Source organism: Cupressus sempervirens, chromosome 1 (assembly GCF_028749045.1).
Source record: "Cupressus sempervirens isolate cs-2001-9-10 chromosome 1, ASM2874904v1, whole genome shotgun sequence".
Lineage (NCBI taxonomy): Eukaryota > Viridiplantae > Streptophyta > Pinopsida > Cupressales > Cupressaceae > Cupressus > Cupressus sempervirens.
The window spans coordinates 230,196,473-230,268,561 of NC_143118.1; the positions used below are offsets into that span (position 1 = coordinate 230,196,473).

Genomic DNA, 72,089 nt, shown 5'->3' on the forward strand with positions numbered 1-72,089 from the left:
CTATGGCTGCCTTGATCTTTTCAAAACTCTCATTCCCCTCCTTGGTCCATGAGAAGACCATATCTTTCTTGAGCATGGTTGTAAGGGGTTTCACCATGGCAACAAGATTAGGAATAAACCTTCTTACAAAATTTATCCTACCAAGGAAACTTTGTAGCCCTTTCTTGTGTTTAGGGAGAGGAAGGGAAAGTATTGCTTTTGTTCTTTCTGGATCAATGGTTAATCCATCTTTAGATACAATGTGTCCCAATAGTTTTCCTTGGTTTGTAGCAAAGACACATTTGGTTGGGTTGAGAGAAACCCCAAACTCTCTACATCTTAGAAATACCTGTCTCAAATGATCAAGATGATCTTCCACATTCTTGGAATACACAATTATTTCATCAAGGTATACTAAGACAAACTTGTCAATTAATCTTTTGAAAGCTACCTCCATTGCCTTTTGGAATGTGGCACCTGCATTTGTTAATCCAAATGGCATTTTGCAATAAGCATAGGTGCCCCATTTAGTAGTAAATGTTGTCTTGTATCTATAAGACTCTTTAACCAGCACTTGGTTATAACCAGAAAACCCATCAAGAAAAGAGAATCTCCTTGACCCACTGACCTTGGATAGAATTTTCTCCATAGAAGAAAGAGGATGGTGATCCTTAACGGAAGCCCGATTAAGATCCCTAAAGTCCACACACAATCTGATTTCTCCATTCTTCTTCCTCACGGGGACAAGGTTAGCCACCCATGATGAGTGTTTAATAGGAAAAATTATGTTAGCTTCAATCAACTTGGATAGCTCTTTCCTCATCAAAGGTTCAATCTTAGGATTCACTGGCCTCTGCTTTTGTCTTACTGGTTTGACCCTATCAACCAAATCTATGGTATGCTGAAAAAAACTAGGGTCAAAACCTTTTAAGTCATCATACATCCAAGCAAATACATCACTAAATTCTTGACATAGATGAATGAAATTTTCTTGCTCAGCTTCAGAACATACCTTCCCCATGCTAAGAGATTTTCCATCAGCAATAGTAACTGGGGCATGGTCATCCTTTTCTGCAGCTAGATTCATCCCTTTATCCCTTGACTGATCATCAGGATTAAAGACACTCTCCAAGGTAATGAGACCCTTGGGCAGCTTGTTGGAACTGAGATGAATGATCTGATCACCATATTGATCTTGTAGTCTTGACTTATTTCTCTCTGAAAATTTTACTTCATTCTGCAAGAAGCTCACAATTTTCTCATCAGACTCAAACACTTGCCAATGAGTATTATTATCAGGAACAGCAGGCCTTACCACTACCCTTATTTGTTGTTTCTTTTCTTCCTCAAGATTCCTTGGCACATCATAAGATGCACCCACTACTGCAAGTCTATCAGCATATTTATTTTCTTTCCTAGGAATGCTTTGAATATTAAATGCTTGGAAACCCTCAAGCAAATCCCAGAATCTGTGTTTATAAGACTTGAGCAGGCCATTTTTGGTGATATTTTGATTTCTCACTTGGTTCACTACCAACTCACTATCCCCATATACTTTCAAGGCTTGAATTCCCCTCTTTTGGGAAAGTAGGAGACCTTGGATCAAAGATTCATACTTGGCCACATTATTGGTACAACTGAATTGGAACCTAAAAGAGAAGTAGTATATTATTTGTGCAGGAGAGATCAACATAACACCAGCCCCTGATCCATTTCTATTCCTTGAGCCATCAAAGTATATACTCCATACTCCATTTATGTCATCATTAGTCCTAACAAGGTCAAGAACTTGAACCTCTTTCTCTATTATGCAATATGTACTAAGGCCTGTCTCAAGGGTTTTCAACATAGGCTCAAACTGACATGTATTTTCCCACTCATCTAAGAAGAAATTAGGAATCTCTGCTATGGAAGTGATAGGCTCGTTTACTATGTTATTTTCATCCATCTCTAGGATAGGGCAATTCATATTGATGAAGTTGGGAGTGTAGGGTTCAGTGTGATGAAGGGCTTGAGGTTCTGCTCTTATTGAAGCATTGGCCCCATATTTGGTCTTAAATGACATGTAAGACCAATCAGCAAATATGAATCCACCAATTTGAGCAGTGAAGTCTCTTGAAAGACAAATGGCAAAATAGGGCTTAACCTCAGCAATAGATATGTCTTGAATCACAGTAAAACCAGGGCATGCATGTAGGGCCATTTCCATACTTCTAAGGATGCCTACGATTTTAACAGTACTCCCATCTAGTTGTAACACATCCCTAACAATGGGCTCATATTTCATCCCTAAAGCATCAGCAACACACCTAGGCATTACTGAGCTACTAGCCCCCGAATCTATCATGCAATTATGGACTAATTTGCCCCCTATAATCAGAGAAACATAAAACGGAGGAGGTCTAACCTTTTTATTTTCCTCCACATCTCCTGCTGGTTGTACTAAACTAGTGGCACTCTCCATGGTAGATGACTGATCCTTGGGTTCAATCCTTTCCAATTCTTGCTGCAGCATCTTTCTCTGCATTGGTATGGTAGCAACAGCATCCCACATGGAAATGTTTACATTGGTCTTCTTCATTTTCTCTACCACACTCAATGGTGCATTAGGAATTTTGGTAGAAACTTTGGGAGCTGCACTTATGAGAGGTTGAGATGGAGTAACATAGGGATCACTTGCATTCTCCTCTCTTGGACCTTGCCTTTGCTGTTGTGAAGTGTTTGTCTGCTCATTTGCTTTTTGTGTATAAGGTATAACACTTGAAGTTGAGGCCTGCTTAGGAGAAGGAGGAGCAGCATGTTCCATAGCTCTCTTCTTGCTTCTTGTGTTATGAGCAACGGAATCCTAGTTTACATTACAATGCTCCTCCATCTGGTGATTCATAAAAGAGCAATCACCCTGCCTCTGAACATATGAGGCCTCCTTGGGATGATCTTCCTTGTGTGATTGCTTTACTGTGGACTCTTGGACAGTTAGGGCCAAATAAGATCCTGCTTTCTAACATAGGCAGTAGGTATAAGAATAGTTACATGAAGGACAAAAATCTTGATCTTGGGCCAAGTTATTTTGAGGGACTATAACTCTATTCTGATTTGAGCTTGAAGCAGAAGCATGAATATTCTTCCTATTCTTATCAAAAGAGCTATTCCACTAATAAGGAGGCCTACCACCACTTGGAGCCTGATATTGCAATTGGGGAGGCTTGCCACCTTGGGCCTGCTGCCTTTCTAAGGCCACCACCTTGTTACTCATCTTTTGTATTAGAGAAAAACTATCCTCTAATCTCTTCCCTTGGTCCTTCAACTCCCTCCCCTGCTCTTGTAATTTTTTATCCAGGGTCTTCTCTCTTTTGTCTGTGCTCAGCACTAGACCTTGGAGCATTTCCTTGAGTTCATCTATTCCGTTTGAGGATGTGGAAGCTTGGGGAACTGGAGTAAGGGCTTGTGACATAAGAATTGTAGGAAGAGGGGCTATCGTTGGTTGGTGGTTGGGAACATCAGGAAAGAAAGGCATAGGAGGCCTTGGGGCCAACTTTCCACCTTGTATTAGGATATTCTCAGCCTTTATAGCTATCTCATAAGCATTTGGTAATGTATCTCCTCCCATAGTTTGGATTGTGGTGGCAATGTCACTGTTGAAAGCTCTAAGGTAATGCAAGAAGGCATTACCAAGGGTAGTTTTCACTATAGTAGGTATTCTATCTCATGTGTTTTGGAATCTGTAGTTAAAATCAGTCATACATTCATGGGGGGCTCTTTTTATTGTAGTCAGCTGCTCTAGTAGTGACAAATGGTCACTCTTATCCTCAAAATGTTTGCATAATCCTGCTCCTCTCCATCCCAATCAATTATGGAACCATGAGCTAAGCCTCTATACCACTGTAATGCTTTTCCTTTTAAAGATGAGGCTAGAAGTCTGACAGCAACATCATCTTCTGTAATACCATGAATATTGCAGACATTCGCTACCTCTTGGATATGCTCTTGGGGGGAAATAGAAGTTTCACCAGTAAAATCAGGTATGCTTTTTAGTGCAGCTACTGGTATATCATGTCTTTGGGCTAACAACAGAGGACTTCCACCATTAAAGGTGGCAAAAGGATGAACTCTTGGTTGTGCCATATAAACAAGTGTTCTATTGATGAGTGTTGATGGCAATCTAGGCTGAGTTCGAATGATAGGGGGAGTAGAGACAAATCTTACAGGTATATCGACTGTTATTCTACCCCTAACTGGTGATAATGAAGTTCTAGTCCTTCTTCTCCTAGGATTTGAAATAGAAAGCTCTTGATATTGAAGAATGACCAAACAGGTGGGTCCCGACGATACTCCGCATGTATAGTTTGTCAGCCCGGCGTCACGGCGATAAATCAGAAGTAGCCGAGTGTAACTAGGCCGGAGTCTTTGTCAGCACGGCTAACACAGTCAAGGTTTATGATCTCCACCATTGGATCGGCTTGGATCGACGGTAAGCACCATCGCGCTATGGCAGAGTTGCGCGAGAGTTATGACAGCGACATCGCGCCCTGGTGACACATATTAGGTGGGGTCATGTTGCAAGGCGATGCCAGGTGTGCCGAAACGGAGGACAGAAACATGAGGTACGATGATTCTTCACGATCGTCAGATTTGTTTGCATCGACGGTCAGCGCCATCTCGCTATGGTGGAGATGCATGGGTTTTAACATGGCGACATAGCGCCCGTGCGCCACGTGTCCTAGTGGGGCCGCATTTCATGCCGCCAGATGCAATTAGAGTTGGATGACCGAAAAACCAACGAACAGATGCCATGTATCAGCAGGCCCAGCAAATCACAAGACAAGGAGGGCCGCGGAAAGGAGAGTCTGTGACCGTCAGATTGGAAAGAGATCAGCGGCGGGCGCTATCTCGCCATGGAGGAACTGCGCAAATTTTACAATGGCAAGTTAGCACTTGGAGGACACGTGTCCTCATGGGTCTGATTTTTGACATGGCAGTTAGCGAGCGGTTGTGGTTAGATGATCGCCAAGGTGGCGCAGTCAAGTTGAGACCTTTAGGCGCTATGGCACTATCGAGACCTTCGAAGACTTTTTCGATAGCGACATAGCACCCAGTTGCATGGAAAGGGTGGTAACGCCCAGTCAGATGTAAAGAGACTGCCAGGGTGGCGAGATCGAAGGTTTGATTGGTCTGCATGGCCCAGTTGGCTCGTCGAGCCTGTTGACTGATCGATTCGATGGATGCACGAATCATGAATGATGGAAAATTAGAATTTTTGCCACAAATCCGATGGTATGATTGATTGCCACCAACTTGGAATGAATGCTAAGCACAGAATGACACCCCATCCATCCGATCGATCCATCTACCATGTCAGGGAATGTTGCGGCGCCGTTTCTGTCTTCTCCAGGCTCTTTCTCAGAAAGATATGAGATTTCTTGGTATGCAAGCCAGGCTTCAATCAGATCTTCGATTGGATTCTCAGAGTGGAAGTTAATGCCAGTAGGTGAGAAGTGAATGTAATGCAGAAATCTCAGTTATGCCTCAGCTATAAAGGCAATTTTGTGATCTATTCTTGGGGTCGACTCTTCCTGGTTTTCTCTGCTACTGCTTGCAGACTTGCAGTTTAGAATCCTTGTGTCTCTGAGCTACATAGTATCCTGTGTCATTCTCTTCAGTGGTCAATGTGCATGTGCTTCTTTTGCCTCTCATTGATGCATTATTGAGATTATTGGTCCACATATTGTATCTATCTTTGGCCTATTGGATAATATACAAGTGAAATCTCCTTTTCCTAGTGTCATTCAGTTGGTTTTTCTAATCTGTATGTGACTATTGATCGATATAAGTCTGGATGTGTATGACTTTTGTATATTACCCTAGTTTTGTAGTACATATATGGGCAGGAATGAGTCTAAACACTCTGTTTTGGTGCATCACCGCCTTAGATTAGACTAGGTAGATTTTCTTTAATGCTCTCTTTCTCCCTTTCCCTTCTGAGAATAGATAGGTGCGCCCTGATAGTAAGAGGAAGCCGGCCTTCTTCGGAGACTCAACCTCGTAGTTCAAGTCCCACAGCTTGGAGGTTGTTTCCATGTTTCACTAGGTTGTTCTCGCGCTTAGGCCTTGGACAAGGGTGCAAACCTAAGTGACAACAGGAACCAAACTTACAAGAGATGTTCTTTTCTTTTATTACTACCTCTAGTTTCTCTATAGGTTGGTGCATTTGTAGCTTAGAAAGATCATATGAATGATCCTTCTTCGCTATTTTTTAGCGTAAATCAACTGCAACACAGGGCACATTGTTCAATATGCTAAATTGATAGCACTTGTGTGCAATCACACAAATAGAAAATTCAATCAATGGATCCTCAATACCATCATACCATGACCATTCCACTTTTCCTTGGTCAAGTTTTCAGTCACATTTCTTGTTTCACTCCTTGTGCTCTTTGGTCCATCCAAAGTAGGGTACCTAGTTACCCTACAAATGATTTCCTTGTTAATTTTCATTGGCCCACCTTCCAAAAAAAAATTCATGTCATGAACTCGTCTGAGCATGGTCTTGATCTATTTTACCTTAAAAACTTTAGGAAATCCTAGGCCACAAGTAACCCCTTTCTCTCCAATGATCTTATATTTGACCTTTAGGTTTCCATCCACACCTAGCTTCTCAGAAGTTTTCCTTATTTCAAAATCTCCAATTTCTCCAACTTTAAATTAATAACATGATCTTAAATCTTGAACTATCAATAAGCTGGGTGGAATTGATGATAACAACCCAATATCATCAATAATTTTATCAATGTTCACTAAAATTCTAAAGGTGGGTGGGGGAATTTGATCATTCCTAATGATTGTAGCATTGTTATCCTTCACCATTTTACCTAAATATGTCATTTTTCTAAGGTTTTCAACAAAAAATTTCACATATATATTCACTGAATATTTTACCTGGCACTGAGGGTGATGCTTACTTCACTTCACAATTTTACTACTAACGTGTTGAGATTCTTTGCTCTGGTCACTAAAATTGCTTTGATCCCCTTAAAATATTCTCTTGATCTATTTTGTTGCTTGGTGAGTGCAAATGAATCACCAAATTTAATAAATACCTTGAATCTTTCATTTTTAGTTCTGCAATTAATGTCTTCATACTTAGTTGGTTTATGACAACTAGTTTAGTTTTCCCTTTGGCTCAGTCAAGGTTATCCATGTAGTTAGTATGTTATCTTCCTTAATCACTTGGTCTATATATAAGGCTTGGTTAATATATATTGTACCATATACTTAGTTGGTTTATGACAGCTGGTTTAGTTTTCCCTTTAGCTCAGTCAAGGATATCCATGTTAACATCATAATGTTTTTGACACTTGAGTGCCAACACACTTAATCATATTCCATATTGGATGTCGAGTACATCATGCATGCTGAGTGATCTTCATGTGTCGAGTGAAGATTATATGCTGAGTGAAGTTCAAATGCTGAGTGAAGATCAAATATCGAGTGAAGATCAGATACCGAGTGAAGTTCAAATGTCGAGTGAAGATCAGATACCGAGTGAAGATCAGATACTGAGTGAAGATCAGGTGCCGAGTGTTAACAAGTGCCGAGTAACATAAGGTGTCGAGTAATACAATTTTGTTAAGGTGCCAAGCTATCCAGGAAATAGCATGTGCCGAGTATTAGAAATACTTCAGGAGCTGAGTAATTCAGTAAATCAGCATAAAAGTTTGTAATTGCACAAACTATGATGCAAACAGTTTTTACAACCGACATAAGGTAAATCTCGAAGGATTTAATGATGAGATCGAATCTTTTATTTTTCCTATGTAATTTGCATGCAGCCAATAAGAAAAATGCTAAAGGCATGCAACCAATTAGCAAAAGATAAGTATTGAGCAGAAAATGAAGATTGAATATGGATCATAGATCCATACCTAACCCTAAATCTTCAAATGTCTTTATAAGGAAGACAAAACTTCATTGTAAAATGTAAGAGATGAGAGGTATGAGAAGATATACAAGGGTTCGCAAGGAATTCTATTTTCAAAAGTGAGGATTATCAAATCACAAAAGGATCCAGATCAGAGAAAGCAGAACAAGTGCCTGCAATCAGCAATCAAGGATTGTAATCAGTTAGGTTTATTGTACCTAATACTTTCCAGAAATTGTATTAGAATAAAAATCTTATGATGATAGGTTAGCTTAATAGCTATTTCGATAAATCCTTTAACTAGGTGATAAAATCCTTTAACAGGGTAACACTTCATGTTAAGTGTTTAAAAGCCTCTAACTAGGTCACTATTAACACAGTGTAAAGCCTTTAACAAGGTAGGCCTTTAACAGGGCAAACCATCAAAAGTGGCTGAACAATATTGCTACAGTAATTTTTGTGGGTATCATCCCCACCCCAGTTTTACCTTCTTATTCCTAGAGAGTTTCTGGGTTACCAAATCCCAGTGTTAAGTGTTATTGATGCATATGTTTGGTTTCATGATTATTTGATATATTTACATGCATGCAATTTACTTTCAGTTAAAAGTTTTATTGGCTAAAGTATGATACTTATGATTCACCCCCCCCCTCTCATAAGTACTCTTTCTATATTTGAATATTCCAACAATTGGTATCAGAGCTTAATCCAGGTTCTCTTAAGGAAAAGCCTAACAGCTTGGAGGAAAAGATCTAAACATGGAAACCTTCAAACTTGGAAAGATCATTGATAATTTGGTGATAGATGTGCAACTTGCTTTGCATAGCTTGGAGGAATTCAAAAAAAAATTGAGAAGCTCATTAAAAAGGAGGAAGGATCTAGCCATAGCTGAAAATGATATGCACTACAAGGAGATTGATACCACCAACATATTTTCCAGTGGAGACACTAAAGAGTTTGATGCAGCAATAGCAGAACTGATGGAGAAAAATAAAATTCAAACAAATGAGATAAGATCTCTCAAGATGGAACATGAATCATAGGCTATAATGATATGTGAAATTACTGAACAAAAGAAAAGAGTAGTTGATGATAAGGTCATGATGGAAAATGACAAAAGGAATCTTGCAAACAGACTTGAAGAAAAATGTACTGAACTAACAAGGATCTCAAACATGTAGATGGATACACTTGCCCAAATGATGAATCTTCATCATGAACTCAATGTAAAGGATATTGAGATCTCTACCTTGAAGATGAAAAATGAACAAATGCAGAATGAATTGAACAGAGAAAAAGAGGTAGTAGAGAATATCAATAAATCAAGTGAAGCAATCAAGTATTTTGAACAGTTGCTGAAATCACCAAAATTTGCTCATGATACATCAGGACTAGGATACAATAGCACTGAAGTTGGAGAATCTTCAAAGAGTGCTGAACAAAGAAGTGATAAAGGTAAGAATTCAAAACCCACTTGTCATTTTTGTAATAAGAAGGGACATACAGCTAATGTGTACAGGAGTAGAAGATTCAATCAATCAAACATACCAAAAAGTTTCTGTCACAAGTGCAACATGCAAGGACATATGACACAAAATTGCAGATCCAATGTCACAAGGACTCAAAGATTTGATGGACATTGTTATAATTGCAAAAAGCATGGGCATAGGACATTTGAATGCAGATCAAAACCTATGTGGACAGTAAATCAACCAGCAAAGACATCAAACCATGAATTTTGGGATTACAACACCAAGAACAGCTGTCACTATTGTCAAGAATATGGACATATACCACAGAACTGTATAAGAACACATTTCAGAGGAAACTACAAAAGATGGTTGAATCAAACTACATGTTTCAGCTGTTTGAAAATTGGTCATATCAGCAGAAACTGTCCTACAAGATCAAAGGCACCCAAGACTGAAGATTGCAAAAGGAAACAAATAATTGATGTTGAAAAGATAAGAGGGCAAATGAATAAGACTTGGAAAAAGAAGGAAGGGTGCAACACATCAAGTGGAGGGATCACTTCACCCAATGGGTTAAGTGATCATACTTCATCAAACTAAGCACAAGAAGTACATAGGACTGATATACAAAGCTATATCATACATCAGTCCCAAGAAAAAGAAGCTAAGCAAAGTATAAATCCACATGAAACAAGATGTCAAGATAAAAACTAAATGTTGATGCCAAACTACCTTTGGATGTCGAGCTCCCAATAGCGACCGAGCAAATAACTGATGCCAAGTTAGATAACTCCAATAGAAGCTGAGTAAAATGGAAATAATGGAAGTCGAGTTAGGTCAAAATTTCTTTAGAAGCCAAGTTGGTAGTTGAGCATTCAATGCGATAAAATTAGGGTATATTATCACGATTTCAATCAATTTTTTGCATCGCGATCAAGAAGCAAAGGAGAAGAAAGAGAGCTAAGCGACTTCATAGCAAGAATCTAGTATTTTGAGCAAATTGCAACCTCATTCAACATGTTTTTCATCGATCTAAAGGTATTTTCATTTGTGCCGAGCTACACAGTTTTATACCCATTTGTTGTATAAACCCTAGTTCTCAATAATGCCATCAAGTTCAAAGAAAAGCTGAGAAAAAGAGTCATTTGAAGTCTACTTAGTTTCAAATGAAGTGAAGCAACCTGATTTCTGCCCTATTCCTGAAGTTGCCTACAAAAATGACCTAGCCGGAGCTCTCTCTCACATTCCCCCAAAAGTTGTAATGGTTCAAGATGTGAGGAAATGTTACAATTGTAAGATAGGAGCTCTAGGAGACATGGAAATTAGACAAGCTTATGATAAACTATGTGTAGATGGAGTACTGAAAGAAGAATTTAAAATCATTGAAAGGAAGGGTTTGACCCGAGTTTTAAATTTTCTCACCGTATTCAAAACTGAATGGATTAGACTTGTACTAAGCAAAATCCATGGTGGAAACTTGTGGTTAGAAGATATGCCCATCAAATTGATGAAGGAAATTATACATAGAGTAACAGGGTACCCAACCCTAGATCGGTACAAAACCCTAAGAAGTGAATCAAAGGAGGTCATTGAAAGGAATACTGGTGCACAATGGAACAAAAGAGGAATGACAATTCATACCATAAAGGATCCTCTAGTAGAATTTTTTGTTAGAGTCATTGCTCACAAATTCTATCAATCTAGTAGACTCAACAGTGTACCATGCATTGCAGTAGATGTAGGTTACAAATTGGTGAAAAAGGATCATACATATGATCTTGCAGAACTGCAATTGCAACAGATCAATGAAAACCTAGCTACCATAAGAAAAACAAAGGGCACACAATGCAAATTTGGAGCAATCCTAGTTTGCATATTCTTGTATGTATAGAATGAATTTCCTTCTTTTGGTAAAGTAGCATGGAGGAAGGACAAAACCATCATTGCACAAATTAATGAATATATAGAGCAAATGGGAGAAAATTTTGATACCTTGATGACAAGCTATTTTGAGGATTTCAAGAAATCCATGAAGCAAAGGTCAAGGATACTAGCTTCATTAGTATAAAAGCATAAAAATGACATATGTTTCTTAGTTGACATAGATTTTACTTACATCCAAGTAGTAATTCCAAGGGTAAGATGGCTAAGGCCATTTGGATATGAAATCAATATTGATGAAGCATCAGCAGCAATAACTGCATTATTGGCAGAGGAAGCAGATAAAAATGCACCACATTTTGGCACTTATGATGTGGTAAGATCAAAAATAAACATGGAATTAAAAACTGCTTCTACATTGAAGAAGAAAGATAAATTAATCAAGAAGATCAAGAAGTTTGGCAAAGAAATTGAGGCTACGGCAGAAGAAGAAGAAGATGACAGTGAGGATGAAGATGAGCAGGAACAAGGGCCAATAGAACTAACCCAAGGTCTTGGAGAAGATAAGGAGGAAGGCGTAGAGGAAGAAGAAGCCAAGGAAGCACCAACTGAAGCTGAGCCAAAGAAGAGAAAGGCAACAGAACAGCCTTCAGCCAAGCCCAGAACGAAGAAAGTTGCCACTCCATCACCTCAAAAGCCAACAACACAAACATCAACAAGAGCCTCTACTCAAAAGGCTAAAGAGGAAGTTGACAAGAAGAAACAAGTCAAGGAATCTTAGGAAGAGTCGAGGAAAAGAAGAAAGTATGTGGCTCAACCTGACACTGATGACGAAGAACAACCAAAAGAGGTAAGCAATTCATCAGTTGATACCCTATGTAAAAGGATTGCAAGTGGTGACTTGAATAATTTAAATAAAGTTGATTTTAGTAAATTTAATAAAGAAGAACAAAATAAGATAGAAGAAACAGTGTATGGAATGATGGCACAGTTCAAGTACACCCCACTTGAACTAGATGGTCAATTGCGAAAGGAGCTGTCAAAAATTATAGAAGACAGATGGCATTTTTGCTTTAAAATGGAGAAGGAGATGAGGGAATCTACCCTAGCCAGTGTATTGCTGGATTTGACCAGGGAAAAAATTAGCAAAGCAGTCAAAAGGCATAATAATAGGTTTACACCCAAATATAGGGCATTCTTTATACTTCAAAATAGAATGGAAGAGATTGTTCAAAGAACAATGAAATCATGGAAGAATTTGTATAAAAGGATTGAAGACTTTCTTGAGGAAGAATACAAGGAAGAAGCAGCTATACCAATAGAAGAAAGGAGAAAAAGAAAAGAAGAAGAAGAAAAGAAAAGAGAATTAGACAAGAAAGATGAAGAAAAGAAAGATGAAGAGGAGGAAGAGGCACAAAAGTAGGATACAATGGCCACAGCTGAACTAGAGCAGCAACCAGAATAGAGTGTGCAAGACACACAATTGCCACCCCCTAGCTCTCCACAAGCATCCATTCCACCTGCAGATACTATAACAATTACTAATGTTCCTGATACTTCTAGTCAGAATGTCAATCCATTAACTGCAGAAGATCTGAAAAGAATTCTTGACCAATCAACACAACAAGCAATATTATGTACAGAACCAGTATTGGTCAGTATAGATGAGTTACAGAAACTAGTAGAAAGTACAGTTAAAGATAAGGTGAATACACAAGAACCACCTTCTATCACAACTACTATTAGTCAATTTGAAATACCAACTAGTATAATTGATGCTGCAAGACAAAAGCAAAGTGCAGTTGTAGAACAAGGAAAGGAACAAACAGGGTAGACCATTACATCTGATCCTACAGCACAAATACAAGGTGCACTTCCACAGATAACAATAATTGATCATGGTAAACAGAAAGAGGAGGAAATAGTAAAAACCCCTAAAGAACAGGAGGCAATTCAAACATTAATAAATTTTCCTACCTCGGGAACTCCTTCACACCAGCCATTACAGATTTCAGTACCATCATCCAGTACTGCCAGAGTTGCAAGGGTACTTCACTATGGAGACCCTGAATTATATGAAGAGATAGTCATACCGAGCTATGACTCAAAATACTCAGGAAAGAGTATAAAAATAAGCAAACACTTTATGAGATCAAGGACATCTTTATGGATGCCTTTAGTTTGCAATCACTGGATGAGTCGAAGCATATCACAGAGCAACTAATAGATATTGTTGACTAGGTGACAAATGAAGACCTAGAAACCAATACAAAACTTATGGAATGGCCAGAAAGAAATTTTCAAGGGAAGGTGAATGATAAAATATCAAGACAAATCGCACTTTCACAAGTAGAATTGGCAAAGCTTATTGATAAGGTGAAGAAAGTACTTGAGAATATATTCTCACTGTATAAAAAGTTGTATGATTTTTCATACTTCACACAAGAAACTAGCCAAAAGATACTGAGCTTGGAAAGAAATTTAAACATTTCAAGCATGGAACTACTGAGTGATCCAGCTCAAAGTGAGAAGCATTTTGCTCAATCGCTTCACACTCACAAAGAAATAGTTGTCTTAACAGCAGATGAGGCCAATATTAAGGCCAAAGTAATACAGTTCCAGTCCTCCATTACCCCACATTTAGAGATACTCCATAAAGAGCAAGTATATGCTAAAAATGCACTCAAAAAAGATCCAAATATTTCTACATTAGATGGACTTATTCAACTTGTTCTTGAGACTTCTATCCAGCATAAGTCATTAGAAATCGCTTTGAACAATTGGGATGCAGCTCTCAGAATGATTATGGAGGTAAATAGCACATTTTTGGCTAAATATGGTCTTAACCCTTAAACACTCTTTGACATAAGTGTCAAAAAGGGGGAGATATAGATTGTAAAGGGGGATTTATACAGATTAATAAGGGGAGAATAGATACAAAGGAGGAGTATTGATATACAAATAATATACAGATAAGGCACAATCAACTCAGGGGGAGTTACAAAATTTTTGAGGTATATATTGTAAGATTGTAAGTCATGAATTTTGATCCAAGTTTTCAATATGTACATACCAATCAGATTAGTAAATGTACTTATAAGGTCAGTTAAGTGTTTTTGTCACTCATGTCAAAGGGGGAGATTGTTAACATCATAATGTTTTTGACACTTGAGTGCCAACACACTTAATCATATTCCATATAGGATGCCGAGTACATCATGCATGCCGAGTGATCTTCATGTGCCGAGTGAAGATTAGATGTTGGGTGAAGTTCAGATGCCGAGTGAAGATCAGATACCGAGTGAAGATAAGATACCGAGTGAAGTTCAGATGTCGAGTGAAGATCAGATACTAAGTGAAGATCAGATACCGAGTGAAGATCAGATACCGAGTGAACATCAGGTGCCGAGTGTTAACAAGTGCCGAGTAACATAAGGTGCCAAGTAATACAATTTTGTTAAGGTGTCGAGCTATCTAGGAAATAGCATGTGCCGAGTATTAGAAATACTTTAGGAGCTAAGTAATTTAGTAGATCAGCATAAAAGTTTGTAATTGCACAAACTATGATGCAAACAATTTTTACAGCCAACATAAGGTAAATCTCGAAGGATTTAATGATGTGATCGAATCTTTTATTTTTCCTATGTAATTTGCATGCAGCCAATAAGAAAAATGCTAAAGGCATGCAACCAATCAGCAAAAGATAAGTATTGAGCGGAAAATGAAGATTGAATATGGATCGTAGATCCATACCTAACCCTAAATATTCAAATGTCTTTATAAGGAAGATGAAACTTCATTGTAAAATGTAAGAGATGAGAGGTATGAGAAGATATACAAGGGTTCACAAGGAATTCTATTTTCAGAAGTGAGGATTATCAAATCACAAAAGGATCCAGATCAGAGAAAGCAGAACAAGTGCCTGCAATCAGCAATCAAGGATTGTAATCAGTTAGGTTTATTGTACCTAATACTTTCCAGCAATTTTATTAGAATAAAAATCTTATGGTGATAGGTTAGCTTAATAGCTATTTCGATAAATCCTTTAACTAGGTGCTAAAATCCTTTAACAGGGTAACACTTCATGTTAAGTGTTTAAAAGCCTCTAACCAGGTCACTATTGACACAGTGTAAAGCCTTTAATAGGGCAGGCCTTTAACAGGGCAAACCATCAGAAGTGGTTGAACAATATTGCTGTAGTAATTTTTGTGGGTATCATCCCCACCCCAGTTTTACCTTCTTATTCCTAGAGGGTTTTTGGGTTACCAAATTTCAATGTTAAGTGTTATTGATGCATATGTTTGGTTTCATGATTATTTGATATATTTACATGCATGCAATTTACTTTTAGTTAAAAAATTTATTGGCTAAAGTATGATACTTATGATTCACACCACCCCCCCTCTCATAAGTACTCTTTCCATATTTTAATATTCCAACAATCCATGTAGTTAGTATGTTATCTTCCTTAATCACTTGGTCTATATTATAAGGCTTGGTTAATATATATTGTACCATTGATGCTTTGTACTTTATGATTTTCAATTTCTAACATTTTATTATGCATCTTTCCTTATGTAGATATGACTTTTCATCACTTATATGCTAGGAACTAATGTAAAATAAACCTTTGAGTATATATTTCCTACATACCTTATTTTCTTTAGTGAGATATGGTGTGATCACTTGATCCATCAAATTGGGTATCATAGTTTCCTCTACTCTACTGCTTTGAGCTCTTACTATCTCTATCTATGTTTTCTTTCCTTTAGGTTTGTCATTTCCATTGCTTGGTGTTGGTGTTCTATTTTTTCAATTCTTACTTATGTGTCCAACTTTGAGACAATTGAAACAAATTATCTCTTCATTTAACCATTTATTTAATTTCTTCTTAGTGTTTTGATGCAATTCTCTAGAATGTGTCCACACTCTCCACAATAGTGACAACTATACCATATATTGTAATCCCAATTATAGGAATTGCCTTTCCATTTTGTATGAGTTTGTTTTTTAGATGACCAATATGAATTCTTCTTAAGTTCACACTCATCAGATCTATGCTCATACTTTTGACAATTGTAACAATGACCATGGAATTTTGATGTCTTCCTAATTGATTCATTGTCTTTTGATCTACATTCATGTTCTTGATGTCCTACTTTCTTGATATTAAAAAAATTACCACTTGGTTTAGGTTTTGGAATTTTCTTACCAATTTTGCTTCTAAAAATGTTGGTTGTATGACCAATTTTCCCACAATAATGACATGCAGGTTTTTCTTTTTCTTTTTCATTCCTTTGCTCTCCACTTTTGGATGATTCTCCTTCTTCATTTGATGAAGATTTCTTGTTGTATCTAAATCTAGAGTTGTGTTTTCTCTTGGTGACTTCATCATGCCTTCAAAGTGCTTAATTTCTTCATTTGGTTTGTTCATTATCACCATGAGTTCCTTTTCATGCCTTAACTCACTTTTCAATTGCTCATTCTATAGCTTTAGATTTGTGCTCTCCACATCTTTTTTATTTCCTTCTTAATTTTTGATTACTAACTGATTTATCAAGTCTAGCTAATTGTTTGTAAGCTTATGTACTTCAAATGACCTCTCTTCAATTCTACTAGCCATCTGCATTTTGTCTTCTTTAGCCATGAACTTTCCTTCCATTTCTTTCTTCTTCTTTTCAATTGCTTCACAAGGTGTAGCTGCTTGAATTACTCATTTTGTCTTTAGATCTTTTACTTCTTTTACTAGGGCAATATTCTTCTCTAGAAATTATGTCATTGATTCATCATTGTTACTAGTCTTTCCGCTATCTAAAAATCCTTCAATGTCAACTTCTATGTATTGAGTGGCATTTAGCTAAATAGATGACTCTCTCCTTCTCTCTACATTTTTCCTTAACTCCTCTTTTGTTGCTTCTAATTATTGCAATACAATCTAGATGTGAATCATCTGATTCTCAATGATTTTCCCATCTTATATGACTTCCATCTCAAACATTTGATCCTCTCAAGTTGTTAGGATTTCTGACAAGAGAACTGAGCTCTAATACCAAGTTTTGGAATAAGTATATGGGAAACAAGATACTAAGAGGGGGGAGGTTGAATCAGGATCTTAAACTTTTGACTCCAAAACATATTTCATTCATTCATACCTACTTCATCTCACTGATCTATCATTAAAACTAAAATGTTGAAACATAAATGAAATACATCACAACCATAAAGAGTTGAACACATAGCATAATCATTTGGTTACCCATAAACACTTTAAGATGAAGGTAAAACTAGGGTAGGGATGAAATCCACAAATCTTCATTGTTGCAACAATAAAGTTAACCTTTTAGGGTTACAATGTTTGATCATAAACTATGATCTACCTTGTGAGGGGTCTGACCTATTAAAAGCTTAAGAGACTATTAGGTCTCACCATGTTAAAGGATTTAACACTCATAATTAAGGACTCTAGTAGGAGGTTTACATAGGCCTATTAGGACCACTCTGCTAAGAGATTTACCCTGTCTCAATTTTTACCCTATCTTAATTACAAAATAGTTGATTTAGTACCTAACCCTCAATTTTTTCTACAAGATAATCTTGGGTCTCGTCTTTCCTGTATCACTTATCTAATTCTCCTAATTTGATAACTCTATTCAATCCTTCACTACTCTAATTTCTCTTTGTCTGATTTTCTCTCAGACTTCACCTTTGCTCCTTCACATGCACATAAGGATAATTGTCCTTATCTCTTCTTCCTTCTTCATATGCTTGCAATCATAATCTCTTCTCCTTATGATTCTAGTGTTAGAATCCTCCTTATATAGATTTTTTATGAAGTTTCTAGATCTTGATCGACAACTTACACTTCACCATATTTTGTTGTTTACATCCCATTTTTTTACTGGTTGAATCGCACACCTTGGGATCATTAGCTTCGTCAATCATGTGTGATCAACATCTTAGCTAGATCTTCAAATATTAACTGTCATAAAAAATTCAGCCAAAATGGTTTACATATGATTTTGTGCCATTTCAAACTCTAATATCAAAACTGAACTACTCGACCCTTGAATTCTATGATGCTTCATCATGCATAACCCTTTGTGATGTTACTTGGCTTCTATATAACTATTTTCTCGGCCCTTGATAACATGTCAACATACTCGACCTCTATTATATTTCTTAGCTCATTTATCTACTCAATCACTACTGAATACTTGACAACCACTATTCTTCTTAGTATAAGCATCGTATGTTTGGCCTTTACTAGATGACTTGATTGTGGTGATGACTTTGTAATGTTTCCTAGTAAATGACTAAGTGTTTGGACACTAATCAGAAACATAGGCTTAGATTTCAGCACTACCTTTAAAAGTGCATGATTTCGTATTTTACACTATATGTATTTTGGTTTACTCTTACAAGTATGGACTGGTATGTTATAATTAAATGCATTTTTTGGTTTCTTTATATGTGAAGTGAAATAATTAAACCTAAAAATATGTTGCATATGGTCTTGTGTTCTCTATGGTTTCCTTGATTTATGCATAGCTTTTGTGTGCATCTCTAAATGGAGAGTGTTGGATGGTTTTAAGTTGAGTTTATTCCACATGTTTCCATCTAGTCTCTCTATTCTCCCTAAATCAAGTGTTATTAGAGAGAGTTCTTTCTTGAGGATTGGGTCATGGATACTCTTATTGAATTTGGTTATAGGGTGGTGGATTTGAAACTCGCCTATAACTTGCAGAAGGTTATGATCTTGTAAAAACTATTTTCAAGATGGTTTGTGGTAGAGAAAATATTAATAATATTATTATGGACATGTTGAGGAAGATTACATAGAGGCTTAAATTCATGAAGAGAGTGCAAAGAAGATGTGCACATCTTGAAGATGTTAGTGATGATGAAGAGGTAGCATTAAATCCTAACCCTGAACCTGAGGTTGAAAAAATATGAGAAAGGCTCCTAGGAGTTTTTTCTAGGGTGAATGCTAGACTTGTTGTTAAAGTCACTTTCTATGATGGAAGACTTAAGATTAATTCTATATTAGATTAGATCACTAAGATGGATAAATACTTTGAGTATGAAAGTACTCTAGTTAATTTTCAAATTGAGAGCCAGAAAAGGGGAAAAGAAAAGATCAAGACATAGGAAAATATGATTGGAAAGATGAAAAATAAGTTTCTTCTTTTTAATTACCAAGTTAACTTGTTGAGGAAAATGAAAAATTTGAGGTAAAAGGACATGAGTGTGAAGGAATATACTAAGGAATTCTATAGATTAGATATCAGATCTGGACACATGGGTGATGAAGTCGATAAAGTGGCTAGATACCTGAATGGTTTGAGGACATCAACGCAAGATGAGATCAGCTAGGTTAAGATGAAAAGTGTAGAAGAAGTCTATTAGTACACTTTGAAGGTTGAAGAAATATTAGTGAAGGGACATGATTAGAGACAAAGAGAAAGAGGTGGAAGATTTTAGAGAAGTGGAGGTGGAACATATAGTGAAAATAGAAGATCTGACAGTGCAATACGATAAAGAATAATTAGAATGGAAGGAAGAACCTACAGTAAAAGAGGTAATTACACTATAGGTAGTTATATTGGTTACACTAGGAATAATAATGGTTGAAAAAGAGAAGATAGATTTTGGTTTAAGGGAACTTGTTATAGATGTCGAGAAGAAGGATATGGAGATTTTGGATATACTAACTCTGGAAAGAAAATTAGAGGTAATAATAGAATTATTTTGGCTTGTGAGGAAACACCTAATGAGCTTTAAAATGGTAAGAACCTAATGTTGAGAATGATCTTGTGGAACAAAGAAGTTGATGGGGAACCATTTTTGAGAATATGTTTGTTCAAAACTAGATGTAGGATAGCTATAAAATGTTGCAAGGTAATCATTGATAGTGGAAGTTCTAATAACTTGGCATCAAAGGAGTTGGTTAACAATTTGCAGCTATAGATATTGATATATCCTAAGCCTTATCATGTTTCTTGGATCCAGAAAGAGCATAAATTGCTTGTAAGTGATAAATGCCTTGTTAAATGTAAAAATTGGGAATTATCACGATGAAGTCTTGTGCAATATTATGCCTATGAATTGTTGTTATATTATTTTGGGAAGACCTTAGCAATATGATAGATAAGCTTTTCATGATGGTATATTAAATCAGTATACTATTTGGGTAGATAGAAGAAAACAAATATTGTTTCCTTTGGTAGAGAAACCTAAAGAGAATCACTATACCACAGTCAAAGTGTGTTTGGTTGAAGGTAATCAATTTTCTATAGCTATGAAGGAACAAAATGTTTATTTTGCTTTGATTCCTAGAAAGGATGAGAAACAAGATGAGTTAGATCATGCACTTGAGATTAAATCTTTGTTAGCAACATTTCAAAATATTATTTCTAATAATGTATCTGATGGTTTATCACCTGTGAGAAGCATAAGTCATTGTATGGATTTGATACTTGGAGTTAGTTTTCCTAATAAAGCAGCGCATAAGTTAACACCTAATGAAAAGGCTGAATTGAATAGACAAGTGCAAGAATTACTCAAGAAGAGTCTAATTAGAGAATGTTTGAGTCCTTGTGTAATACCTATTATGTTAACACCTAAAAAGAATGCAAAATGAAGAATTTGCACTGATTCTAGAGCTATAAACAAGATAATAGTGAAATATAGATTTCCTTTGCCAAAAATGGATGACATAATGGATAGTTTGAGTGGAGCAAAGTATTTTACCAAGATTGATTTCAAAAGTGGCTATCATCATATCAAAATTAGAGAATGAGATGAATGGAAAATTGTTCTTAAGACTAATGAGGGTTTTTGTAAATGGTTTGTTATGCCTTTTGGTCTAACTAATGCACCTAGTACCTTTATAAGGTTGATGGATGAGGTTTTGAAGAGATTTTTAGGTAAAAACTTTATTGTGTATCTTGATGACATTTTGATGTTCAATAAGACTAAAAGAGAACATCTTGAGCATTTCAAACAAGTGTTTCAAAGATTGAATGAGGAGAAATTGTTGATTAACCTAAGGAAATGTACATTTATGAAGGGAGAAATTGTGTATCTTAGGTTTTTTCATTTCAATTGATGATTTGAATGTGGATACTGAAAAGCTGAAAGTTATTCTTGATTGGTCTATACTTGAGAATGTTGGAGAGATAAGACCATTTCATGAATTGGCAAGTTTTTATAGGTAGTTCATCAGAAATTCAAGATATATTTGTAATGTTATTACTGAAACTATGAGAGGATATAAAAAGGATTTCAAGAAAACACATGGAGCACAAAAGAGTTTTCAAACATTGAAATAGAAGATTGTATAATTGCCTACACTTGTGTTGCTTTGTTTTAGTATGATTTTTTGAGTTGTCTATGATGCTGGTGGAAGTGTTATAGGATTTGTTTTGAGTCAAGAAGGAAGACTTGTAGCTTTCTTTAGTGAGAAATTGAATGATGCTAAGACAAAATATTCAGATTATGATCAAGGATTCTATGCTATTGTTCAATCTTTGAAGAAATGAAGACATTATTTGATGCCTAAAGATTTTATGTTGTATACTGACCATAAAGGTTTGCAGTATTATGGAAGTCAAAATAAGTTGAATGAGAGACATGTGTAGCGGGTTGAGTTATTTGCAAAACTTATCCTTTTCATTGAAATACTTGAAGATATCCATAATTTTAGATATAAGTGAAATATCCATGTCTTCTAACAATCCAACTTCAAAAGCATTTTCATTGTCAAATTTCTATAGAATTTTAGAAGGAACAAACTTCTTCATCTTCATCTTGCTATAGGTACCAATTGGAAATATGTTATTCATAACCTCATCACCAACTTCAAAAAATTATGTCTCCTCCTCTTGTTAGCTCTTTATTTGTATTCACATTGTTGTCTTCTAAGAATATTTTAACTTCCTCATGTAAAGTCTTTATGAAATCTACCAATTCTTCAGCTTTAACACTTCTCTTTGTCTCAAAGTTTAGATCTCTCAATTCAATATTTCCTTTAGGATTCATTCTAGTAACAATCTCAAAATGTGTCTTCTTAGTACTCCTATTTATAGAATGACTGTATGTGAACTCTACTTGTGTCAAAATCAAATCCAAATTAGTAGGCTTATCTCCAACCAAACATCTCAACAAGTTGCCCAAACTTCTATTCACAACTTCATTTCGTCCATTTGTTTATGGATGAAATGTAGAACTAAACTTTAGCTCTATATTCAAATTCTTCCAAAGTGTCCTGCATAAATAACTAGTAAACTTAGTATCTCTATCTAAAATAATAGTTTTAGGTAATCCATTAAATCTTATGACTTCCTTAAAGAATAATTCAGTCACATGTACAACATCAGATGTCTTCCTACAAGGTATGAAATGATCCATCTTTGACAATTTGTCTAACACTGCCAAAATGTAATCATTACATCTCTAAGTTCTAGATAAACCAAGAAAAAAATCCATGCTGATATCTTCTCAAGGCTTATCAAGTACAAACAATGGTGAATAAAATCACAAATTCTTACTAGTTCCTTTTTTCTATTTATCAAATTCTATAACTTCTTACCATCATCTGCACATCATTATAAATATGTGGCAAAAAGTACATATCTAAAATCAACTTCACTATCTTATCATCCCCAAAATGTCTAGCAAGTCCAACACTATGCTTTACCTTCACGATGTTCTCTATCATAAATCCTCTAGGTATATACAATTGAATTCCTTTAAACAACATATCTTCTTTGATGAAATAATCAATCCACTTATCTGTCACCATCATTTCTTTACAAGGTTTTTAAGATTCTACAAAATTAGGACTAGTTTCACACAAATACTTCAAATCATTAAACCCAAGTACCTAAACTCTCATTTTTGTCAAAAAATTCCTTCTTCTCAAAGTAATAGCAACCTTGCTTAACTGCCCACTCTTATGTTTCAATGAAAAGGAAAAGTTTTGCAAAAAACTCAACCCACTACACATGTCTCTCATTCAACTTATTTTGACTTCCATAATACTGCAAACCTTTATGGTCAGTATACAACATAAAATCTTTAGGCATCAAATAATGTCTTCATTTCTTCAAAGATTGAACAATAGCATAGAATCCTTGATCATAATCTGAATATTTTGTCTTAGCATCATTCAATCTCTCACTAAAGAAAGCTACAAGTCTTCCTTCTTGACTCAAAACAAATCCTATAACACTTCCACCAGCATCATAGACAACTCAAAAAACCATACTAAAATCAAGCAACACAAGTGTAGGCAATTATATAATCTCCTATAAAAACATGCCAATTCATGAAATGGTCTTACCTATCCAACATTCTCAAGTATAGACCAATAAAGAATAACTTTCACCTTTTTAGTATCCGTCTTCAAATCATCAATTGAAATGAAAAAACTAAGATACACGATTTTTCAATTCATAAATGTACATTTCCTTAGGTTAATCAACAATTTCTCCTCATTCAATCTCTGCAACACTTGTTTGAAATGCTCAAGATGTTCTCTTTTAGTCTTATTGAATATCAAAATGTCATCAAGATACACAATAAATTTTTAACCTAAAAATCTCTTCAAAACCTCATCCATCAACCTTATAAAGGTACTAGGTGCATTAGTTAGACCAAAAGGCATAACAAACCATTTACAAAAACCCTCATTAGTCTTAAGAACAATTTTCCATTCATCTCATTCTCTAATTTTGATCTAATGATAGCCACTTTTGAAATCAATCTTGGTAAAATACTTTGCTCCACTCAAACTATTTCACTATTATCTTGTTTATAGCTCTAGAATCATTGCAAATTCTCCATTCTCCATTATTTTTAGGTGTTAACATAGTAGGTATTACACAAGGACTCAAATATTCTCTAATTAGACTCTTCTCAAGTAATTCTTGCACTTGTCGATTCAATTCAACCTTTTCATCAGGTGTTAACCTATGCACTGCTTTATTAGGAAAACTAGCTCCATACAAGAACTTATGCTTCTCATAGGTGATAAACCATCAAATACATTATTAGAAATAATATTTTGAAATGTTGCTAACAAAGATTCAATCTCAAGTGCATGATCTAACTCATCTTGTTTCTCATCCTTTCTAGGAATCAAAGAAAAATAAACATTTTGTTCGATCATAGCTATAGAAAATTGATTACCTTCAACCAAACACACTTTGACTGTGGTATAGTGATTCTCTTTAGATTTCTCTACCAAAGGAAACAATATTTGTTTTCTTCTATCTACCCAAATAGTGTACTGATTTAATATACCATCATGAAAATCTTATCTATCATATTGCTAAGGTCTTCCCAAAAGAATATAACAACAATTCATAGGCATAATATTGCACAAGACTTCATCGTGATAATTCCCAATTTTTAAATTTAACAAGGCATTTATCACTTACAAACAATTTATGCTCTTTCTGGATCCAAGAAACATGATAAGGCTTAGGATATATCAATCTCTATAGCTATAAATTGTTAACCAACTCCTTTGACACCAAGTTATCAGAGCTTCCACTATTAATGATTACCTTGCAACATTTTATACCTATCCTACATCTGGTTTTGAACAAACATATTCTCAAAAAAGGTACCCCATCAACTTCTTCATTCCACAAGATCATTCTCAACATTAGGTTCTTACCATTTTCAAGTTCATTAGGTGTTTCCTCACAAGCCAAAATAATTCTATTATTACCTCTAATCTTCTTTCCAGAGTTAGTATATCCAAAATCTCCATATCCTTCTTCTCCACATCTATAACAAGTTCCCTTAAACCAAAATCTATCTTCTCTTTTTCAACCATTATTATTCCTAGTGTAACCAATATAACTACCTATAGTGTAATTACCTCTTTTACTAGTAGGTTCTTCCTTCCATTCTAATTATTCTTTATCGTATTGCACTGTCAGATCTTCTATTTTCACTATATGTTCCACCTCCACTTCTCTAAAATCTTCCACCTCTTTCTCTTCGTCTCTGATCATGTCTCTTCACTAATATCTCCTCAACCTTCAAAGTGTACTGATATAATTTTTCTACACTTTTCATCTTAACCTAGCTGATCTCATCTTGCATTGATGTCCTCAAACCATTCAGGTATCTAGCCACTTTATCGACTTCATGACCCATGTGTCCAAATCTAATATCTAATTTGTAGAATTCCTTAGTATATTCCTTCACACTCATGTCCTTTTGCCTCAAATTTTTCATTTTCCTCAACAAGTTAACTTGGTAATTAAGAAGGAGAAACTTATTTTTCATCTTTCCAATCATATTTTCCTATGTCTTGATCTTTTCTTTTCCCCTTTTCTGGCTCTATATTTGAAAATTATCTAGAGTACTTTCATACTCAAAGTATTTATCCATCTTAGTGATCTAATCTAATATAGAATTAATCTTAAGTCTTCCATCATAGAGAGTGACTTTAACAACAAGTCTAGCATTCACCCTAGAAAAAACTCCCAGGAGCCTTTCTCGTATTTTTTCAACCTCAGGTTCAGGGTTAGGATTTAATGCTACCTCTTCATCATCACTAACATCTTCAAGATGTGCACCTCCTCTTTGCACTATCTCCATGAATTTAAGCCTCTATGTAATCTTCCTCAACATGTCCATAATAATATTATTAATATTTTCTCTACCAAAAACCATCTTGAAAATAGTTTTTGCAAGATCATAACCTTCTGCAAGTTATAGGTCAGTTTCAAATCCACCACCCTATAACCAAATTCAACAAGAGTATCCATGACCCAATCCTCAAGAAAGAACTCTCTCTAATAACACTTGATGTAGGGAGAATAGAGAGACTAGATGGAAACATGTGGAATAAACTCAACTTAAAACCATCCAACACTCTCCACTTAGAGATGCACACAAAAGCTATGCATAAATCAAGGAAATCATAGAGAACACAAGACCATATGCAACATATTTGCAGGTTTAATTATTTCACTTCGCATATAAAGAAACCACAACATGTATTTAATTACAACATATCAGTCCATACTTGGAAGAGTAAACCAAAATACACATAGAGGAAAATATGAAATCATGCACTTTTAAAGGTAGTGCTGAAATATAAGCCTATGTTTCTGATTAGTGTCCAAACACTTAGTCATTTACTAGGAAACATTACAAGGTCATCACCACAACTGAGTCATCTAGTAAAGGCCGAACATACGATGCTTATACTAATAAGGATAGTGGTTGTCCAGTATTCATTATTGATTGAGTAGATAAATGAACTAAGAAATATAGTAGAGTTCGAGTATGTTGACAAGTTATCAAGAGCTGAGAAAATAGTTATATAGAAGTCAAGTAACATCACAAAGGGTTATGCATGACGAAGCATCATAGAACTCAAGGGTTGAGTAGTTCAGTTTTGATAGGAGAGTTTGAAATTGCACAAAATCATATGTAACCCATTTTGGTTGAATTTTCTATGACATTTAATATTTGAAGATCCAGCTAAGATGTTGATCACACATATTGAAGAAGCTAATAATCCCAAGGTGTGTGATTCAACCAATAAAAAAATGGGATGTAAACAACAAAATATGGTGAAGTGTAAGTTGTCAATCAAGATCTAGAACCTTCATAAAACATCTATTTAAGGAGGATTATAACACTAGAATCATAAGGAGAAGAGAGTATGATTGCAAGCACATGAAGAAGGAAAAAGAGATAAGGACAATTATCCTTATGTGCATGTGAAGGAGCAAAGGTGAAGTCTGAGAGAAAATCAAACAAAGAGAAATTAGAGTAGTGAAGGATTGAATAGAGTTATCAAATTAGGAGAATTAGATAAGTGATACAGGAAAGACGAGACCCAAGATTATCTTGTAGAAAAAATTGAGGGTTAGGTACTAAATCAACTATTTTGTAATTAAGATAGGGTAAAAATTGAGACAGGGTAAATCTCTTAGCAGAGTGGTCCTAATAGGCCTATGTAAACCTACTACTAGAGTCCTTACTTAAGTGTGAGTGTTAAATCCTTTAATATGGTGACACCTAATAGTCTCTTAAGCTTTTAATAGGGCAGACCCCTCACAGGGTAGATCATAGTTTATGATCAAACATTGTAACCCTAAAAGGTTAACTTTATTGTTGCAACAATGAAGATTTGTGGATTTCATTCCTACCCTAGTTTCACCTTCATCTTGAAGTGTTTATGGGTAACCAAATGATTATGTTATTTGTTCAACTCTTTATGGATGTGATGTAATTCATTTATGTTTCAACATTTTAGTTTTAATGATAAATCAGTGAGATGAAGTAGGTATGAATGAATGAAATTTGCTTTGGAGTCAAAAGTTTAAGATCTTGATTCAACCTCCCCCCTCTTAGTATCTTGTTTCCCATATACTTATTCCAACAATTGGTATTAGAGCTCAGTTCTCTTATCAGATATCCTAACAACTTGAGAGGATCAAATCTTTGAGATGAAAGTCGTATAAGAATGGAAAATCATTGAGAATTAGATTATTGAAATTTAGATTGTATTGCAATAATTAGAAGCAACAAAAGAGGAGTTAAGGAAAAATGTAGAGAGAAGGAGAGAGTCATCTATTCAGCTAAATGACACTCAATACATAGAAGTTGACATTGAAGGATTACTAGATAGTGGAAAGACTAGTAATAATGATGAATCAATGACATAATTGCTAGAGAAGAATATTGTCCTAGTAAAAGAAGTAAAAGATCTAAAGACAAAATGAGAAATTCAAGCAGCTACACCTTGTGAAGCAATTGAAAAGAAGGAGAAAGAAATGGAAGGAAAGATCATGGCTAAAGGAAACAAAATACAGATGGTTAGTAGACTTGAAGAGAGATCATTTGAAGTACATAAGCTTACAAACAATTAGCTAGACTTGATAAATCAGTTAGTAATCGAAATTTAAGAAGGAAATAGAAAAGATGTGGAGAGCACAAATCTAAAGCTATAGAATGAGCAATTGAAAAGTGAGTTAAGGCATGAAAAGGAACTCAAGGAGATAATGAACAAACTAAATGAAGAAATTAAGCACTTTGAAGGCATGATGAAGTCACCAAGAGAAAACGCACCTCTAGACTTAGATACAACAAGAAATCTTCATCAAATGAAGAAGGAGAATCATCCAAAAGTGGAGAGCAAAGGAATGAAAAAGCAAAAGAAAAACCTACATGTCATTACTGTGGGAAAATTGGTCATACAACCAACATTTTCAAAAGCAAAATTGGTAAGCAAATTCCAAAACCTAAACCAAGTGGTAATTTTTTAATATCAAGAAAGTAGGACATCAAGAACATGAATGTAGATCAAAGGACACTGACTCAATCAAGAAGACATCAAAATTCCAATGTCATTGTTACAATTGTCAAAAGTATGAGCATAGATCTGATGAGTGTGAACTTAAGAAGAATTCACATTGGTCACCTAAAAAAAAAACTCATACAACATGGAAAGGAAATTCCTATAATTGGGATTACAATAAATAGTATAGTTGTCACTATTATGGAGAGTATGGACACATTCTAGAGAATTGCATCAAAACACTAAGAGGAAATTAAATAAATGGTTAAATGAAGAGATAGTTTGTTTCAATTGTCTCAAAGTTGGACACATAAGTAAGAACAGAAAAACCAGAACACCAACACCAAGCAATGGAAATGACAAACCTAAAGGAAAGAAAACATAGATAGAGATAGTAAGAGCTCAAAGTAGTAGAGTAGAGGAAACTATGATCACCCAATTTGATGGATCAAGTGATCACACCATATCTCACTAAAGAAAATAAGGTATGTAGGAAATATATACTCAAAGCTATATTTTACATCAGTTTCTAGCATTGAAGTGATGAAAAGTCATATCTACATAAGTAATTATGCACTACAAAATGTTAGAAATTGAAAATCATAAAGTACAAAGCATCAATGGTACAATATATATTAACCAAGCCTTATAGTATAGACCAAGTGATTAAGGAAGATAACATACTAACTACATGGATAACCTTGACTGAGCCAAAGTGAAGACTAAGCTAGCTATCATAAACCAACTAAGTATGAAGACATTAATTGTATAACTAAAAATGAAAGATTCAAGGTATTTATCAAATTTGGTGATTCATTTGCACTCACCAAGCAACAAAATAGCTCAAGAGAATATTTTAAGGTGATCAAAGCAATTTTAGTGACCAGAGCAAAGAATCTCAACACGTTAGTAGTAAAATTGTGAAGTGAAGTACGCATAACTCTCAGTGCCGAGTAAAATATTTAGTGAATATATATGTGAAAAGTTTTTTTTTAAAACCTTAGAAAAAATGACATATTTAAGTAAAATGGTGAAGGATAACAATGCTACAATCATTAGGAATGATCAAATTCCCTCACCCAACTTTAGAATTTTAGTGAAAATTGATAAAATTATTGATGATATTGGGTTGTTATCATCAATTCCACCCAGCTTATTGATAGTTCAAGATTTAAGATCATGTTATTAATGTAAAGTTGGAGAAATTGGAGATTTCAAAATAAGGAAAACTTATGAGAAGCTATGTGTGGATGGAAACGTAAAGGACAAATAGAAGATCATTGCAGAGAAATGGATCATTGCCTTAGTGAGGTATAAAGTAACCTCACCTGAAATCAATAGCAACTTCATCCTCCATTTATCAACTCGCTTACATTTTCTATACACAAAAAAAATGCAAAACATTCACAAGTCAGAGATATAGATGATATTTAGATTTGAAATTTAACATGGACTAATGATGAAGTATCATATTATCAAATAATTTAACTGTGCATATTAACAAGATTGGCGATGTGAGCACAAGTAAAGTGAAGTAAAGCTTTGGCAATAGCACATGATAGTAGATGAATGTATTAAAAAAAAATTTGAAATTCAAATATTATACACACAATGATTAGTTTTCTATTAAGGCTACCACTCATTTCAAACTAAAAATTTCAAAGAATGCTCAATTTTACCTGCTTTGTTTCAAAACAAAAGCAACACCAAAAAGGTCCATACAATTTCTCTCTCACTAAATTAAGAATCTTTGGAAGTGAAATAAAAACTAGAGTGGACTGAATTATCACAGTTGGATCCTCATGGCAACTCAGTATCTTCTATCCTTATCATAACAATAAACCTTCTCAATGATAAAGAGAAAATAATTGAATTGCATCATGATACATGTATAAGTTCCACATAACAAGCCAACATAAATAATTGAATTGCATCAATTTTTTTTGTCAACAAATAGCCAAAGAGTCAATACCAAATATGAAACATCAACAAGGGACCTTCATACCATTTCAATTGTTACATAGTCATGAGTAAAAGTTGAAAAAATTGCTTGTAGAAGGAGTGCATGAAAACACATATGATGGCATTTTTAGCATTTGATATATGGTTCTTTAACCTCATAGTTGGTGAATTTTTAGGCAAAAATTTTGGACAACACAAGGAAAAATAAAAGAATATACTAAAGATTCTCAAACGACAATAGAGTTAGAAATAAAGGAGAATTGCACAAATGAGAAAATTGCATTCCTTCACAAATATGGTGTAGATACACACCTTTAAAATACTAAACATATCTTTTGACAATGTTGGAGAGTCAAAATTTGTAGTGCCGAAATGCACAAATAGGAAAACTTCATTCTTGTAAAAATATGGTGTGAAGACACACCTTTGAAACTTAATGGAACTCTTACCACCATGACTTCAGCATTGACCCCAAACTATCTTCACCTTCCATCCATTCAAATTCATACTGCAAGGAAATTAAAGCATAATATGCAAATACATGTTGCAAGGAAATTCATGCTGCCATGACAAACATCTACCACTCACTAGTGAATATACACATCTATTTCAGCCAAACATGTTTTTCTTCCAACCCAACCAAAAAAAATGAAAGATGAAGGAAAATATTTTCAAATACCCACCAAAACCCTTGATCTTCTCTTTGTTTCCAAGTCTTGTTCACTATTACTATAAAGAGAGCTCTAACAAATAACCTAAAAAATAAAAGTATTTATGCACAGATCTGAAACATTTTTCCACTAAATAGAAGTTAGTAGTTGAATATTATTTGGAAATCTTACCACCATCACACTCTAGAGACAATTAAGCATCATTGCATAATGTTAAGAGAGATGGAGATAATTTACTCAAAATAGGATTTTGAGTACAAAAGAAGCTGCATTTTAGAAATCAATTTTTGGAACTAAATGTGGAAGCAAATCCTGGATACAATGAACATGAAGAAGTTGAGGCTGATTTCAACCCCAATAAACTTGGAGAGAAGATCTACTTTAGTGCAGAAGTCTAGGAGACAAAACATCAATTTTAGGTTTATATGTTATACTATTGCCAAAGTGTAATAAGAAAATAACAATTAAGTGCATTATAATCATACAATAAATCTGTAAATGATATGAGTAATTTGTTAATGAAGCAGAACATTGCCTAGTAGTTCTAAAAAGTAATATAACATGAAAGAACACAGAACAAAGAATGTAAATGCAAATGGTATTTGCTAATTTTAATCTTGCCCATAAATATAGTATGCATTATTTAGGTTTGGTGTTATTATAAAGATTCAAGAATTAATGAAAATGACAAGATTCCTTTCCATAGAAGAGAGATCCCTGAAGCCCTTTTATAAGTACGTCATTTTTATATTAGCATTCTTGCTTTTCTCTTGGCTTATCCATAAGATATGCTTCAAAAACTACATTTTTCAAAACTAATTTGTAACTGCTTTCTATTTTCTCTAAAAAATATTCATTTCTACTTTGGAAGTTGTATATTTTATGCAAAAGCTTTTCACATATAAGAATACTTTTGTTTCATTAAAAGCCCAGTCTTGCATTTTTCAATGCCTTTTACTCATATAATATGTAAAATATTTGTATAGTCTTAATTTCATTTGCATTCTTTGGAAATATTTCTTTTAACTTATGTCTATTTTGAATGCATGTTCATTTTGTCATACCCAACAAAAAACCAAATTGCCATATGATACCCCTATGATGCCAACATACTAAACCCATTAACTTTAGAACAAAGTTTCAATTCACAAATCTAGTTTTGTACTAATCTGAACTGTGCAAAGAACATGCACCTAATATTATATTTTAACATTTTTCTCTCAAAAATGTTGTGAATAAAATGTTGACCCGGTTCGCAAGATTGGGGTCCAATTCATGCATAAGTTTCCAATCTAGAGCTTTGAGTAACTATACAAAAGAGAACCATGATCAAAAAATATAAAACATTTAGTCTAGAATTAAAAATATTAGAATATTTCCCTGGGAATGTAAGCTTGAACTCATAATACTGCTATCTGTTCTACCATTTTCTCATGCTCTCCATCCTCATAGAGTTCTTGGAACCTAAGAAAACATCTAGTTATCATTCAACAAGAATATATTACAAGAAGATGTCCTACTTAATGATTGCTACTATTCTTTCATGTTGCAAAATACAAACTGACTACTACCTATATTAATCAAACTGCTACTATATTGTTGTCTACCAAGCATCATCAATTTACAAAATATACTGCCCTAACAATTTATGGAATCTGTGCTCTCTCAGCAACAAAAAATTATAAAATTGCTTTCAGATGGCACATAGCTGGCAAGGGTACATAAGACATAAAGAGATAAATACACACAAACAAACAAAATTGTATGCACCTAAACCTCATGGCTTAAATGCTAAAAGTTGCCTATCAAAAATGGATATCGAAATTGCAATTTGGTTGTACAAAATCCATCAAAAGCAGTGAATCTTTACCTGGAAACTTACACTAGGAGATATAATATGCCCAAAAAATATAAGCTATGACTTAGGGTTTCAAGCTTTCAAGTGATGGTGAGGAATTCTACATAAATTGACACAAATCTTCTCATCTCCAAATTGGCGTTGTTTTTCCCTAGAAGTGGTGGAAGCCATGAACCAAAAAAATAGAGGTGGTTGGCTCTCCTCCAACACCTCGACAAACTCAAAAAGCCCTCACTTATCTCCACATGACCGAGCCTCGATTCACCCATGAAGGCCTCAAAGAAGAAGAAGATGCAGAGAATGAGAACGAGAAGATGAGGAAGATTTCCAGTGATACCCAACAATGATCCATCTGTGTTTTGATTTCCAACCATGGCTACTAGAGGCTTGCTGGCATATTATAATCTCCAAAGTTTCGTCATGTCAAACACAGAAGAGATTATTTGTCTCAACCATACAAATGCAAACCCTAGTGTGAACATCGCAGAGCTTACGAAAAGTTTTGGAAAGAGAATGGAGAGAGTAGTCATGTGAGTGTGTTTAATCAACATGTGTCCATATTATCATAATCAATATTATATTGTTCATTTTTAGGTGATACTCGTGTAGAATTGAGAGAAAAATTTATCATCGTACATCATAAAGTGTACAACTATAGGGTTGTTGATTATTCTTTTAGGTTAAATGGTGGGTAAAATTTAGAGGGTAACATGTATAAAATTTGACTTTGTGTGATTATTTTGGGAAAAATAGTTAGTGAGTTGTAAGTGGAAGTGAAATAAATATATTAGAATTTAAATAGGTTCAAAAAGAATAGTGCATTTTAAAGTTAATTTTAAACTATAATATATTCTCATTTGAACATAAGTTGTGTTAAATATGATCAATCATTGGTTTCTTGTTGTTTTATATGAGATTTTAAAATAACTAAAAAAAATGATATCAAAATTTTTTAGGATTCTTTAAGCATTTAATAAGTTACATTCATAAGAAGTATTTGAACATATTTTCATAAGAAATGATGTTTAAACAATCATTTGTTGAAATTTATATTAGTAAGTTTCAGTCAAGACCTCCAAAACCTCATTTTTAGGACACTTTGAATTAAATTGATTATTTTAACAATTTGTCGAATGAGTGGTAGCCCCAAACCTTAGTTGAAGTTAGTTAAGTAGTCATTTTACATTTTACTTTTTTTTAAGTCCTGCAACATTCAATTCTACAATTATGTGTTGACAAAGTTAGCTCTCATGACTACTGGCGCCTCTCCCCTAATGACTAAGGGAGTTTGGGTAGGATTTTATGTTCTAGATGCCTTTCATGGGTTTTTGCCCTATGACCTACAGTTTGGGACTTCCACCTTTTTCTCTACTTTCCTCTCATCTTTGGGTGGCTTGTTTTGGGGTTCCTTTCATGTTTGATATGGGATCTATGGTTGTCCCCTCTTCCTTGAGTGTGTTTGATGTAGTACAAGGTGATTTGTCTTTGCTTATGTCCTAGTGAAAGGGTGTTGTGAGCTTGATTATAAAATCATTTTAAAAGGGCATCTTATCTTTTTATTTAACTTGGTCCCTTTGATTTTGATTATTTCAATAGCTCTTTAAAATCTATCTTGAGATGTTCCTCTTGTTTCAATTGAGAAATTATATCTTAGTGTTTTGTTCAAGAGAGGAAAATATATCTCAATATTTTGTTCTATTGTTTGGTGGGCTATAAGACATGCATCAAGAGGGTGTCTCTTGGGTCATAAAACACACATCAATAGGGTGTTTCTTTGGCTTGTGTATTAATCTTTGTCTATTTTTTTGATTACTTTCCCCCTTGTTTTGGGGCGTCTCTTAGATTGTTCCATTAATTTTTGTCTATGTTTTAGTTACTTTACTCCTTATATTGGGGCTTCTCTTCGGCCAGAGCATTATTTTTTGTCTAAGTTTTGGTCACTTCCTCCTTTATATTTGGAGGTCCCTTGAACTAGTACACTAATCTTTGTCTATGTTATGGTTACTTTCTAGTTTATATTTGGGTGTCTCTTGGGCTTGTCTATTGATCTATAAATTTAGGTATTAAACCAACAATTAGTATCACGACTATTACAACACACAAAGATACTTCTTCTAATGACCAAGTCTAAAAAGATTTCATTCCTCTGTCTACATCTCATGTAAATGCACACTTTTAAATACCCATAAGAACTCTTTCTAAATTTTTTGCACATTTTTATGATCATAACATCTCACCCACTTGTATTGTGAACACACGATATATTAGTTAGACTATATTCTCGCGTATACATTATTTTTCCTTAATTAATATTTCTATATGCATTTTAAAAGAAAAAATAGGTACACATAAATAGAAGGAACAACATCTTCTGAACCTTTACAATTTTAAATGAACTTATTGATTATAATAATGACACTTATTTGGCTTGGAAATCAAGCTTCAACCTAATAGCTACTTTAGATTTCTTCCTTGTAGTTAGTTGTTTTAAAGTAGTGATTATTGGAATATTTTTTATTTATTTGTATTAATTTAATATCTACATTTGTTGATTTAATTAAAAACTTTCACACAAATTTTTTCATTCACTTCATTATGTCAAATAAGCATGTTTTTAAATTCATATTATGTGAGCACTCAATTTGCTAGCTTTATGGAATGTATTAATTTCCTTTCTTTACAAAATTATTTTTGTGTTGTTCTTCTCATCATTTTATTTTGAACATGGTTATTAAGATAATGGAAGATAATTTGAATGTTCACAAAAATAAATTCCACAAACCAAATTGATTCCTAACCATTAAATCTGATATATGAAATATGACCATTTCCTATTACAAAACAAAAAGATCAAAGAGGATAAATTCATAGAATCTTTAGATAAATCACTTGCCATGGTTTGAGTTTATTGTATTCAACTGCTAAATGCATTCTGTTACCTACCATTAGGCAATAGATTCCTATTATTTTATTTTTTATAAAAGTTTTATTTCTGAATCAAAAAAGAGATAAAGAGCATTATAGGAGGGGGAAAACAGGGCATGAAAAATGAAATGCAAGGGAATACATGAGAAGGCTAAACTTACTCGTATGGATTTATCAATTTGTGCCCCCTTTTAGTTAAACACACTTGCGCTAAACAAATAGTTTGCATTTGTCTTCTTAGTTAAACTTACTTCTGATAAAAACTTGCATGTTGTAATTTCCTAACCTTTTTTTAAAAATATTGTAACAATGCGAGTTTTGAACTTAAGACCTCCAAGAAGGAGGCTTCCAACAATTCACCACTAGACTGTGGGTGGGACTCATTTCCTAGCTTTATGTGATGTTGCTCTCAAGGAAATTCACTTTTTGAGTTGTCCTTCACTATAATCATTTTGTGCTAATTTTCATAAATAATAGGATTTTCTTATAGTTGGTAAACCCATTGTAGTAGTTCTAATTACCTATGTTAGTTGCACAGATGGGGAGAGAATAGGAGTGGTCAATGGAAAGATGGGAGATGATTTGCCATCGGAAGAGGAGGTGGTAAGCATGCTCAAGGAGAACAAGATTGGGAAATATAGGACCTACAAATAGAAGCCGACTATATTGAAGGCCTTTGCAAACTCTAGTATAGAATTAATGGTTGGATTTGTTGATTTCAACTTAACGAACATGTCTTCCAACAAGAGTGCAGCAATGGAATGGGTGAATGGGTATATTAAACCCTGCTATCCTGCTCCCAATATTAAATACATTATCATGGGCAATGAAGTATTGAGAGTGCCCATGACTGACAATTATGTTCCATATCTTCTTCCTGCCATGACAAACATTCAGGATGCACTTGATAAAATGATTTTGGATAACAAGATAAAGGTGTCCACTATTGTGTCATTGGCATGTCCCTTTCTCCAAACAAGGTCTCTCCATCTAAGGTTACATTCATTACAATGGTGAAGGATTAGATGACATATATTTTAGAATTTCTAGACTAGAACGACTCTCATTTTTGGCCAATGTCCATCCCTACAAAGGCAATCTTGAAAATAGTTCCCTCGGTTTAGATTTTGCTCTATTTAAGAGCTCAACTGGTGTTGTGAGAGATGAAGATGTGATCCACAAGAACTTGTTCGAAACTATTGTTGATTTTGTTTATGTTAACATATTAATCATTAGGGTTTAAAAGTTAGGTTAGATATTTTAGTTGTAGTAGTTATTTTATAACAGTTATTATATTGTTATATGACTACCTTACTTATGTAATGAATCATGAGGAATAGATACAAAAAATTTTCCATTATGTTTACATTATTTTCTATTACATCAAATTTTAGGGCCTAACATGTCCATCCATATAAAAACTATCTTCAAAACAGTTTCCTTGTTTTATATTTCACTCTATTTAAGAGCTCAACTGGTGTTGTGAGAGATGGAGATTTGATCTACAAGAACTCATTTGATGCCATTGTTGATTCTATGATGGGAGCCATGGGATTTCACAACATACCAATTGTTATTGCTAAAATAGGATGGCTCTCCACATGCAACAGTGTTGCAACTACTATTGAGAATTCCCAAACTTACATGAACAATTTGATCAGGCATGTTTTGTCAAAGGAAGGACACCCAAGAGGCCTAGGAGGAGCATCGAGACTTTCATCTACTTTGTTTTCAATGAGAATCGCAAAATAAATGGGAAGGAGGAAGATAAAAACTAGGGCCTCTTCTACCCCAACAAAACCGTTGTCTATCCCATCTTATTCTCTCCCAGCTTTTCTAAAATAGTAACCCTCCTCTTTTATATTGAAATGGATTAATAGGGTGGGTGTGATACTATGAAAAAAGTGGGGTGCAATTATTAGTACAATGCCTTTCTAACCAATTTATACTTGCAAGTCTTATCGATTGATTAGTTCTTGATAGGAGTTGATCATAATGATTCTATGAATGGCGATGTAATGTTTAAGCTATCAAGAACTAGTCTTATGTGTATCATTTAATTACAATAATAATTAACAGATTCTATATTTTATTTAAGTACTTATGATCTATTGAAAAATATTGCATGCATTTGGTCTGGACTGAAACTAAATGTAAGTGCACAGAATAAAACAAAGCTATTTTTATTATTTACTTTCTTGTTATGCATTAATGAACTAAAATTCATAATCATTATATATCCTAAACAAGGTGTAGCTTGGTGGAAAACTTTGTATTTCTGTTACCTTCAATAAGCCATTAGACTCTAGATTTTTGCTTCCATAAAACCTTTTCCTATTTTGATAGCTTCAACCACGGTTCCATCGGGTTCCTTCCTAACTTTCCCAACTCTTCATCTTCATAATTTATCTCCATTTGGCTTTGAACTCTCTCTATCTTCCCTACTAGAAGTCCTTCTTTTCTTTCAAATATGTTACCAACATAATTCTTATTCCACCCTTTTACTTTACCTTTGATCTCTCTTAATTCAGTACACATATTAATCATAGAGGAGCTCACAACTGGGGCATTCCACCATCTATGAATGAGACCCCTTAGGCCTTGGTACGAGAGCCACATGTTCTCAAATCTAAAGGGGGAAGCCACTCTTCTTCCAGTGACCAATTCCAACAAAATAGCATTGTGATTAGATCAAGTTCTAGTAATTTTAGCTGTGAGATGAAAGTCATCTAGATTATTCTAGTTAGTGGATAGGGTAAATCTGTCAAGTTTTTCTTGGATCAGTCTACTGATCTATCTTTTTTTGGTCAAAGTAAACTTAGAACCCTCCAGATCCAAATCAATAAGCCCCAATTTTAGTATAAACTCCCCAAGATCTATCATACTATCTAAGTAGTCCTCAGTTCCCCCCACTTTTCCCAATCGTAAAGGGGAGAATTGAAATATCCAGCTATCATCCATTTTGTGTTCTAGTTATTACCCATCTAGTTGGACAGAGTGAACTAGAACGATTTTCTCTACCCCTGATTATTAGGAGCATATATGTTTACCAATTTCCAAGACCAACCAATTATATTATTTTGTGACAAGATAAAGTAATGGACTTAGGAGAAGAATGAATTATAGTACCAAAGATTTTATTCTTGTTCCACATAATAGCTAGACCTCCAAAAGCTCCCAGAGAGTCCACTGAAACTCTATCCACCACAAGCCACACAATACTAGCCATTTTTTCAAAACCCTCCTATTGCATCTATGTTTCTTGAATCATGATCATATCTACTTTGGTCTCTTGAAGAGCACACTGTAAAATATGATGCTTTGTCAAACTATCAAGACCTCCCAAATTTCATGATAAGACTTTCATTAAAGTTAAAAAGTTGGGACCTGAACCATCAGACACAAAGATAAAGTAAACACTTTGGTCCCTTCTTTCTTTTTCTTCACATTCCCTTAGTGCTTGTTACCTAGGTGGTTTGTGGTTGACATTTTCCTTCTCTTTAAATTTTTTTTTTAAAAATCATTTCCTTGGTCTAGTTTACTCTTTTTTTGTTATTTTTTCTATCAACTACATTCCAGTTGAGTTCTTCGAAAAGTTCCTCATTTTCTTCTAGTTCTTTATATGAAGAAGAAACAAACAGAAGTTTCAAAGCTTTAAGTTGATCCCTAAATTTGAACGTACAAGCATCCTCTAGATCATTAGGGGATGAAAGGGGAGTCAAGACTACATAGAAACTGGAGAGGTGATCATGGCTTAAACTAGCAAAGGGTTGCAAAGATCCTATGTTAGAAGGGTTAGAGAGAACAAACGTGTGACATATTACTTCATCTAGAATCTTATTCTGAGTAGACTTCAAAAGAGGACTATTTCACTTTAGTATAAGGGACAAGGTAGGTTGACTAGGTGGGAATTTAGGATTACTTGTAATGACCCTTTTAAGATTTACCCCTAATTTGTTCTTAGTTGGGTTAAGTTCCTGTGAATAACTTCAAATATGGTTCTATAGTGGTATGTATATTGAATTTGTCTTTTAATAGTTAAAAGTTCCCAAAATTCTTGAAGTATAGATATATTGATGAATTGTATGTAAGGTTAAGAATATGTTTATAATTAGAAATATATTCTAATTATATATTCCTATCTTAAAAATAATTTTTATTAACTCTACTATTTCATCGATAATCTTGAAGTAAGAATAATGGTAACTCTAATATCCCAATAATCTTGAAGCAATAATATAATGATGATTTTGATTATTGTATGGATAGGCTAAGGTACGTATATCCACATAATCCAAGGTCTCACTCTGCCCTGTGATCTGATGCCACCTATACTAGTATTGTCCGCACGTTGACTTGCAAATTTATTCCATTTTCATTCTTTCCTTTTACTTTGCTAAATTTGTATTGATCCTTATTGTTCGGTCTAGCGGTTCTGCGCAGTTGACTTGGTGCCTTTTTGTTAATATGCTTCGGGGTTGAATCCAATTTGATGCCTTTTTAATCTTCAATCTCTCTTTCGTATTCTGCACTTTTTATCTAATTTCCTTCAACGCTTTATGGACTGTGTTATTGTTTATAACGCTTGGATCCGCTCTCCTCAAAACTTGTTCCACGTCTTTGAAAGTGGTGAGTTGGTATATCCCTCATGGAAGTTGATATGCCATAGTCCATGTCTGTCCAAACCCGATGAAAGGAGGTGGAGCCTTCGGTGGATTAGATGCACTTGGGTTATGGGAGATTGAACCAATAATATAGTCTGCAGTATTGTTTTCCTTTCTCCTTTCTTTGTTTTTAGACTCTCAACAAAACTCCATTAATATATGCCGTGAGCAGACTTGTCGTTCAATTGGGGCACCTTTCCAAGGTAGGTTAATAAATATTTAATGTTCATTCATTTACGATTAAGTTAGTAATGTTTTTATGATTTGATATTGTATTATAATTATAATGATTCAATCCTTTATTACTACCATTATTTTAATTATTTAATTGATTATTATTATTGCAAACAAAGCTTGTTATTTTTTTTGAATACTCATCTTTCTGAAAACTAGATTATGATCGCCTTATACTTAGCTAGCTATAGGAGTCCTAGCTTCTTAAATACTTAGTATAATTTTGTTTATTATATTGAATATTAACATTCAGTTATATTTCTTACTAATATAAAAATATATGTTTATATATTTATTATTTATTATTTATTTGATGACTTTTATTATTAAATCTTAATTATTATCATTGTATAATATGTTATTCAAATATTCATATATTCTTAAATTTGGGCTCATGACAAGTCTGCCTCTCTTGAATTTACTTGTCCTCAAGCAATAATCGTTTTCATATTTGTTTCACCTTATGTAACCAAATTGACTACTAGATCCCATTCAAATGTTTACTTATAAGATTACTTCATTCTATTCTATAAAGAGTTACACATGTAATATGCATTTCAATGCAAAGTATACATATGAATGTATGAAGTCACGAAGAAAACACGAAGCATACACATTGATGCATGAAGACACGAAGTAGACATGATGTAGACACATCATACATACCCTTGATTAGATCCTAAAATTAATAATGCATAGTGACTATACTTCTTCATTAGGCTTATAAACCTTGCAACCAGCATCAGTACATGCATATATATAAACTTCAAAGAAATTTGAATGATAATAAGTTAATCCAAGCCAATTCCTTGCTAATCCCAAGAGTGGAACTTTGACCCTCTTGGCCCCGGTGGTAGGTGTTAGGCATCCACACAAGGTGGTCTACTTAGTGGATTGCTTGTTGGCTAGAAAGGTTCTTGTGAAAAGGAGTCATCACTATCTTTCCCTTAACTAGCACTACAATAGGGTGTCCTAACCACTCTCCCTTGATTGCAAACTCCATAGGAAAGTGGTGGGATTCCCTTACTATCTTCCCCTTAACTAGTAATGCAATAGGGTATCATAGCAGCTCTTCCCTGATTGTAGACTCCATAGGAAGGATAGATGTCCTTATAGTCTTTCCCTTAACTAATACTACAATAAGGTGTCTTAACAGACCTCCCTTAATTGCAGACCTCATAGGAAAGTTAAATATGGTCTTTCCCTTAACTGATACTACAATAAGGTGTCTTAACAGACCCCTCTTAATTGCAGACCCCATAGGAAAGTTAAATATGGCCTTTCCCTTAACTGATACTACAATAAGGTGTCTTAATAGACCTCCCTTAATTGCAGACCTCATAGGAAAGTTAAATATGGCCTTTCCCTTAACTGATACTACAATAAGGTGTCTTAACAGACCTCCCTTAATTGTAGACCCCATAGGAAAGTTAAATATGGCCTTTCCCTTAACTAATACTACAATAAGGTGTCTTAACAGACCTCCCTTAATTGCAGACGCCATAGGAAAGTTAAATATGACCTTTCCCTTAACTGATACTACAATAAGGTGTCTTGACAGACCTCCCTTAATTGCAGACCCCATAGGAAAGTCATACACAGTAAGGTTTCTATATAGTCTTTCCCTTAACTAGTACTACAATAGGGCATCTTATAGACCTTCCTTGATTGTAGACTCCATAGGAAAGCTACTTGAAATCCCTAAATTTTTTTTTTTGAAATATTCAACTTTACATCTTTATGATTACATTAGTTAAGAAAATTTACAATTTCATATTTTAACTATGGTTGAGCTTCCTCGAAGCTCCATTGGTTCTCTTGATCATATCTCATCTTCTTCGGTGTTGTCCCTTCTAATTCTGGGTTGAGTATTTCCTCTATTCTATGAACTTGGCTTTTCTTCCTGCATTTATGTCCTGGTTCCCATGATTCCTTGCATTTGAAGCATAAATTCTTCCTTCTTAAGTCTTCTCATTTTTTTTGAGCTTTCTCATCTTGGCATAGGTGACCCTTTTCAAAGTCCTCACCATAGTGAAAACATTTTCTTTTTGGGGGTTCTTGCTTGTGCTTTTCATTCGTACCGTGGAATGGTTTGCTATGGTTGTTTGAAGGTCTACAACTTGATGATGAAACTTCTAATCTCAAAGCTGTTTCAATGGCATCATCCAAAGATGTTGGTTTAAGAGCACTAACCAACCCTCTTAGTGAATCTTTTAATCCTTCCGTGAACAAGTAAGTGAGTCTGTCATTATCTACTGCTGTAACTCTGATTGAGAGTTTTTGGAATTCGGTTATATAACCTTCGACTGATCCTTGTTGCTTGATTTGAGTAAGCTTTCTAAAGTCTTCTTGAGGGTGCTTTCTATCAAACCTTTTAATGAGTTTTTGAGAGAATTCTTCATAAGAAGTAATATTTTGGTGTCCTTGAGTAACAAGGCCATGATGCCACCAATCATGTGTCATGCCTTCTAAGTGAAGGATCGCAAATTGAAGTGCATCCTCTTCTGTCATCGGGCTAAGGGTAAGATAAGTGTTCAATTTTTGTAGCCAAGTACGTGCAGTGGTCTTTTTCGATCCATCAAAATTTGGAAGTGTTACTTTATTTACTTTGCTTTTAAGGTCTTGATTTTGCGGTCTTCTTCCTCTCCTGGGAGTTTCTTTTCTATTGGCTTCACAGAATTCTCTAAATGTTACTAGCTCTCTGATTTCTAGTTCAAGACTGGCATAAGCTCTTGCATTCTCAATAGCATTATTGGTTGTTCATCCCTCTCCTTCCATCGAGGGGTCCTCCTGAGGTAAGAAAGGGGGTTTGGGCACCTGAGATGATGAAGCTCCATTATTTTCAGAGTGATTTGAACTTACGTCTCTTCGACTAGCATTGTTGTTTCTTAGATTGTTTATGGAATTTCCCATGTTTTGCAATGCTTGAAGGAGTGCTTGGTTTGATTTCTCCATCTGCTCTGCTAGAGTTTGATTTGTTTGTTCCATAATGTTCCTAAGTTCGTTAGATATTTGTTCGTTCATCTTTGCTCCTCTTGTCATTTACTATATTTTCAAGATGGCAGGACCAGGTTCTGATACCACTGTAATGACCCTTTTAAGATTTACCCCTAATTTGTTCTTAGATGGGTTAAGTTTCTATGAATAACTTCAAATATGGTTCTATAGTGGTATGTTTATTGAATTTGTCTTTCAATAGTTAAAAGTTCCCAAAATTCTTGAAGTATAGATATATTGATGAATTGTATGTAAGGTTAAGAATATGTTTATAATTAGAAATATATTCTAATTATATATTCCTCTCTTAAAAATAATTTTTATTAACTCTAGTATTTCATCGATAATCTTGAAGTAAGAATAATGGTAACTCTAATATCCCAATAATCTTGAAGCAATAATATAATGATGATCTTGATTATTGTATGGATAGGCGAAGGTACATATATCCACGTAATCCAAGGTCTCACTCTGCCCTGTGATCTGATGCCACCTATACCAGTACTGTATGCACGTTGACTTGCAAATTTATTCCATTTTCATTCTTTCCTTTTACTTTGCTAAATTTGTATTGATCCTTATTGTTCGGTCTAGCGGTTCTGCGCAGTTGACTTGGTGCCTTTTTGTTAATATGCTTCGGGGTTGAATCCAATTTGATGCCTTTTTAATCTTCAATCTCTCTTTCATATTCTGCACTTTTTATCTGATTTCCTTCAACGCTTTATGGACTATGTTATTGTTTATAACGATTGGATCCGCTCTCCTCAAAACTTGTTCCACGTCTTTGAAAGTGGTGAGTTGGTATATCACTTGTGGAAGTTGATATGTCGTAGTCCACGTCTGTCCAAACCCGATGAAAGGAGGTGGAGCCTTCGGTGGATTAGATGCACTTGGGTTATGGGAGATTGAACCAATAATATAGTCTACAGTATTGTTTTCCTTTATCCTTTCTCTGTTTTTAGACTCTCAACAAAACTCCATTAATATATGCTGTGAGCAGACTTGTCGTTCAATTGGGGCGCCTTTCCAAGGTAGGTTAATAAATATTTAATGTTCATTCATTTACGATTAAGTTAGTAATGTTTTTATGATTTGATATTATATTATAATTATAATGATTCAATCCTTTATTACTACCATTATTTTAATTATTTAATTGATTATTATTATTGCAAACAAAGCTTGTTATTATTTTTTGAATACTCGTCTTTCTGAAAACTAGATTATGATCGCCTTATACTTAGCTGGCTATAGGAGTCCTAGCTTCTTAAATACTTAGTATAATTTTGTTTATTATATTGAATGTTAACATTCAGTTATATTTCTTACTAATATAAAAATATATGTTTATATATTTATAATTTATTATTTATTTGATGACTTTTATTATTAAATCTTAATTATTATCATTGTGTAATATGTTATTCAAATATTCATATATTCTTAAAATTGGGCTCATGACATTACTAATAGGGAGACCTCAAGGTGGGAGGGGAGAAGGAGAGGAGGGGTGGGGTATGCTCTTCTCCACACTGACCAAAGGCACGTGACCTCCTACAAAGGATGGGCAAGAGATATTCAGGTGACCAAACCTTTTACACTTGACACAGAACATCTATGCTTTCTCATACTCCAAATGCCAAACAAAAGAACATATATTAGATTCTAGTGTCACTACAGTTGGAATTTCCTTGTTGGCCTAACACTCACACAAATTCTAGAAAAGATGAATCTAGACTTAGATTGAGTAATTTTATCCATCGATAAGAGAGTACGAAATGATTCTACAATTCCTTTGAACACTTTATTGTTCCAAAATTCAAGAGAGAGGCTAGGGAGACAAACGCAAGTCAGAAACTCCCATCCAAGGTCTACCACTAGGTCGAGTATAGGCTTCCATTTATATATAGCCAAAGTACTTTTAGCATTAGATCCTAGAGATCATAACCCATTATATAGAACGTAAGTGATACCTTCCTTATTACAGAATGAGAACATAAAAATATCATTAACCAACACATTGATTTTAACACTTCCTTTCAAGGACCAAGTAGAGGTAGTGAATTTCCCAAGGAGCTCAATAGAGGGTCTGAAAAAAGGAAGCAGCCAACTAGAGTAAGTTCAAGTTGTTTAGTCATTTCCTTCAAGATCACATCTCGGATGTTAACAATATTCTCTTTCACCAAGAAAAACCCTTTGGATACAAATGGGTCTAGGGATCAAACAACTGCACCAGCTACCTTTGAGACAAACAATATTCCTTTCTAGATAGGGGGGCTTAGGGGCTACCATCAACAATTGTTATCTTTTCTTTCCAAATAGAACTAGTGGGGAGGGGGGGCGAGAGTTGGTTCTTCAAAGAGGTTACCAAGCTAGTAGTAGCCTCTAAAGGCTTAGATTGGATCTTGGGGATCTCTAGGGAAGGGGTAGGATTACACACTAGAGGGCTGGGATAGTAGGAATCCCATTGGTCAGCCCATGACCAGACATGGGAGTAGGGGAGATATGACATAGAACCAAGGGAAAGATTTAGCAATGGAAAATTGTAGAGTTGTGGACCTGGTCTTCAATAATAATATTAATTAATTTTGGTATGTTAAACTATTGTATAAATAGATAAATTCTAATTCTTTTATTTAAGACATTATTATGAGATTGAGAATTAGAAATAGTATATATAACATTATCATTTGCATGAATATTAATAACTTAGACATTTATAATTTTTTGTATAGTTTTTAAGTTAATTAAATAAATATAGTGAATTAGTTGTAGTTGTAACACTAAAATATATTTCTATTTGATTTTGTGATTGTGCATATGAATTGTTTTTTAGATTCAATTAAAAATAAACTACACTTAATTTTAGTATAGATTTAAAATCAAATTTTAGATATTAAAAGTAAAATCTAGATATATTGTAATCTTCACATTATAACCTATAAATTTAATCTTTCTATTATATTTTCTATGCAAATAATTATAAATTTTATATATATAACTAAATTTTATTCATTTCAAAAAATTGTCAATGAGTATTAAACTTTTACAAACAATCTATATGCACAAATTACAAATTGTGAGTTTCAATCTACCTAAATGCATTTCTACTTAGAATATGAATAATTATTCTAATAATGCATTCTCAATTTCTCATACAAATATTACATTATCTCCCCATATACTTTTGATGCTATGTGTTAGGATTCACCGATATACATGGTTTGTTTTATATAGAAATTTTCTTGATACCTTTACAACTGTATATGATCTTTATTTGCATTTGAAATGTGATTGAACACTTGCAATTAACACTCTAATTGCAAAATACCTCTTCAAAAAATAAAATATTTTCTCCTCCTAAGTTGAAAGGCAGGGGCTCCATCTTTGACAAGAGCTCTTTTTTAAATCAAACTTTCAACATGTCCCTATGTCATTATTTAACTCTATGTTTTTCTTAAATTAAGCAGATAAAAAGTGTTCCCAAGCATACTTTAAATGATAGGAAAATGATAAAGTAGAATCTTCTTCTATTTTAGTGGAGTAACAACTGCTTAACAAATGAACATGAGTAACAAGATTCCATAATCATGGGGCCACCAACTCCACCAAGTGCTTCTAGAAAATTGATCAACAAATGGTAGCCAAAATAAGTTTAATGACCACATGGAGACCTACCCTCAGTATTGATGTCAATTTAGGGTTTATATAGTTTTAATTTCAATATTTTATAAGCTACTATAGATTTTGTTTCTAGCTTCAAACATTATAAATTAATTTCCTAATACCACCTTTAAAGTTGATTAATACAATTGTTTTAACATCCAAACAAGTGCCTTTGATTTATATTCTCACATGAGATTTTGGAGAATTATTGTTCCCTCGCATAGTTGTGATCTTTGAGAGTCATAGCTATCACCATTATCATCTTCATACATTCACTATCTTGCACCAATCAACCATATCTCCATTTCTTTATTGACTTTTGTGCATGTGCTTACAAATATTAGAGCAACCCATTACATTACACGATATTTGCAGATAAGAGGATAATGGAATCAAGTGTTTCATGAGGGTATTTTGGTATAAGACTAAAAAGGATTTCTAAAATTAAAACCATTTGTAATTTATAACACTAAAAACAAATTTGTCATTTCATGATAAAGTTGTTAGTAGAGTATTTTTATTTTTATTTTTAACATGATATAAATTGATTTTCAATATATCTTAAAAAATAAAAATACAAAATAAAAATGAAGTTCTAATATGGATAATTTTAAATTTTTAATCATTTTTCAATCACTATGATATGATAACAAATATTTTGCTATTTTATATCCTATAAACAATACTTATAACAAACTCATTGTAGCCATTTCTATATGGTTAAAAAAAATTACAATGAATGAAACGTTTGGGTGCTGGCTAAATAGCCTGAATGTTTGTACCTAGCCTAACTTATTTTAATGTTTATTAATTAAATTAAAATTCACAAACCCATTATAGGTGATTTTTAATTTAATTAATTAATGTTAAAAATGGCAGTTATATATCACATCATGTGGAAACACTCATGTATTTAACCATTGGCAAATATTTTGCTAACACAAATTTCACTATTTTATATATATATAAACATGTTGATTGAATAGGTTAGATAAACTAATAACAAAATTGGCCTACTAAGCGAAGAGACTTAATAGTCACTTAGGCTAACTATGGGCACCTAGATCTCCTAAACCATAAGTCAAATTATGTCAATCTTTTTAGTGTGCCTCTTAAAGCTGAGGTTTTAATGTTTGAGCATTTATGGATCTCTCTAAGAGGCCTTGGAGTGTGAAGTGGTTGAAAAGTGTCATTTTAAAACACTAGTGTGATACTTGTAATATTCACCCCCCAATAGTCACTAACCAAAAAAGTAGAACTTTCACCTACAAATGGACAAATCAATAACCAAGAAAGTGAAAAAAATGTTCAACCATTAATACATGTTTGATCAACTATTTGTACATGTTAGCATTTTGAAGTGAAGGTCTCTTCCCCTAAGACCATGACTTTTGGGGATGACCTAAGTCTGTTGGGACAAACAAAGCATTGCACTGGATGGACTCCTCGAAGTTGCCGCAACATACCTAGTTCTATGTTGTCAATTAATCATTTTCCTGAATTGTTAGAGTTCAATATAAATTTATTATCATTCTATTATTTATTATTACTATGTGTGTGAGATTTGGAGACAACATCCTCTATCATTTCCTTGTGGAGGCTCAATTGGCTACTCAAGGGCTCTAAAATATCACCAAAATAGACAATATCAAATTTAGAACTATAGAATTGATACTCCTTTGGTCATATGTAAGGAAACTTGTGGCTACCTTTTCTCCAATTTCAAATATTTCCAAATGGTTTTCTTGTGACAAATAAGCATTAGTCATCTAGAGAGTTTTGTTTCCTGTACTAGATATTAAGAATTTTAGTACTTGTTTATGGTTTAGTATTTTTTATTTTTCATAAGATTGAATGAACAAGGTGGTCCTCTATAATCTGTAGTGTATCAAATTAAGATAGAGAACTATTGTGTATCAATTGGTAATTTCTCATAATTCATTGTTTCTTACTTGTTCTAAATTATTTTATTTTTTATGAATTTATTAGTTTTTATAATTAAAGAATTAGTTAGGCTCAATTTCAAAATTTGGTCCATTCATTAGTTCATTCATCTCATTTGCACTCTTCAAATTTATCGCACCAAATGATCCATGTAACAAAAATCATAGTTAAGAACATACAGATAGTTGCAGACAACCATAAATTTAAAAAAACTCAAAAATTTGTTACCACTGCTAGAGAATTAAACAAACAACATAGAAAATAAAGGAATTGAACATATCAGTTCATGTACATTTGAACAAAGCATTGGAACATCGTCATGTTTAGCTTACTTTTCAAGTTGAGATCGAATGACTATTTATTTGTTTTTGTTAATTTGGATTTTATCAAATATGCATTAATTAAATCTATATCTCCTTGTTATGTTTGAGTTGATTGTTGTAGTACTTTTTGTTTTGTGCCTTTTTATACTATAGTGCATTTGTAGGAGCTAAAGCTTTCTAATGACTTGAACTAGCCTCCACCCAACTATTGACGTTGGTGTTGGAGCTTTGGCAATGGACAATTATGACACTCCAAACAAATAACCTCACAAGTTTGTGCTAATGGTTTTCCTTGAGGTACAACTACCAGTATCCTTGATGTTGTGTTGCTTGTTCAAGATTTTGAAGATTTTGATCATTCTTGTGAGTGGCTTAAAAAATACACCTTAATAGGTAATTTTGTGGGGAGGCTTCCAACCGAAAACTTGTTGTATGATTGAGTTATTAGAGCTTTGGTCTCTAGAATAATATATATCATTCATATCTTTCCATCGGAGGCTTCCAACCGAAAACTTGTTGTATGATTGAGTTATTAGAGCTTTGGTCTCTAGAATAATATAGATAGATATCATTCATATCTTTCCATCCCTTTTTAACTCCCTCTCTATATCTCCTCATTCATATCTTTCCATCCCTTTTTAACTCCCTCTTTATATCTCCTTTCATTCTTTATTTCAATTTCCATCTACATATCTCCACTTTCTTTTGTTAGTAACTTTGACACATTGTCTCTTATTTAATATCCACACAAAAAGTCAAGAAATAATTTAAGTCTACAAGACATGATTTCTAGGAATGTGATCTAAGCATAAAATTCCAACAATAGTCAACTAATTACATTGTGACTTTAACTAGTCAAGTATTCTCCAAGACTTTAATTATTGGCAGAAAATACGAGTCAACGAAACAATAATTTCTAGGACGGATTCAACATGAAATTATAATCGAGAACAATTTATAGAAACGCGCTAATCCTGAAAGTCCACTCGGTAGAGGTGATAGGCATCATCGAGCTCCTTACGAAGGACCTTCCTCGCCATGTATTTCACTCCATCGCCTTTCCCTATATCTACAAATGGGGTCCAAAACAGGGCAGATGAACTTTTTCCTGATTGCGTGCATTTCAATCCTATGCTTCTCCGTCCATGGAGGTAATTTCACTGATTTTATTTATTCTAATCTCTCTGCATTTCAGTACTGTACAATCAAATAATTAGTGGTAGCGTGATTAATGGGAATTAATCTGGTTTCCTTAAATTCAATCTCGATTTCAGTCCCTGAACACATATTTTTGAGCATACAGATGCGCAGAGACAGAAGATTGGCGTGAACAATGGGATGTCAGGATCAAGCTTGCCGTCGCAGGAGGAAGTGGTGAGTTTATTGAAAGCGAACAACATTGGGAAATACCGGATTTTCAAACAAGAGCCAAGCGTATTCAACGCCTTTGCCAATTCCGGGATCGAGTTAACCGTGGGAATTGCCACCGACGACTTGCAGAGGATCTCGTCGAACCAGAACGAAGCGAATAAGTGGGTGGATGAGAACATAAAGGCCAAATACCCTGCTGTCAATATCAAATACATTTCGGTGGGAAATGAGGTGTTGGGAAAGACTGACAAGGGCCAGTACTTGGTGGCCGCGATGAACAACATCCAGAGCGCTCTGGGCAATGCGAATCTGCAGGGGAAAGTAAAGGTATCGACGACACATGCTCTCACAGACATAATCGGGGAATTCGCGCCTCTGAATCCGACAATGGGGAGTTTCACCGGTAAAGTGCAGAACGAGATGAAGTCGGTTCTGCAGTTCCTGGCGGAGAATGGGTCTCCCTTCATGGCGAATCTGTACACGTATTTCACCTACGACAGCAACAGAGACTCGTACAACTTGGACAACGCTCTGTTCAAGCCCTCTGCTCCCGCTAACAAAAACGGAGATCCCAGCTACACAAGTTTGTTTGTCGCCATGGTTGACACCGTGTATTCTGCCATGGAGGGCGTGGGATATTCGAATATTCCAATCGTGGTCACTGAAAGTGGTTGGCCGTCGTATGGGACTGGCGTGAAGGCCTCCATTGCCACGATTGAGAATGCCCGGACTTACAACAACAATCTGATAAAGCATGTGTTGTCCAATGCAGGGACTCCGAAGAGGCCAGGAAAGAGCATCGAAACATTCATCTTTGCTCTGTTCAACGAGGACCTGAAGGGAGGGGACGAGACGGAGAAACACTATGGCCTCTTCTACCCTGACAAGTCACCTGTTTATCCCGTTAACTTTACTCCCTAGGTGGCTCCCCTGCTTAACTATAATCTTGCTATGGCCGCTGCAGAAGCGGTAAGAATAAAAGCCAACCCCAAATAACATTATGTGGGTTGTCGCTACTGTGGACTCCTTACTGGAAAGTCATTGATGAATAAGCTATAATATTTGACATTTTTATTACTAGCACTTGTACCTGCAGGTCCAAGATTACGCCGATTGTTATGCTGAAGATTGTGTTTACAACTGGACAGATCTTATTTATTCGGTTGTAATCATCTCTGCGATCAAGCCCATCTCCAGTGCATAATCTGGAGGTGACAGCAAGACTAAATTACTACAACAGCAGAGTCCAAATTTCATATTTGCCACCCAAACATAACCTTTGAGATTGGATGCCTGCCAAAACATTTGTGATAGCAATGTCGTTGATTTGCCATCCTCATAAAATTCTATGAAAGTTTACTAAACGTATTAATTATGTTGCTACAGCCATTGCCTTCTTCATAAGACCAACAGCAGCTGCTCCTTTACTAATTACACATCATAGAATTAGAGGAATGTTATATATTTAGATGGAAACAAGAGGAAATTTAGACGGATAACAAGAAAAGCAGCTCCATTGGATGCCTAGGAATGCAGAAATAAGATGAAGATTCAGCTCATTGATCCTGGATGCACAGTAAATGGAAAAGGCCAGATTGACATTAGATGATTCATCTATACCATATTCAATATTCAGAGCATTAAATTTCACATCAGAAGCCCAAGAGAGATTGCCAGGAGCAAGTGTTTATTGTGGCTCATACCATATACTGACAAGATCAAGAGAAACCCAAATTATCCAAACAATCTCTATTTCACCAATGACACAAATAATAATACTGTACAAATCTATTATCATATAATATATAGTTACATGCACCTAGGAATGCAGAAATAAGATGAAGATTCAGCTCATTCATCCTGGATGCACAGTAAATGGAATAGGCCAGATTGACATTAGATGATTCATTTATACCATATTCAATATTCAGAGCATTAAATTTCACATCAGAAGCCCAAGAGAGATTGCCAAGAGCAAGTGTAAATATTGTGGCTCATACCATATACTGACAAGATCCAGAGAAACCCAAATTATCCCCACAATCTCTATTTCACCAATGACACAAATAATAATACTGTACAAATCTATTATCATATAATATATAGTTACATGCTAACTTTGGCATTTGGCCTAAAAAAGAACGAGTGTACGCCCAACATCAATCCCTTTACTAAACAGAGAGAAAATTACTTGATTTTAGTGGAAATGCTTAAACGAATTGGGTAAAGAATAATTTAAACAGGAAACTCTCAAATATTAACTAATCATCTATATTTTCTGCATCTTCATCTTGTTCAAGCATTTCATTCATCATTGCTATCTGACCTTTTAGTGTAGCATTCTCCCTCTCAATTTCCATTCTTTTGTTGCCTTCTTGCTGAAGGCACAGCTGAAGATGCTCCAGCGAGTGAGAATCCTCTTCTAACTGTTCATTCAATCCATTTATTTGCCTGTCCTATTTTTCCAACACAACAAACTTAAAGCTTTTGTCAAGTCACATTAACAAAAGCAACTGTATAAGACAATATCATGATTTGGACTAAAATGATGCGTGAAATAAATAAGCAAGGTAGGCATGATTAGAGATATATCTAAAGAGTAAATTTTTTAAACCAGGTTAAATAATTTGAAGCTTTCAGATGTGCAATAAATGAAATAGGATATCTCTGGGAAAGGAAGAAAGGACAAAGCAACAAAACTTAAAATTCAAGCAGGATAAACATAAGCCATAGAAAATAAAACTGATGGATAAAAGAAGGTAATACCTGAGCAAAATCTTATGGAAGAATCATAGACATCAGAATTGCTTAAGCGATAAGTATTAACCAGATAGAAAGGATATGTGTGGAAACCTTGAAACAATAGACACATGCACTTTATAATAGGAAAAAAAGATGGAAATCAAGAAAGATGCAGTGCCACAAAATTATACACTGATATATCTACATACAAAGGAATTTGACGAACATGAAAATGAGGAAATTTGTTACAGATCTTATACATCTGTGCTGTTACAAGCATAAATGTAGGAAGTCTTATACAAACAGGCTCAGAAAACAAGCAAAGCACAGCCACAGAGATTGGAGCAAGTGTAAGTAGTTGGCTGGACCGTTGTTGTTTATTCTCATTTAGTTCAGATTTGATACAACCAATCAGGTCAGACTTTCCTGTTCCTGCGGTGCCTTGAATGATCATATACAATGGTATAGCTAGCTATAATTTGAACATGTATAGTAAAATGACATCAAATTGGAATCTCGGGTTGAACCATTTGCCAGGATGGGATGGTGTGTCATGTTACATCTAAACAAATTTACTATTTCTGGTATTGTAATAAGCTGAGTTCATCCAAATGTTTGTTAAATAGATCGCAAGAGTTTATACCAATATCTTAATGACTAATGATTGGCATCGAAAAACACTTTCCCTCCCTTATCCAGAGATTGAGACTGGCTTAAAAAGCTCTGGTTTTTGCTGACAAAATAATTGCATAAAATTGAAACCACAATTTCAAACCTTTGATGGGATGTTGAAATCACACAGCTTCAGCCTGGACTCAGGAGGGTGTTCCTAGAGGCAGCTTAAATAAGACTGAATGTGCTAAATGATGAAACAATGTGATAAGTTGCAGTAGATGCCCAAATAAAAGGTGAGCTGAAATAGGGAGTTCTTTAAAAATCATTTATTAGAGTGTTTATGCTGAAATACTAGGGCAATTGTAAGGAATAAGACAGAGGTGAGCTGTTAATGGTTAATAGACACAAGGTTTTCAGAGTCCATGAGACGGACTTAAAAACTTTTGGGAAAACTTTTTTCAACGTTTTGGATCAGGCTTCTGTGATCCATTATCAGAATGAGAATAATGAGAAACTGTATAGTTGACTAACTCTGGCTTGAGTGGGGAACTGGGAAGAATGATAAAAACAGGGCCTTGTTGAAATAGTAGAACAAAATACCGAAATATCTTATCCTCTCTTGAATAAAGTCTTGTGTATGCTAAGATTGCTAGAAGATCATACAATGACTTCAAGGTTCCTTTAATGCCAAGTCTTGACTGTGGATAAGATCGGTGGTTGATGTGATTTGCTGATGATCACAAGGGGCCTTACGTGTTTATTCATATTCATTTCAAGCCATACTGGATGTGGGAGCTATCTTAAGGTTTTGCAATGAAGCGTTTTTTTTGGATTTTTCACAGAATATGCAGAAATTAAATAGGATGGGGTTCAGGAATTCTATTCTAATCCTAAGGGTAGTGATAACAACAAATAGTATTCTAGTGGACAAATTCCTCAATTTACTGAATTCAGCTTTGCCAAGTTATACTACAACTAAGCATGAACCAGTGCAATCTTCAAGGGTTATGCCAAAGATTTTCATATCACCGCATACACCATCATAAAGAACAATGTATACAAATGATAGAAGTTGAGCATATGCATGAAAGAGGTTCAGGCTAACTTTACACAACGAATTAGAATCACTAAAATGTCAAAAGTATGAACCAAAGGAATTCATCAATACACCATCATATTCTCCATTGTAATCACCACATATTGACTATGCTAAACTTAATCTACTTGAAGAAATTTTAGGAGAACAAGCAAGCACTAAGACACGTCAAGTATTCACCAAACTCCAATGAAAACTTTATTATCTCAGTAACTCATAGCAACAATCTCATAAAAATCTCCCCTTACAAATGAGAAAATGAGGCCTTTATATAGGTCCTTGATTACAACGGGTGGCCCGGATGATCACAATAACCGATGGCCGAGATCATGCCACATCAGCCCTAATTAGGGTTAGGGCAATGGAAAAGAATCTACATTAATGCCATAAGGAATCCACTACTGTAGTGGGTAATAAATGCCCATCATGCATGCTAATTTAAGAAAGAGTGGGGTGTAATAAATGATCCCTATGCACACCCACTCTGCATTTAATGCATCTATCCTTGATTTCTTTGCCTGAAAGATCAAAATCGATCTAATACTATTTCCAACTCCTCTATACTGATGCTTGGTGCAGATTCTTGCTTGAATTCTAGAACTGCAATTGCTCTTTCTGCTTTTCCCAAGCTTTCATCCCAATCTGGTAGTAAGTCCTTAGTAGTGTGCATTATATTTGAGAAGATGGAGAAGTTCTCAAAATCATCTCTTCCATATACGTTTAGCTGAAAGAATTCCTCTAACTTGACTTTCAGATTATCAGTTGTCATTTCCTCTTCCCTTAATCTTTGTGATAACAAGGATGCAACTGCATTTGATATTCCTTGCTTGATGTTATCAACAATCTTTTTCCATCGACTGGATTCCCTAGTAAAGCTTTCAAACATTTCCTTAGCCATGTTCTTGGATTTTTGGATTTGAACTTTGATCTTTGAACCTTGAATGTCTAGGACCGGATCACTTAGTACTTTGATCTTGGTACTAGAATTTTGGATTTGAGCATCTTTCTTGAATTTCTAGAACTAGATCTTTCTCCTCCTTTTTCTTCAAATGCTTTCAATTCGCTATTATGCCTTTTCTTACATTTTGAAGAATTCCCCCTTTTTTTTATCATCATCAATCATTTTTCCAGTCTTGGGTACACACTTGAAGAGGGTGAAATTCAAGATCTGGAGGAGAAATTTCTAGCACTTAATCCCTTTTCATTTTTCCATGAAGGAGAAAGTTTCCAACACTTAGCAATTTATTCTTCCATGAAGGAGAAATCGTCAACACTTAGCCAATTTTCCTTCCATGAAGGAGAAAGTTTCCAACACTTAGCCATTTTTTTCTTCCATGAAGGAGAAAGTTTCCAACACTTAGCCAATTTTTCTTCCATGAAGGAGAAACTTCCAACACTAGCATTTTTTCTTCCATCAAGGAGGAATTGCCAACACTTAGCCAGTTTTTCTTCCATGAAGGAGAAAGTTTCCAACACTTAGCCAATTTTTCTTCCATGAAGGAGAAACTTCCAACACTAGCATTTTTTCTTCCATCAAGAAGGAATTTCTAGCACTTCGCTGTTTTTGCTTCTATGAATGACAAATCTCCAACACCTAGCCATATTTGCTTCCATGATTTCTAATTCTCTTGCTCGTGGAAATTTTGAGTAGTCATGGATTTTGTCCATGATGGAAGAATTCCGCAACAACCATTTTTCTCCAAGGCTGGAAATTTTGAGTGATCGGGGATTTTGTCCATGATGGAAGAATTCCGCAACAACCATTTTTCTCCAAGGTGAGACTTTTTGAGTGATCATGAATTTTGTCCATGATGGAAGAATTTCGCAACCACCATTTTTCTCCAAGGCTGGATTTTTTGAGAGATCGTGGATTTTGTCCATGATGGAAGAATTCCACGACAACCATTTTTTCTATTATCTTCATGCCTTTCTACTTTTGGATATTCATGGGTGATTCCAGACTTGAGCATTTTTTTTCTTGATTGACTGTCATGCTTGCTCATTCTTTTGGATATAGACACATGTACCCTTTTGGCTCTTTATCAACCATAGCTCACTTGTTGCAGAAATAGACCTGCCATAAATAGACATTCTAAAAATAGTAAGTTGTCCCAAAGTCAAAATAAGGCCAATCTGAGAGGTAGTGAAATTTACTAAAAATACACTCACTAAAAATAGACTTTCTAAAAATAGTAAGTTGTCCCAAAGTCAAAATAAGGCCAATCTGAGAGGCAATGAAATTTACTAAAAATAGACTTACTAAAAATAGACTTTCTAAAAATAGTAAGTTGTCCCAAAGTCAAAATAAGGCCACTTTGAGAGGCAATGAAACTTACTAAAAATAGACTTACTAATAATAGAGTTTCTAAAAATAGTAAGTTAAGACATTCGATTCTCAAACAAGCAAATAATTTCCATTCTCAGAGCCACATGGACAACACTTTTCACATTTGGCCAATTTTACCAATTCTCATTTGAAAGAGCGAACTTTAGAAGATTTAGCCCAATACTACCAAGAACTAAAGCCAAAAGGACAAGACCAAGAGACAAAAGGGGGGCCCAGGCTTGGGCGATGATGTGACTATTGGTCACAACAGGCCTGTCATAGCCAATTATACCTACTATGCTATGGTAAACATTCAGCCAATTAATGACAGCTTTCTGGCAAGCAGGGCTACACATGAAATTGGCAGGCTTTCAAGTGAGACATGTTCTAAGGTTACTCCTGCAAATAACAACGTTTATATTTCTTGGAAGAGGAAGCTTGCAAGGAAACGTTAATGACAGCTAAGATCAGTGATTGGATTAGTGTTTAGATACACTGCTCAGGGTTTGTCAAATTCCAAAAATAAAGGGAAAAGGACACCAGATAGGTTAGCCCTTTTGGAAATGGCAGAAACAGCTGCAGAGATGTTGGAAATAAAATGGTCTACGGGGCACCCCCAGGTGATGCAGCCCAAGAAGCAAGCACTTGATGATAATGATAAAGATGGGGCACAACTTCATAATAACAAAACCCACACAGATGATTCAGAGGTAGTTTTGATGAGTGCAGATGGTCATGTGATGGCTGCACCTGTTTCCTCACTGGATGAGCATTTAGGTCAGGCCCCTACAATATCATCATTTCATGATCAAGTTATAGTTACCAAGCCGGATCCTAATTCATCTACCCAATATTTTAAAAGTTGTCATTATAATAATATACTCATAGATAATACAATAAACAATGATGGTCTTAAAGAAAATTCTTATTCTCAATTTACATTAGGTATATTTGAGAGTGTTGGTGACATTCATGGGAGCCAAGAGGAACAAATCGGAGACCCACAAAATCCCCATAATTCTATGCAAAGAACATATTCTGTCAACAGTACTTATGATGTGAACCAGATATACAAAAACTTTGATAGATAAAGTCCACGAGACATGACTGTGGTCCATTAGCATAGGACACATAGCTTATAAAATGTCAAGTGACTCGTACCTTAAATGATTTGGCCTGTTGAGAAAATAGTGTTATTTTCAGTCCATTAGCATAGGACACATAGCTTATAAAATGTCAAATGACTTGTACCTTAAATGATTTGGCCTGTTGAGAAAATAGTGTTATTTTCCATTACGTAATATCGCTGCACACATATTAATATAAATATTATCTTACTAAATTAATTCTCATCAATGACTAATATTTAGATCAATAATAATGATTGAATATCACATATCTAACTTTTTAAAAAAAGATCTGCTTTAACTTTAAGAAATATAGAGAATGATGTCTGAATTTCAATCTTCACCAGTACTTTAATATTACGTGACCAATTCTCCTTCATAGCTAACCATCTATAACATTGACAGGCTTTGGAGGCATTTTTAACTGATAACTTGGAAATCCATGCTACTGATTAGCAACCACGCCCTTCTCTTATGGGATCTCAGTCCTGTATGATTTGTGACTTTTTTCCTTGAATAAGACTACTTGTTTGTCACTTTTACTGGATTTTACTTAGCTACATTCCTCACTGTACTAAATATGCTGCAACTGTTTGTTCTAGGTAGGGATTGTTAGAGTATGAATTCAACTTTGCTTTCAGGCAATGTGGGTACCCAATTGTGTATAATAATGAGACACTCATCAACGCACTATGAAAGTACTTGACATATTGTAGGGTATTCTATACAGTTTATCACCTTGTTTGTAATGGAACGCTTATGTCTCAGGCAATGAGGTAGGCATTCATGCTAATTTGATTTTGACCAAATGTTATTGCTAAATTTGAAAAGTAGTCGAGTGCTAGTGTACTCAATGGTTTCATAGCCTTATATTGCATACATTTTAGAACTGTAAATTCAACTCCACGGTTATTTATGGATACACCTTGGCTACTTCCAAATAGTTTTATTTCTGTTTTATATTCCTCACCCTAGTCCAGAATTACCCACATGTACTCACAGTTGCCTCAAAGATGTGCATTGTTGAACTACTGTCCTACTATATAATCAAATGACTGACCATTAGTAGCTCTTTGCTCCATAAATATACTTGGACAAGATGTGCCCTCAACCAATCATTCTCTTTTCATCATTAAATTTTTATTTGTAGAACAGCTGGATTTAAAATGGAAAAGTGCCCACCTTCTGCATCAATAAAGAAACATGACCCCATGGTGTCTTAAGAGAAAAGCATTTACAATTGACTCCATCTTTAGGAAGACAGTTGCAGGTCCAGATTGAAGCATTGTTTTTGAAAATAGATTGCCTTTCATGGATTGGTTAATGTCAGACAATATTGAACGAAACTTCTTATACACAAGAACATCCAAAGAGGGAAGGGCAATGATTTGAAACTGTCAGTTTATTTAATAGAGCAGAAGTTTCAAAAATGCTTTAAGAAAATGGGTGTTCCTATTGCATTATTGATTACTCAGAGGTGGAGGGGTGTTATGTTAATTGCTCCTGGAATCCAAAGCTCCACTTAACTATATTAATGACAATCCTGACTTAAAAAATAATGGCGGAGAACAGAGTCCTTCTGGTCCTAAGTTTGTGAAGGACTGGAGTAATTGCCAAACTCTGGGAGGGAAGGGCAAACTGATATTGCCTTCAGTTATTCATCAAACATCATTGCCAATGCCTGAAATAGATACAGGAGCATTTGGGCATACAGAGTTTGTGGTCTTCAATTGGTTAGCCATAAACCATCATATCTGGTGCTAAAAAACAAGCGAAAAAAGCTTGAGTCAAATAGAAAACTCAAAATGAGAGAATAGGGTTAAGAAGCAATTTGGGTTTTTGTAGTGTTGGGTGTTGGAAATCCGTGAATGTTGGGCTTGTGGGTATTGAGTAAAATTTGAATATGTTCTCTTGTAATTCGTAATGATAGATCTGAAATGTTGATGAAAAAAATTGCTACATAATCATATCCAGAAACTATCAGAACAGTTTGAAAACTTGCTGATATGAGCTAGTAGGGATTGGCAACAGGTAGAAACTTGCTGATATGAGCTTGTGGGGATTGGCAAGAGGTAGAAACTGCCTTTGTGTTGCTAAAGAAACCAGGAAATTTATTACTGATTTGTATCATGAATAGCACTATTAGCTAATGTCATTAATACACTCAGAGCAGCAGAAAGAAGGGCCACTTTTCTTGGCAAGGGAGGAAGAAAATGAAGATTGTGTTAGGAAGGAGAGATCAAGTGCATGATAAGGTGAAGGAAAGTTTGTGAAGAAGAGGTTGAACTTCCAATGAATAAGTGAAGGATCAGAAATGCCTAAAAAGACAAAATAGCAGCATTTCTAATGGAAATTGGGACGGAATTTTGAAAACAGCAAGTCCCACCAGAGTGACCATTTTATCAATTAGCAAAAGGAAGAAATGGTGCATGGCTCAAATGAAGCGTTACCTAGAACAAAACAAGTTTAAATTGTAGCACTTCTCAGATCTTTTTGGCTTCAAATATAGGGGAAAGATTTAGATTTTGGATGGATTAAAACCACATCGGAAATAGTGCAAATCTAGGTCAGTAGGCAATTTACTGTGTTCTTCACTCTTTGACAATCTAAAATCCCGACATTGACAAGATTAATATAGGATCTAAAACCGAATTTCAATACCTGCCAAGAAAATAACTTGACAGACGGATTGCCGAATAATTCTCCAAATGATCCGACCAAAATCTGAGAATGGAGGGTTCAAATTACAATAACAGCCCAAAAACAAAGATGACTTCAACGTTCTCCATCTAAAAATGGTGAGACAAGGCTAAGAGAGGAGAGGGGAAAAAAGAACAGAACGAAAGGAAATAGTACTAAAATGCAAAGAACAGATGATGTGTTACCCTGTGAAGCCAACAATTATCAAATCCAAAAAATGAACATTTTATGTTCTGCATCTTGTTTCCTGATCTGAGCTTAATGAACAGATTTTACATAACATTGACTCTTGAAATCTAACAAATAAAAGTCGTCTACACCCAAATAACCTAACAAAAAAATATCAGAGATAACCTGCTACTGTGCTGAATGGGTGCAATGTAAGATCAATATCCTGCCGAATTCAATAAACTTTTGAACCCTTCCAATTCCTGAAAACAAAAAGTTCACATTAGAAAGGGGATCGACACAATAGATAAACTGACAAAATCACCATAACCATCAAATTCACGGTAACCACAACAGAACGAGGGCACAACAAACCTATTCTGATGCGTCTCAAAATCCGTCTAATCTCACCACAACCACTCTGAGGAACCAATTTATACTGCCACAACAACACTAACTGAAATGGTGTTCGCCCAACGCACGTTAATCCTGCTATCTCCGTGGCCAAAGCACGTATCACATGGGTGAAAGCAATAAAAATCCTAACACCACAGTGACAGCAGTAACAATCCCAGCATCTCGGTGGCTTCTGGTGGCCGGAACAACGGGCAAGAAGGCAGGCCACCCAAATCTGTTCGAAGCAGCTCCGTGTCGAACCCCAGGTGTTCAAATCTCGGGTTGAACCATTTGCCGGGCCGAACAAGACACTTCCCGGCAAAGGCCCCCAGACACGCCCATTAGAATAGTAGTTGACTTTTTTTTAAACGTGTGACCAATTTTCTAGACGGGGGCCCATTATTCTATAGGGCGGAGAAGAAATAGATAGTTTTTAATCTGGTGCTTCCCCTTCCTTCTAACCAAGCTTGAAAATTGAATATCGAAGATTTGATCAATCCAGCTGTTTCCACTTCCCTATCTTCGTTTGCAGTGACAATGACTGGTGTTAGGGATGGAAAAGCCTTTTTACATTTGCCATCAGACACAATGGAAGGTAATTAGTTCTCTATTACTCTTAATGATTCATACAACATCAAAATTCCACTTCATAACTTTGAGTCCAATATGTTTATATAATGAAGCACTGCCAAAAACACAAATCACAAATAATGTATTCTATACAAAACATTACATCTTAATGCTATATAGATTTGGTGCTTCACAATTCTTATAAATATTGAGAATCAAACTCCTAATCTATATTTAATGAATAATCGAACCGTACATTCTTCACATTCCTCGTAAATGTAACTATTATAATAGCAAATTATAAATCCTGTTATGTATGGCTACAATATGCCTGTCACAAATGTTATGTCTCGCAAAATTTTGTCAGTATTTTTTCTTAGAATAGGATCACCAATTTTTACACATCCAGAAGATAGTTTTTTTCTCAAAGCAGAGAGAACAATCTGTTCCAGCAGTGGCACCAATAACACTAGTCATTATAATTATAATAGATTGTAAAAAATATGCTATCTCGACCTATTTACTCGGCCCATACAGAAAAATGAATATATGTTGTTTCAATCTTAACAATTTTTATATATGTAAATAGGGCTATATGCTCTAGGCTTTTGGAAAATGAAGGATTCTAGTTCTATATTTCTCGAGGAGCCCTGAAGATAATTAGCACCCAGATTGCTAGTTGATCTGGTTAGATAGATGTAAACACAAATATGGTAAATCTAGTATTTAGAAAAACCAAAGAAGAGGTCAGAGAGAGATGTAACAAAAGTATGGTAAATCTGATCTGTAGAATGGCATATCTCTATAAAAATGTTTTGATTGTATATCTAATACCATACAATGAGATTTTCTGTAAAAATGTCTTCTCTCTAGGTAGAATGCCTATATCAAAAAACATAAGCTAATTCATATATATTTGAGCATGTTCAAAGTAATGCAAACACTAATCATTATTCTATCCGTAACTTCTCCTCCTACATTTACATTTTACATTTCCCCATCTCTTGTTTTTTGTTTACATAATTAGTTTTTATAAATGTAAACAGGGCTATTTATACAAAATATGCCATTTAGAGCTGATGCAGGGGTATGGGGAGCATTGCTTGGTTCTTGCAGAATTGATTGCAACGTAGAGCTAGGAGAATTAGCAGCAAAATAGGTGTTCGAGTTAGATCCTGAGCATACCAGATATTATGTACTCCTATCTAACATATATTACCAGGCCGCTAGGTGGGATGATGCAGCGAAATTGAGAATAATGATGAAAGACAAGGGATTGAAAAAGGGTCTCAAATGGAGTTGAATTGAACTCAAGAACAAAGTCCATCAATTCCTCTAAGAAGACAGATCACATCCGGATTTAGAGAAAATCTATGCGAAACTGAAAAGGCTGCATCATCAGATGCTGGAGGCAGGGTATGTGCTAGACACAAGTTTTGTTTTGCATAATGTTGAGGAATAGATTCGAATTTTGCACACTTTCATAAACCATGGTAAGAAACGGGCTGCTGGCTGGAATTAGTAATTTATTCTCAGGTAGACCTATTTGATCACTATGCTAAACTGCACAATGTAGTAAGCCATGTGAACAGAATCAATCATTCTCTAATACCATTGTGGGGAAATTAGCATTGCAAATTTCAAAGCAATGTCATAGATCCATATTTCCCAACTATCGATCTACAAGAATCCATATTTCGTGAGGATGAATTCATTTTTCACAGGTGATGCTCACAAACATTAACCACAGAATTTGAAGGATTCACCTATCCCAATACTACTTGGGGTTGAGCATGGTTAGACAATATTAATACATATCATGCACTTTAGAAACATTGAGAATTGGTCGATTTAAGATTGGTTTGTCTCTCGTCAGAGTTATTGTAGGTGCCAACTGAAACAAAACAACGGGTATTCGATTTCCACAATTACTATCACATATGAAGTGATGGGCATATTCTTGAGCAGATATTCAGCAAACTTGATGACAATGATGGGATATGCAACCGAATCAAACACAGAAATATGGATTCAACAAGGTACACAACTCAACCACAATGTTCGATTTTATTCAAGCGCAGAGTTTATCAGATATATGCAAGATGATATAAACACAGCTAAGGAAAAAGTACTTGCTAGACAAATTCAACATAGAACACCAACATAGACTCCACACGATGTCCATTATGTGATTTTCTGGTTGGTTTTGTAAATATTTAAAATGAGCAAAGAAACAGAATCAAAGAAGGTAGAATACCAAACGCTATTTATCGTGGCTTGGCAAAACTTACTTACGTCTACACTACAGCAGGGTATCACTATATTATTGAATGATATTTGAATACAAATATGACTTGCACAAATCTAGTATACCATGGATGTAATTTGTGCCAACTGCAAATCAGCATTCAAAATACTCAAGTTGCCATTCTCTTTGTTTTTTTCACGTAAGTAATGAGCACATATTACAATATCTTTCATTCCTGGGTGTTTAAGAGAAAAAACAAATCGTAGGGCAAAAGTGACGCCAAAATTCACCTTTGCTTTTAAAAGACACGTCTACAGAAGAAAATTATACAAAAACACAAGAAAGAGAATACATTCTTGTCTTTTGTTATTCTCCGTGTTCAAAAAGATTTCCACAGAAATACAGGGCTTGAATACCACCAAACAGAACATCCAAGTTTGGACCGTAGTAAAGAGGATTACCAGGGGATGAACAATCACCGGTAACAGCAACTACAAGAAAATAGCCATGGAAATGCAAAAAATAAAAGCAGACTACTAATTTAGAACCAAAAAAAAAAAAAGGAAAAGTAAAGCAGAAAATAACAAATGAAGGGGAGATTAACTTGTAAGTCCCTAGATTGTGGAATAATGGTAACCGAGAGTAATTCTGAGCAGGTGACCTGGGTTTAACTTTAAATGCAAATGTTCCTCACTGCAATTATACGATAAGGCTCACATGCCTTTACTTCAGATGGAATGATAATTGATACATAATTCAAGCATACATGTTACAACTTTATGGCTTAAGGATGAATCTTATGCTCATGTGATAAGCCTGGGAAAACTACCATGATATGTGTTACAGAATGACCTAGATTCACACCCTCAGAATACTGAGTAGATTCAAATCCTGAGAATACTGAGTAGATTGCTCATAATCTCAGTTAAGATTAACCAAGCATGAAAAAGACACTACAGCAAATCAGAATAAATGAATTGTATATAACAAAACCCAGAAAATCTCGGAAACGGAAATATTCTGAAATCAAAATGAAGAGAAAATGATCTCTTCATAATCTTGGTTCTGGATACGCTTGGTTAAATTCAAACTCTTCCAGAAAAAAAAGTTAATAGAAATTAATGGCAGAAAATTTTCAATTAGTATTACCAATCACAATAAATTGTTAACGGAAATATAATTATTCCACTAAAAAATTCCCTGTAGTAAATTCCAATGAGAAAAAATACTTTATCAGTCAATTTTAATGTTGTGGAATTCAATCTGTCATTAGCTTAGAAGATAAGGGAAAAAATCTGTAATCTTCATTAATATTACTTGATCTACATCGTAGACATTAAAAGCACTTGTACAGCTCAGTCCAATAACACACAAAACAAGCTAAGATAATTCAAAACACTAATTAATTAAACCGCCTTGCTTTTCACTTCATCACCACCGCAGCATGATAACCATTATAACATCAACCACCGTTTTAGTTTTGAATAATTAATTCAGTCCTCTCTACTCCAAACCAAAATTAGAGTTTCGTGGCGGACGGATAAGTCAAAGAAACGTCGGATGAAACTAAAATCGCAGTTAAATTGATGAAAACTGAATCAAACTTAACATTCTACCTGGCTGGCAGGAATAGTAGAATTTTCGGCAAAATTATTCGAGTTCCAGGCTGGGAAGGCATTTCCTTTTCCCTCGTTAATTTTGATGTTATTTACAGAGGACCACTCGGCATGAAAATCCTTACTCCAGTTAACCTCATTCACCTTCAATTCATGGCCGCGCCGTCCAATAAATCCCAAGCATCACTCCCTCTCTCCGTCTGGCTGCAAGACGGCGATGAACCACCGGAAATCGTCGAATTCGAGGATAGTAACAGCTCCGTGGCATCTGGTAGCCGGAACAACTGGCGGGAAGCCAACCCAAGCAGCCTTGTTCCTAGCAGCTCCGTGTCGAACCCAACTCAGTGGCTCATGGCGGGTAGAGGAATTGGCGGGGAGAAAATCCGAGCAACTCTATCGGGTTGAACCATTTGCCGGGCCAAACAGGACACTTCCCAAATGTTGTTATATTTTAAACTTAATTTAAACTTATAAATATAATAGATAATAGATAATTGGTTAAAATCATCCAAATTACTTTTATTTTATTTTAATGTTATTTATTAAATAATAACAAAAAAATTTCACACATAATAAACTAATTTAGTTGAAAGATAAAAGACAAAGTTTAAATTCATATAAATTTACATAATAAAATAGAAGAAATAATGATGTTTTTAATATTGTATTATTTTATTATAAATTAAATTTGTATACTTAATATATCAAAATAAATTTTAAGAAAAATATTTTATAATAAAATAATAAGTTAATTAATTTTTTTCTCTATATTATCTATTGATTAGTTTTACAACTTGATCCTTAATTAAATTAAATACGATAATTCTATTCTTTCATCTTGTAACCTAAGATACATTGGCTACAAGACTTCTAAATATTTGAAGAACCTTGTTCCTTCACTAGATCATCGTTACTCAAGGGTGTCATACAAATAGCAGAGCTCACATTTACGAAGCAATGCACCACCTCGAGAAATTTGTGAACCATCTAAAACTCTACAAACCCACAATAACTAGGAGAGAGGACCCAGTACTTGAACACCCAAACTTTGCGCTTATCAAAATCTTACATAAAAATTTCAAATCACTCTCAATTTTTTATAGTAGCTTACTTGGCGAGTCGCTTTCTTATAACTAAGGTTTCAAGTCCACGTCACTCATTATCATGCCACATTAGCATGTTTTTTGCAAAGTTGTCTAAAGTAGGCCAAATAAAAAAGTGAGACCAATGGTCATGCATAAAGGGCACCCATAGTTGAACAACTGATGTGGCATCACATCATTGGTTAATTTTTATAACTAAGGGTACATTTTATTCAATTTCAGGTAGTTAGTATTGTACTAACAACTTTAAAGTAACATGTATTGGTACAATGTTGTCAAAAAAAAAAGGACATTAAGTCAATAAGTGTAGATATCAAGTGAACAACTCCTATCAGAACTATTGGACCGTGTCCAAGCAGTGGGTCCTCTCCCCTATGCCCCACTACCAAATTAAGCTCTAAACTTTCAGGAAATCCAACATTCCTTTCAAGCACACCACCTGAAATATCTTTGATCGCTTGGAACTCAGGGTAGTTGACTCCCCGAAGAACAAAAGGTTTGGAATGTAGAGGTTAAAGTGCTTTCCTAGAGCCTGAATTCGCTTCTCCTAACCACTCAATCCATCATATCCAAAGTTGTGAATAAGCACCATAGCTGTCTTAATCAAGCAATGTATGGTGCTTCCATTGCTCAGCTCAACTCACCTTGATTTCAGCCCCAATAAAGCCTAGTTTGCCCACCTCACATTGTCCACCAATTCCAACACATCGAATCTCATTGTTCTTTCCTCTGAAAAAAACTTCACATTAGGTAGCCTATATTTCGTCACAACTAACTATAAATAATTGATGTGACAACCATAGATTTTGCAAAGGCTTTAGTTTTGTTTCGATGTTTGTAAGTGGACAAGACTTTGAATCAAAGTAGATTAGTATTTGAATGTATGAGTATTAGTATTTGAATGTATGAGTATTTTGAGGGATTGTAAAAGTGTAATAGATAAGTGTGGAAATATGAGAAAAATGGAATCCATATAGAAGAACACAATTTGAGAGGCTTGGTTGGTGTTTGGGTTGTTTTTAGTCCCCGCCGCCTATAGGCGGGGACCAATGTTTTCACTGCACTTTTCAATTAGACATTGCCTCGGGACTCGACCAGATGTTAAAACAATCCCACTTAAATCCTCCTCCAGCCTGCATTTTGATTTACCATTATTTTCCAGATCGTTTTTCCTTGTGCTTCTATTGGTTCTGGATGACTTTCTCAATAGTCTTTTCATTATATTGCAATAATAATAAAAATTTAATTATTTTCCACTCCACCTGTTCTTTCAACATCGCACAGCACGTGCCTTTTACATGTTCGACTGACATTTCTGTGCTTTTCCTTGTCATGGCTCTTGCTTCGTTTCTCAAAATACCCTCTACATGCTTCGCTAACATTCCAGTGTTGGCTATCTCTCGCTTTGTCAAAATATGTGTTCATGATGGGGTTTTCTTATTATAACCATCTTTACCATTTTACTATTCTCGACAATCGTTTTGCTTCTGGTCATGCTTTTCGGAGTTCTTATGTTCGTGAGTTCCTCTTCCCTGTGTTTTTTTTCCCTTTACTGCACATTGTCAAAGGTATTCCATTACAATTTTCTAGTTTCCATTCATTCATGTGGTAATTTGGCCTAACTTCATACATTAGGGCTTAGTTTTTTATTATATCTATTTCCTACATTGCTGGGTTGGAGAGGAGAGCGATGGCTCTTCGCTAGGGTTTGCAGGAACCATATGTCTTCAATTCTGTTGCATTCTATGCATGTTACAAATTTCACCACCCTTGAGTAGTAAAATTCGGCTTTCATTCAGAACTGTAAATAGGGGATGCCTTTCTAAATATTGCGCCCTCTTCGCCAAAGCCTAAAAATTTATAGCTACTGCAGTTTCAACGAAAAGCAAGAGGAAGAATTATTATTCTCATAGGCAGTAATGCAGGATTTGGGCCACACCACAAGGAGAGAATTTCAATATCCTGTAGGAGAAATGTTCCGCTCCAGGCTGAAAAATCTTCTAAGTCACCTATTCTCAAAGGTCTAGAAATCCTATAATCTAGTGAGTGAAAGCCTAGCCCTCCTCCTACATCCTTTATGTGAAGGGGCACTCTTTTTCAATATCAATTAGGGTCGAAGAAGGAAAACCCCTAATAGAGATATTACCTTCTGCTCAAGTGGTAATGGTGCTTTGTCAGATCCCTCTTCTTTATTCCTGAATTTTTTAAATCTCTCTACTGCTCAGCTTCGCTGGACATATATGCTAACGCATAGTGATAACATAATAAAGATTATTGGCAATTAGGAGATCTCAATCAATCTGTCCTTCATCACCGAAAATATGTAGTAGTTTGTTATATTCATTGTATACTGTACGACTCTACCCATTCTCTAAATATTAACAGAAGGATCAGATTCATCAGTTTCATGAGGAAATCCATTGGGATTTTATTAGTTGTTTACTTAATTTGGTGTGTTGTCTCTGTAATTATATCATCGAAACTTTATTATACTCCAAGCTTTTCCCCTCTTCACTACAATCGTATTCGTAGCATCATTTGTTTTACTCTTCTCTATTTTTATGCAACTCTATAAGAACAAAGATAGAAACCGTATATTTGATTTCAAAACCTTAGAAGCCTAAATCTGAAGAATTTTCCAGCCATTGAGGAAGTGTCAGTCCCTTCTCAGCCAAATTTGTGCTTGTTGGTTTGACACCACTTATTAATTCTAATAGCACAATTCCAAAACTATCATCTTGAGACGCTCTTTCTACTCAAAAAAACAACCTTAGTAGTTAGATATAATATATCATTGAAAAAAGCATAAAAGATTATACCAAATAAATTTTTGATCATAAAATTCAATGATCATACCTGGAGGTGTATAACCGATGGTGAAGCAAAACCCTAAAGAGATTGGTGTAATCTCATTATTGTTATTCCAAAAATGGCATCACACTGTCTCTTGAAAACCCCATGACCATTCATATCTTTTACACAGAAGAAATGCCAATTGGAAGAAATTATGAAAAAAACTTCTTTCAAGTAAAAATAAATAAAAACCAATCATTCAAAGGGTGAAAAAGCGCATACAGATCGATTGTTTGAGTGGAAACAAACATTGCTGATGGGCTTCATGCAAGAAAATGAAATCTACCCAATCTCCCAACTGGATTGCAAATAGATTTGTCCAACAGTTGGTTTGTTAGTGTAGTTTTTTATTTTTCCTATTTTGGTAGGTTTTTCCTACACTTTTAATAATCTCGCTTAGGTTAATAAAGCATGTCTTATTAGGTGAATGGTTGTGAGGTGTCACCTTCCTACATGTGAGCATCCATTAGCTATCTTGGGAAGATACTTTGCTATCTTTAGTCCGATAGATGGTTGCTCCTCATTGGTTGGTGTTGCCACCTCCTCCCTCTTCCTCTAGAGCCTATATAAGCATGCTACCTAGCTTGTATTTGCATCTCTTGTTTTCGCATCCTCTTAATGCTATTTTGCTTCCAGCATTTGCATTACTCTCTTGGGGACTAACTCTATGATGCTATTTTGATTTTGTATCATTTGCATTCATAGTTTAGATATTTATTCTTTGCACTAGTTTTCTAGGTTATTAATCTTATCAGATTCTAACATGGTTGAGGACTTCTGTCAAACACTTGATGCGCATGCTGCAAGGAAAGTATTCTTAGACGTGACATTCTGGGTGTACTGCTCTTGTATAAGATGTGAATTATTCCTGCGAAAAGTTCATAAGATGGCTATATTTTTTTTTATCATGTGCCAACCTTTTAATTATTTTTGAGAGGATTTTTTGCACTTCTTGTCAGAGTGATTAAAATAACCCATTGCTTTAGTGATTAAATATTTTTCAAATATAAGTTTCAATATTCTCCTTTTAAGGTAAACCCTAAATCAGCTAATTGGGAAGCATATGGTAGAAGGATCCCGAATTTGCAATTTTGCAAAGCTAAAAACTCTAGCTTCAGAAAATTCTCAAAAAGATAAATAAAAATAAGGAATACTTCAAGATTTTTTATTACAATGTTTATCTTTATGAAAAAATATATGAAATCATTTGAGTATTTCTTGTATTTCCTTATTACACTCTGAGAAGAATTGTAGAGAAAAATTTTCTCTAAAAATCCTTATATTTGGAAATCTAATTTTCCAAAACCCTAATTGTATATTGAATTATAATTA

At 34.7% G+C, this 72,089-nt stretch overlaps 1 protein-coding gene and 1 pseudogene across 1 annotated transcript; both read left to right on the plus strand.

The window, feature by feature from the left end:
• Positions 1 to 4,768: 4,768 nt before the first annotated feature.
• On the plus strand, positions 4,769 to 37,875 carry LOC149577008 (glucan endo-1,3-beta-glucosidase-like; annotated as a pseudogene).
• Positions 37,876 to 50,818: 12,943 nt separating this feature from the next.
• LOC149577009 (glucan endo-1,3-beta-glucosidase-like) lies at positions 50,819 to 52,274 on the plus strand. Its single transcript, XM_089821551.1, has 2 exons — positions 50,819 to 50,977; positions 51,130 to 52,274. Exons 1-2 carry the CDS (start codon positions 50,902 to 50,904, stop codon positions 52,116 to 52,118), a joined length of 1,065 nt encoding a protein of 354 aa, XP_089677677.1. The 5' UTR covers positions 50,819 to 50,901; the 3' UTR covers positions 52,119 to 52,274.
• The last annotated feature ends 19,815 nt before the right edge of the window (positions 52,275 to 72,089 follow it).

What these genes read in the sequence shown, in the direction of transcription:
- LOC149577009 (XM_089821551.1), top strand. Translation starts at nt 50,902, where the DNA reads ATGGGGTCCAAAACAGGGCAGATGAACTTTTTCCTGATTGCGTGCATT. An exon ending in ATGCTTCTCCGTCCATGGAG is followed by an intron (nt 50,978 to 51,129) that starts GTAATTTCACTG and finishes TTGAGCATACAG; the next exon opens with ATGCGCAGAGACAGAAGATT.